General features: G+C 31.2%; 5 protein-coding genes across 9 annotated transcripts in view; 1 reads left to right on the top strand and 4 right to left on the bottom strand.

The window, feature by feature from the left end:
- Positions 1 to 1,452: 1,452 nt before the first annotated feature.
- On the bottom strand, positions 1,453 to 6,551 carry LOC111696646 (uncharacterized). Of its 2 annotated transcripts, XM_023466320.1 has the most exons (5): positions 5,894 to 6,551; positions 5,621 to 5,739; positions 3,620 to 3,682; positions 2,839 to 2,869; positions 1,453 to 1,699 (listed from the first exon to the last, which is right to left on the bottom strand). In XM_023466320.1, the coding sequence occupies exons 2-5, from the start codon at positions 5,736 to 5,738 to the stop codon at positions 1,519 to 1,521; spliced, it is 393 nt and encodes a 130-aa protein (XP_023322088.1). In that variant the 5' UTR covers position 5,739; positions 5,894 to 6,551; the 3' UTR covers positions 1,453 to 1,518. The 2 variants fall into 2 exon arrangements, with proteins under 2 accessions (XP_023322088.1, XP_023322089.1); XM_023466321.1 differs by lacking the exon at positions 3,620 to 3,682.
- Positions 6,552 to 11,972: 5,421 nt separating this feature from the next.
- On the top strand, positions 11,973 to 34,580 carry LOC111696641 (uncharacterized). Its single transcript, XM_023466316.1, has 19 exons — positions 11,973 to 12,155; positions 14,022 to 14,247; positions 14,362 to 14,453; positions 15,654 to 15,760; positions 22,949 to 23,036; positions 23,085 to 23,130; positions 26,479 to 26,547; positions 26,862 to 26,931; positions 27,263 to 27,376; positions 27,696 to 27,925; positions 28,149 to 28,229; positions 29,458 to 29,509; positions 30,337 to 30,417; positions 31,098 to 31,166; positions 31,479 to 31,598; positions 31,850 to 31,899; positions 33,046 to 33,288; positions 33,505 to 33,605; positions 34,115 to 34,580. The coding sequence occupies exons 1-18, from the start codon at positions 12,049 to 12,051 to the stop codon at positions 33,595 to 33,597; spliced, it is 1,938 nt and encodes a 645-aa protein (XP_023322084.1). The 5' UTR covers positions 11,973 to 12,048; the 3' UTR covers positions 33,598 to 33,605; positions 34,115 to 34,580.
- A 2,834-nt stretch (positions 34,581 to 37,414) lies between these two features.
- On the bottom strand, positions 37,415 to 50,527 carry LOC111696624 (uncharacterized). 3 transcript variants are annotated; one of them, XM_023466279.1, is made up of 16 exons: positions 50,434 to 50,527; positions 48,588 to 48,646; positions 47,763 to 47,839; positions 46,779 to 46,888; positions 46,518 to 46,590; positions 45,536 to 45,595; positions 44,505 to 44,553; positions 44,370 to 44,423; positions 43,676 to 43,734; positions 42,137 to 42,177; positions 41,254 to 41,324; positions 40,562 to 40,592; positions 40,051 to 40,088; positions 39,446 to 39,487; positions 38,446 to 38,501; positions 37,415 to 38,351 (listed from the first exon to the last, which is right to left on the bottom strand). In XM_023466279.1, the coding sequence occupies exons 1-16, from the start codon at positions 50,519 to 50,521 to the stop codon at positions 38,300 to 38,302; spliced, it is 960 nt and encodes a 319-aa protein (XP_023322047.1). In that variant the 5' UTR covers positions 50,522 to 50,527; the 3' UTR covers positions 37,415 to 38,299. The 3 variants fall into 3 exon arrangements, with proteins under 3 accessions (XP_023322047.1, XP_023322048.1, XP_023322050.1); XM_023466280.1 differs by having other exon boundaries at positions 48,588 to 48,656; positions 50,434 to 50,518; XM_023466282.1 differs by having other exon boundaries at positions 48,588 to 48,632; positions 50,434 to 50,518.
- Positions 50,528 to 54,924: 4,397 nt separating this feature from the next.
- Positions 54,925 to 64,291, bottom strand: LOC111696649 (uncharacterized). The gene is made up of 16 exons (XM_023466324.1): positions 64,211 to 64,291; positions 63,250 to 63,302; positions 62,878 to 62,954; positions 61,907 to 61,996; positions 60,280 to 60,373; positions 60,149 to 60,222; positions 59,340 to 59,432; positions 58,956 to 59,036; positions 58,848 to 58,876; positions 58,058 to 58,178; positions 57,669 to 57,752; positions 57,036 to 57,151; positions 56,292 to 56,406; positions 56,003 to 56,086; positions 55,620 to 55,738; positions 54,925 to 55,038 (listed from the first exon to the last, which is right to left on the bottom strand). Exons 1-16 carry the CDS (start codon positions 64,231 to 64,233, stop codon positions 54,999 to 55,001), a joined length of 1,293 nt encoding a protein of 430 aa, XP_023322092.1. The 5' UTR covers positions 64,234 to 64,291; the 3' UTR covers positions 54,925 to 54,998.
- A 2,993-nt stretch (positions 64,292 to 67,284) lies between these two features.
- Positions 67,285 to 72,089, bottom strand: part of LOC111696627 (28 kDa inner dynein arm light chain, axonemal) — an 11,598-nt gene continuing 6,793 nt past the window's right edge. Inside the window, exons 6-10 of one of the 2 annotated variants that reach the window (XM_023466287.1) lie at positions 71,915 to 72,003; positions 70,422 to 70,500; positions 68,889 to 68,948; positions 67,531 to 67,641; positions 67,285 to 67,478 (exon numbers count right to left, since the gene is read on the bottom strand). In XM_023466287.1, the coding sequence (XP_023322055.1) occupies positions 67,401 to 67,478; positions 67,531 to 67,641; positions 68,889 to 68,948; positions 70,422 to 70,500; positions 71,915 to 72,003 (417 nt within the window). In that variant the 3' untranslated portion in view covers positions 67,285 to 67,400. Of the gene's footprint in view, positions 67,479 to 67,530; positions 67,642 to 68,365; positions 68,601 to 68,888; positions 68,949 to 70,421; positions 70,501 to 71,914; positions 72,004 to 72,089 lie in introns of those variants that run through there. The other variant, XM_023466288.1, reaches the window with a different exon arrangement.

Below are 72,089 nucleotides of genomic sequence, written 5' to 3'. Positions count from 1 at the left end.
ATGTCCCCTGTAATTGTAGCCCTGTATTTTGCGCTGAATAATATGTTAAAATATGGAGAAATTAAAGAGCCAAGTAAATTAAAACTCCCCCCACCACTCTAACATTATGAGGTAATTAAGTGATGTTAATTACCTCACTGCATAATTAATTAAGTAAACAATGTAAAAGTGTGAAGTAGATACGAGGAAATATGTGTTAAAAATTGAACAATGAAATTTTGAATATTTTCGAGAAATCTACAGTGTACTAACACAAATTGCGATAATAATGATTATACTAATTTATTATTAAAGAAAGTTACTAGTTAACCACGTCCTTTTCTCCTTTCTTGTCCTATCCTTCTTGTATTTCTCTTCCTTGCCCTATCCTTCTTGAATTTCTCTTCCTTGTTTTATTCTTCTTGTATTTCTCTTCCTTGTCCTATCTTTCTTGTATTTCTCTTCCTTGCCCTATCCTTCTTGTATGTCTCTTCATTGTCCTATCCTTCTTGTATGTCTCTTCCTTGTCCTATCCTTCTTGTATGTCTCTTACTTGTCCTATCCTTCTTGTATTTCTCTTCCTTGTCCTATCCTTCTTGTATGTCTCTTCATTGTTCTATCCTTCTTGTATGTCTCTTCATTGTCCTATCCTTCTTGTATGTCTCTTCCTTGTCCTATCCAATTCTTTTATTTATTTTCCTTGTCCTATCCTTCTTGTACTTCTCTTCCTTGTCCTATCCTTCTTGTACTTCTCTTCCTTGTTCTATCCTTCTTGTACTTCTCTTCCTTGTCCTATCCTTCTTGTACTTCTCTTCCTTGTTCTATCCTTCTTGTAGTTCTCTTCCTTGTTCTATCCTTCTTGTAGTTCTCTTCCCTAACCTTCTTGAATGCATCCTTCTTGTATTTTCTTCCTTGTCCTATCCAACTTTAACTCTTCTATATCAAATTCTTTCCTTCTGATCCTTCCTGAATCTCCTGAATCTTATGTTTCCCACGCCCAACACCTCTTCTCCCATACATATGGCTTTTTGAATTATGTCATTATATTTTACAAACATATACAGGGTGTCCCAATAAACATGGGAATTCACTGACGAATTCTATATCGTCTTTGACTGAATCCGAGAAATCTGTAATCCGTAAGATTTTCGTCTGCTATGTTTAAAATTTGTTTGTTTTTTGTTTTGACTGCATACGGTTGTATCTATAGTCAAACAAAAGTATACTGCAAACAGAGTAAACTTGTCCGTCTTCACTGTTCATCTTACAGAAACATCATGGACACATCTTTACAGCCATTTACCGTTTTCATTAAATAAACTCCAGCAGACATAAAAATATGATGGTTTTAGAAATTAGGTATTACAATAATTCATAACAAAGACGATATAGAAGTTTTCACTGAATTCTCATGTTTATTGGGACACCCTGTATATTAATTCTTCCTTAACGCTAAAATAGTCCAAATATTTCTTTATTTTGCTAAATACTTAACATATATTTTGATTATGGCGTCCAGAAAACATGTATATTCAAAACTTAAAATCCGAGTTTGCTCCACAGGATTCTTCCGCTTTTTTGTTCCGGGATTTTAACCTTCTCTTGAACCTGTTCTTCTCCTCGCCCTACCCTGGTCTGAACCTTCTCCGGGTAGGACGGAAACCTTAGGGATTGTATGATACTTTGTCTGAATCTAGTGGATGGATCTTCTCTTTTCTTCCTGAAATCATGATTTTTAAGGTTGGAAGTAAGTACTAGTTTGTTACTGAGAACTGGGTACGGTGAGTTTAACTATAAGTTAACCCATCTCAAGTTCAAGTATAGCTAAACTATTCGTACTTTGTTCATTTAACTTTCTCTCTTCATAAATTCCGGACTGCGGTGATTCATGTGCACTTACAGGATGAGACTGCAAAGACGACATGAAGCTCAGATAATATCACGACCCCAAGGTTAAATAAAGAAATCAAGTTTACAGTTGCAGAAAATCGTTTAAATATTAGGATACACACAATATGAATTCCGTACAGTCGTCTCTAAAGTATCATCCTTTGTGAACTCTAGTTCGTTAATACATTCAAAAAAATTTTTTAATGGTGTTTTAAATCAGCTTTTCAGCGGGACTCAAACAACTGGGAATAAGGAAGACCACTCTATAGATTCAAGTTATGATTTTAATTATCAAAGAACACGAAACACAGCAATTGTGCAGTGTTCACTTGATAAGTTCATTCTAATGCTACTGGTAACATTTTTCTTTAGAACAGCATCCAAAACACAATAGATTTATAAAATGTCGCAGTGGCGTAAATAAGGGGGGTTATTGGGGTTACTTCCCCCCCCACCCCCTAGAATCCTGGGGGTAATTACTCCCCCCTAGAATTGGGGACACAAATATCCCCGTTTAGTAACTTGATCTCCATTCTCCATGTCCATGATTACCATTAATTATTAGGAAAAATATTTAAAACATTTTGCTCTTCGCGCAGCTAATCTTACTCAATCAACTTTATCAAAGTAACATAGATAAATTTTACCCAAAAATCGAGTTTTTAATGCAGTAGCGTACTTCCACTATATGTCAAATTAAGTATAATGCTCTTCCGGAGGTAAAAAAATTCTAGGGGTGGGTATAAAAAAAATTCGGCGCGCTTCGCGTACCACATTAAAAAAAATATACCCCCCTACAGAATCCTTATTTACGCCCCTAAAATGTCGTCTTTTATTCCAAAGATTTATGGTCCACTGTAGTATTTTTTTTGGGGAAAAGGGACAATTAAAATAAGAAAAAAATATTTCCAAAAACTAATGAAATTCTTTTTTTAGGTGATAATATTTTTTTATGATTTTGTGATTAACCTGTAATTTAAGAATCTTCCGACCCAGGTTCCTGCAAATAATTTACTTTTATAGTTTGAATTTAATCTCTTCATTTATATCTTTATATCAAAAAAAGCGCTCTCTCTACTTAAAAGAATCAAGTAGAGAAAAAAATCTAAATCTAAAAATGGCCTAGCAAGAATAAAGATTATTAACAAGTTGGCTGAATAAGATAAACAAAATAACAAACCAGTTGGTTGAATAAGATAATCTAAATAACAAACCAGTTGGTTGAATAAGATAAACTAAATAACAAACCAGTTGGTTGAATAAGATAAACAAAATAACAAACCAGTTGGTTGAATAAGATAAACAAAATAACAAACCAGTTGGTTGAAATAAGATAAACTGAATAACAAACCAGTTGGTTGAATAAGATAAGAAAATAACAAACCAGTTGGTTGAATACGATAGAAAAAATAAAAAAACCAGTTGGTTAGATAAGATAAGAAAATAACAAACCAGTTGGTTGAAAAAGATAATCTAAATAACAAACCAGTTGGTTGAATAAGATAAAAAAATAACAAACCAGTTGGTTAAATAAGATAAGAAAATAACAAACCAGTTGGTTGAATAAAACAAGAAAATAACAAACCAGTTGGTTGAATAAGATAAAAAAATAACAAACCAGTTGGTTAAATAAGATCAGAAAATAACGCACCAGTTGGCTGAATAAGATAAGAAAATAACAAACCAGTTGGTTAAATAAGATAAGAAAATAACAAACCAGTTGGTTGAATAGGAAAAGAAAATAACAAACCAGTTGGCTGAATAAGATCACAAAACCTACACTCAGTATTCCACAGCAGCATATGATAACTACCTAATTATAATTTATAAATAACAAAAGCTAAAAAAAATTAATAAAAATAAATTTAAACACTTTTATGGAAAAGGTAAAAAAAAACCACTTAATTTCGTAAATTTCGGTAATTAGGGATTAAGACATCAATGCAAACCTTTGAACTCTATATTAACCTCTAATTCTGACCTTCAATATTGACCTTAGTGATTACCTCTTCTGCTCATTTCGCATATTGACCCCACCTATTGTCCTCAACTATTGACATCTACTTTGACTTCCACCACTATTGAACACTTTTAACGGTACCAGTACAAACGTCGGACGCCACAAACGTAGGACAGTACAAACGTCGGACCAGTACAAACGTCGGACTAGTACAAACGTCGGACTGGTACAAACGTCGGACCAGTACAAACGTCGGACGGTTACGTACATTTATAAGAAAAAACGTCGGACTTGGTAGATTTTGAATGAACCATTGTTTTAAAAAATTGCAATCTATGAATTCTACAAGATCATACAGTTTAATCCCTATATCTTTGCAACCCGATGTTGTAGATGTTTCCAAGAACAGTTCGTGGACTTATTGCTATATTTCCAGAGCTTTCTTTAACTACTTGTTTTTCTATTTCACGTACTCTTTTCTTCAAAAGATCACTGTCATGAGTATGCTCTCCCAGGAAACTGATAATCTTATCATTCTCATTATTTACAACTGCTCCTGCAGGACAAGAATTGTTTTTCCTTTGAATGCATTGGTAATAGGTTTTGTTGGGTTTCTTCTTTGTAACCATACTGATTTGAATCAAGTAGGTGCCTCAATCTAGTTAGCAGTCTCCTCGTCCATGCATCCAGACTTTGTGAAATTATGAATTTTTAACAAAAAAAATGGGAATTTTTTTGAGAGAAAATTGCGAATTTACAAGGATTTCAATCTGAAAATTCAAATATATTTTTTCTCCTCCTTGGTCCGACGTTTTTCCTTATAAATGTAGCCGTCCGAAGTTAGTACTGGTCCGACGTTTGTACCAGTCTGACGTTTGTACTGGTCCGATGTTTGTACTGGTCCGACGTTTGTACTGGTCCGACATTTGTACTGTCCGACGTTCGTAAGTCTTATGTTTGTACCGTCCGACGTTTGTGGGTCCGACGTTTGTACTGGTACCGAAATTCTCATAAACTCCTTTCCTTTCTTTTTTCTATTTTGACCTTTACTATTGTCCTCCACTGACGACACCTGTTATTGACTTCCAATATTAATTTCTAGCATTGGCCTTGACTATTCACATCTATTATTGATATTCACATCTATTATTGACCTCAACTGTTGACCTTGACTATTGATCTCCACTATTTACCTCTCCTATTGACCTCTACTATAACCCTCTATTATTGACCTCTAGTATTGACATCTAGTATTGACTTCTAGTATCGACCTCTAGTATTGACCTCTAGTATTTACCTCTAGTATTTACCTCTGGTATTGACGTCTAGTATTAACCTCAGGTATTGACCTCTAGCATTGACCTCTAGTATCGACCTCTAGTATTGACATCTAGAATTGACCTCTAGTATTGCTCTCTAGTATCGACCTCTACTATTGACCTCTTGTATTGACCTCAAGAAATTGACCTATAGTATTGACCTCTAGCATTGACCTTTAGTATTGACCTCTAGTATTTACATCTAGTATTGACATCTAGTATTGACCTCTAATATTGACCTCTAGTATTGACCTCTAGCATTGATCTCTAGTATTGACCTCTAGTATTGATCTCTAGTATTGACCTCAAGTATTGACCTCTAGTATTGGCCTCTAGCATTGATCTCTAGTATGGACCTCTAGTATTGCCCTCTAGTATTGACCTCTAGTATTGACCTCTAGTATTTACCTCTAGTATTTACCTCTAGTATTGACCTCTATTAATGAACTCGACTATTGACCTTTGGTCCTACCTGATGCTGAGGCTGAAGGCCAAGTGAACGGATAGGATATCCCAGACCATGTTGCTGTTGTTATATTAGAGATAGAACTAGATACAGAGTTCCAGTAGGTTATCAGAGCATTCCCCATTCTATACAAACTAGATTTTATGATTATAACAATATTGATAATGAGAAAAATCATGGTAAAATAGAAATCATTATAAAATAACAATAATGATGATAATAATAGTACAATATTAATGATATAATTACGTCATTAACGATGTTTAACCACTATAGTACCTTAAACTTGTTTAAATCACGAATTCCATAAAATGTACTGCCGTCTCTAGTCATGAATTCCATAAAATGTACTGCCGTCTCTAGTCACGAATTCCATAAAATGTACTGCCGTCTCTAGTCATGAATTCCATAAAATGTACTGCCGTCTCTAGTCATGAATAAGCATGATTTTACAACTAAGTTTAAAAACAGACTGAACCCGGCAGGAAAAATAAACCAAGCAAAGAATATTACAGGAAAGAAAAGGGGATAGATAGATAGAAATAAATGAGATAGATAGATAGCTGCAGTGTTACATATATCCATGTTGTGTGACGATTTTTTGAAATAATAATGAATATGTTATGATTAGTCTTTATATAGAGATTTCACTTCACTATGCGTGCAGAGAACAGGATGTACAACGTAAGGCCGGATAGAGAATATATGGATGTACAACGTAAGACCGGATACAGAATATATGGATGTATAACATAAGACCGGATACAGAATATATTGATGTATAACATAAGACTGGAAACAGAATATATGGATGTATAACATAAGACCGGATACAGTATATATGGATGTATAACATAATACCGGATACAGAATATATGGATGTACAACATAAGACCGGATACAGTATATATGGATGTACAACATAAGACCGGATACAGAATATGGTCTCAGAGAGGGAACAATATAATAGGAAAAGACGTTAATTAAACGAGGTGGTAAAAAAGACAAAAGCATGTTAATCCTATTTATACTGAACTCTGGTTTCATGACTGGTTCTCGGAGGGGGGGGGGGTCAAATTGCCCCCCTTCTTTTTTCTTATTGTGATACAATTCTATAACATTTGATACGTTTTTGGAAAGCCCTTTGGCTTTACTTCAATAAACTGAAAAAATGGCATTTGCAAAAAACCCAATATTTATTGCAGAATCTAGCTATTAAGCAAAAAATTGTGCAAAGAAGAATTGCGAAAATTGCAACAAATTATATATTTATTTACATATTATATATCGGCCCAGCGAATTCAAATCTGCAAAAATATTTTTAAAATTCTTGAAACCTAAATGTGTATTCAAGAAAAACTGAAAATATGCAAATTCCCTTCAAAGGCATATGTGCAAAAATCTGTGCAAAATTTCTTTGCAAAATTGTGTAAACTGGTTGCTTTTGTTAAAGTCTTTCCAACGAGCTATACAGTCTTGAAATCCAGTGACTGGAAGTAGGTCTAAATATAGATTTAGTTCGGTATAAGTAAAAAAGGCATTTAGACAGTATGCCTGAGGAATCAGTAAGTTGTAAAAGCTCAGCTTTTAGCCTTAAGTGATGGGCGTTTGTTAGTTAGAAAAGTCAGAAAATTTGAGATTCCTTTAGTAAATGCCTTACTCTTTAAACTGCTTCCAGACGCGTATCAATCCAGGTACAACTCGTCAGTTATCAATGTCAGCACAGAAACAAGCTAGTAAACTATCAATGCCAAACATGGACACAATCTCGTCAGCTATCTATGCCAAACACGGGCACAATCTCATCAACTATCTATGCCAAACACGGGCACAATCTCATCAACTATCTATGCCAAACACGGGCACAATCTCATCAGCTATCTATGCCAAACACGGGCACAATCTCATCAGCTATCTATGCCAATACAGACACAACCTTGTCAACTTGTTGGTTAAAATGTGGAACAAATTACTCTCTCACCATAATAAAAGCCGAGTCTATTCCAACTAATGTATTTGAGGTTTCTAGATGTTACAAATTAATCAACGTAGTTACAAGTTTTACGTCGTTATATACAACACATGATTAAGCTAATCATGTTACGTAGTTATATACAGCGCAGTTAAAATATGAAATATTCATGATATGGGGTTAACGTAGATAATTTAACATGTACAATGTAGTTCAGGTTTTACAGATAAAGTGTTACACGATATTCATTACATTCATTAAAATACTTTTTGAGTTATCGCAAAACACGATGGGGTGATTGACCCCCCCCCCCCAGGGTAAATATGTACGGATACAGAATTGAGGGTAAATGACATGGTGGTAAAATCTGGGGTCAAAGGGACAGGATGGTTACATTAAGAAAGTAATGTATCGAGTAAACAACAAGGAGAAAAATATGTGCATAACAAAAAAGAGATACAAAATCTATATTTACAAAAGTTTATGTTCTATGACATAAAGCTGCTATGGATGCATTATGTCTTGTGGCGTTCTCAGGACTGCTTCCCATAAATGCATTCTTTATAATGCGCTCTCAATGTGCGTTCTCTCTGTACTAATCATCAATCAGTATTGTTTTACCAGCAGATCGTCTTCTTATAGAATAGTAATTAATAATGAAAGATTTTGCAGAAGCTGATATGAGTATCACATAGAGTCTTCTAGTCCTAACTCCTTAAATTCTCGTTCGAGTCCCATAAATCGATCACTCATGTTCCATTTTGTATAAACTTGAGATTTTTTTTTAATCATGGAGTTTAGTTTATACAACTTTAATCTAAAATATTAAAGATGAACATTAAACATATCTGTAAATTTGACATTTTGACAAGTTTTTGAAAAGTATTTAAAGTATTAACTAAAAACTTAGTTAAGAGAGAAAATGCCAAGAAACCGCAGAAGAGACATATTTTAAAAACACAATTAACCTACAGAGTGTCCTAATAATCATGGAAATTAAGCATCAAATCGTCTTTCGTCTTTTTAATCCACTTAAACAGTTAATATAAAAACTCCTAGTTAATATTTGATTTATTTAGAAGAACTAAAAAGAAAGACAAGATTTTAAAACTTGCATTAATGCATAAATAAGACATCAACAATTTTTTGTTATTGAGTTTGAACTTTTTAGATTCAGCTTTATCTTTCCCCTAAATAGACAACNCCTCGCTTTCTATCTAATTCGAGTATACACGATCATTCTTTACACATTCAATTCCGTTATCTTACCCCACTTCTCCTTGCAATCTTCATTTTATCTCTCCTCGCTTTCTATCTAATTCGAGTATACACGATCATTCTTTACACATTCAATTCCGTTATCTTACCCCACTTCTCCTTACAATCATTCATTTTATCTGTCTCTCTTTCTATCTAATTGATTTTCTCCGCCATTTCCATCTTCCATGTTATGTAAGGACATTTCTAATTATTGTATTTCCATCTTCCATGTTATGTAAGGACATTTCTAATTATTGTATTTCCATCTTCCATGTTATGTAAGGACATTTCTAATTATTGTATTTCCATCTTCCATGTTATGTAAGGACATTTCTAATTATTGTATTTCCATCTTCCATGTTATGTAAGGACATTTCTAATTATTATATTTCGTGACATATTTCATGAATTCTTCTAAACAAAAGTAACTTAAACCGACAATGATCTAGAAAATCTTAGTTCCTCGTCGTATTTTTCTTTAATTATGAAACGTCGCAAAGTATTTGCAATTATTTCTAAAAAACTGTCTAAAATATTCTCAAAGATATATATATATACAAAATCCTCGGCGACATTTTAAAGAAAATTTTTTTAATTTTCAACGAATTTTTTTTTAAATCAAACATTTAAAATTTATGAAAAATTGCTTAAAAATTTACAAAATTACAAAATCTTTTGTGACTTTTTATGAAAACGGAAGAACAAAGCCGACATTAGATTCACATTTATCTAGTTCTCACTGTAGTTTTGAAATAAACTCACTAACTCAAGAGAACTCATCTCACTGTTCTGTCTTCCTGTTTTTTAATCGGAGAAACTCGATATGTGATCTAATCAATTTTTGTTTTAACCTCACATTTATAAACACATTCCACATATTTTCCATACTCTTCCTCACATTTATAGACACATTCCACATATGTTCCACACTCTTCCTCACATTTATAGACACATTCCACATATTTTCCACACTCTTCTTCACATTTATAGACACATTCCACATACTCTTCCTCACATTTATAGCCACATTCCACATATTTTCCACACTCTTCCTCTCATTTTTCTCTTCGTTTTTCCCCACCCCCTCACCGATTCTTTTCTCCCTTTTTTCTTCATTTCCCTGTTTCAATTATTTTCTCCCCCCCCCCTTCTCTCTCCTCTCTTCCTTCTTTCCACAATCCCCGATTCACATCGGTACCCTTAAAACATCTAGCAATCAGTTTTGTGGAAGATATTGTCGTTTTTTAGATTTAGGTCTTCAATTTTGAAAATTCATAATTTTATGTTTTCCTGTTGCAGAAATGCGCAAATCACTTTAGCAGAGAAACCACAATTGAATAAAATCAGCTTACAAAATAAAAGAAATTGATTTCTTATTCATCACTTGAAATTACGCTTGCTTGTTTCCCATTCTTATTATTTTATTCCTGTCCAAATCTTATCTTGTGTTCTTAACCGATAATTTGATATTTCATCCAAATATAATGATTTAATATCTATTGGTTCCTGATATCCTGTATAATTACAACCTGTGCTAACAGATATCTGTATAAGATTTGACCCATATAGCCTCAGGTTGTATCTGGTATCTGCTGTATACTATACATAACTGTATTATTTAGTTTACACGCTAGGTCAGGACTAAGAGAAAAGGGCTACCCGCCAGTGTGTATATACTGATCAAGTATTTGCTCTTTTAGTTAAAACTTTATACCTTCTTTTATTCAATCCTGTCTATACTGAGATATATCTATGAAGAAGCTTGAAACTTAATATCACGTAGGATTGAAACACCAACTGTAGGATCTAGGGATTAGAAATCCGAGAACTTTATCTGTTTATCTTTAAAATATACCTCGGTTCTGTCTCTAAAGGAATTGTTTCCTTGTCACAAACTCTGATTTTCTAATCCCTATATCTTTGTAACCCAATACTAATGCAACCTTAGATATTTCAAACTATGAATTTTGTTAGATTGAAGAATCTAAGTTTGACCCATCAAAGGTGTACACTATCAGGCTGCCAAAACATAGAGATAAGACAAATAGAGTTTGTGGCAAAGACTAAATTCCTTTGGCATCCCTTTTTAGACTTTTCATCCTTTATTCATATAATTCCTAATGTGAATTTCTTATCCCAGTCCCAACTCTGAAGTATCTGCAATTAAAAACAGTTTTTGTCTTCTTTAAAAAAGGTTTCCCTTATTGGATCAATAAATATAAAGGTTACCCTAAAAGGATAAAATGACATAAAATGAAGACCATAAAGATCGAGCTCTTTAAGCATTTAGATCAAATTAGTTGTGCCACATAATTTCTTATGTCAGAAATCTAAAAATAATACCGAATTTTGAATCTTATTCTGTATGCGCAACCCTGTATACATAGTCTAATTTAGAACATGTATTTGTATATCTACGCGCGTTTGAATTCTATTTTTCTAATATATTCAACAATATTCGCCATAAGCTCACCGCACAGGAGTAACGGGAGAAACTAGCTCCGCTGTTTTCAGTTTCCGTCTGGACTTTAATCAAGTAGGACGGGTCCGTGTGTGAATCTATTTAGCTCCGGGTGTTAAACTCCATATGGTGGATATTATAGGGATAATAAGTTAGAAAGAAATTAGACCCCTCCCCCCGCCCCTCTCTGAATTCACTCTCTGATGATTTATTGAATCTGTATCAAAAAGGACAATTAATTTGTTTAAGAATTATTATTGCAGAGTTAATGGTTTCTTTGTTTATGTCGAAATCTTCTCATGAAATTATTCAGAGGACGCCAGGCTGTTTACACATTTTTAGCTTTCATTTTACTTTCATTTTCACTTTCATTATAACTTTCATTATAACTTTCCTTAAAACTTTCATTATCACTTTCATTCTCACTTTCATTATCCTTATAAGTTTCGCTTCCATTCTTAGTCATAAAAATACCAATGATAATGATTTCAGAATTGTTTCATTGAAGATTCAAATTTTTCTTTCAAATTCTTAAACATATTGTCAACTATGATGTTGTCTCTATAAAAATGTGCTCCCAAAATGTCATTTCAACAAAATCCGTAAAAATTTTATTTTTAAATAAGCTTATCTGAATATCATTTTCCTAACTATGTGATTATAAGAGGTGGGATTGAGCCTGAGATGAGTCCCTGAGACGAGAAGTGATCTATAAACTGTGAAAAAGTGAATTAAGTGAATATGGCTGGTCTAAATTTATTAACAAACTCTAATACCCTGAGTATAGATTTAACTCCTCAGAAAATAGGTTCTACAAATGGAGAAACAGCACACCAAACCTTGAACAGGAATAAAAATATTGAAAACAAATTTCATCTCCTAACTTTTATATTTAAGTCCTTTACTCATTACTGCAATCTAATCAAATTCATGCTACAACTCCGACCCGACTTTGTATCCTGTTCTTTTTTCGCTCATGTGTCCCCTTACATATTAGAAATTCAAAACATCTTTGTTCTTTTCAATAGCGCTTCAATAAGAAAAGTTATAATCAAAAACATATTCATTTTTCCTGTAAACCTACTTCTCATTTTCCTGTAAACCTATTTCTCATTTTTCCTGTAAACCTACTTCTCGTTTTTCCTGTAAACCTACTTCTCATTTTTCCTGCAAACCTACTTCTCATTTTTCCTGTAAACCTATTTCTCATTTTTCATTTCATTCTCCTCATCTATAGTCTGGAGCATTCACCTCATCCATACTCTTTAACATTCACCTCATCCATACTCTTAAACATTCTCCTCATCTATACTCTTAAACATTCTCCTCATTCCTCATCCATACTCTTAAACATTCTCCTCATCCATACTCTGGAGCATTCACCTCAGCCATACTCTTAAACATTCTCCTCATCTATACTCTTAAACATTCTCCTCATCTATACTCGAAAACATTCTCCTCATCCATACTCTGAAACATTCTCCTCATCCATACTCTTAAACATTCTCCTTATCTATACTCTTAAACATTCTCCTCATCTATACTCGTAAACATTCTCCTCACCCATACTCTTAAATATTCCCCTTATCTATACTCGTAAACATTATCCTCATCCATACTTAAAAACATTCCCTCATCCATACTCTGAAACGTTCTCCTCATCCATACTCTTAATCATTCTCCTCATCTATACTCTTTAACATTCACCTCATCTATACTCTGAAGCATTCTCCTCATCCATATTCTGAAACATTCTCCTCATCCATACTCTGAAACGTTCTCCTCATCCATACTCTGAAACATTCTCCTCATCTATACTCTTAAACATTCTCCTCATCTATACTCTTAAACATTCTCCTCATCTATACTCTTAAACATTCTCCTCATATATACTCTTAAACTCTTGAAATATGAAGTACAATTAATTGCTGTGGTTAATATGGTTTTCAAGATTAACCAAAAGATGAAAAGGTATATTTCCGTGTTGATTACAGTCGTTAGTTATGTGTTTAAAGCATGAAAACCAAGAGTAGACATAATATAGATATAGCAAGATGGATGGATTCTAATAACCCGAAATTACAAAACGATATTTAATAGAGATCTAAATATTAACACAAAAATGTTAAACCAATTCTACAATTGATCTCAGGACATTTTCTTTGAATACTATAGTTAAAATTAAATTATATGTTGTTTTAGGATCTGATGAAAAGGGCCTTTCTACAAAAAAGAACAATTACTTTATTTTTTCATACAAATAAAACAAATGTGGACATAGCAATCAAATTATAGGATTGTAATCCAACAAAAAAAATATATAAAGCAACGCTATATTTTCATGATTATTCTTTAGGTTTTTTAAACCAAGTAAATTAGCTTTTGAGAACAATGATAACTTCCTAATTGTTGAGTCCTAATCGAATTCATGTGGTTTGCCCCTAAGTATAATATTCTCTGTTTTTAACTCGGAAAAGCAAAAAGTAAACGTGTTAACGCAGAGGCTAATTTTTGGTTATGCGCCATGGTCAAAAGGATATTAATTAGAACTGCCTAAAGTCATAACTTAAAGATGAATTATTAACCAAATTAACATTCACCATGCAAAACAATGACAACAAAAGTACAGTATGTAATTTAATTTGAAAACAATGACTCTCAATTTCCAGATTCTATGAAACTCAAAAGAAATTTCAATATTTTTTTATAACTAGACATGAGCGAGAGAAACGTGACCTGGGACAACTCGGCCATATTGTCGAAAATATTGACAATATGGCGTCCAAAATAGAAGACATGTCGTCTTCATTATCAAAATATGAAATCAAACTGAGAAAGAAAAAATGGCGGAAAGGAAAGGTCCCAGGAAACAGAGAAGAGGGCAGATCGATGAAAGAAGACGAAGATAATGAGACAAAATTTAGACAACAAGGACTTGAGGGAGGGGATAAAATTTATTTTGTTTTGTTTTGATAATAATTGTAAATTAGAAAGTTTGTGTTTGATGCAAGTATTACTTAGTTGTGTACAAAAATGGTTCCCTAATAAAATCAGGATATAAACTGGGGAATGACAATATTTGCAAACGGACTCAAATTTGTTTCAGCGCTGCTTACTGTCTTAGGAGGAGATAGTACGATAGACAGGTAAAGAAAGGGAGAAGAAAATATTATTTTTTTTGCGTAAAATTGTATCTTTATTTTCTTTTCTTTAATCCCTGTTGGGGTGTACAAAATGTGTGATATATCCCTAAAATACTGCTTAAAATCAAAAAATTTAAAAATACGGAATTTCGATAATTCGAACAAAATGCAATTGTTTGAAGAGTGTAATATATTCAATGTTTTAAAACCGATTGTCCAAGGGCACAATCAAAGTACATATGTAGATATATCAATGAACAAATCTAAATCTGAAAATTTATCGAATCAAATGCAAAAGAAAGTGTTTCCAAAGAAAATATAAAAAAGTGAACTAAAAAAAATGCATCCGTCATTTTCTTGATATTTCGGTATTTTACCATCAGCTTGAGGTTTTTATTAGTTTTACTGGTTTTCTGATTACACATTTCTTCAGACATTATTCTAACGAAAAGTAAAAATCATTTTATAGATTTAAACTAAACCAACTTAATTACAGCCAGATCATGGTTTAGATACAATACAATAGCAGTATCATTCATTATACATTATAAACACTCCATGTTTATATTTCATAATAATATTTATGATTTGATTATTTGTTGAACAGAGGCTAAAGTTTTAAGTCTGCAGCAGACTGAGCACGATAGGAACAAATATATTTAAGATATAAAAGTGATGATCTTAGAGTTGTAATTACAAACTGTTCCTAGATCTAGTTGCACGCTCATACAGAGTGATAATAAATAAGAAGAAGTGTGAAATTAGATTTGTAATGTTTAGAAAATAGAAAATTTGATTGGATAAAAAATGATTAAATGGTCATACGTTTGGACAAACTTGGTCGATCACGGTTTGGTCAAAAATAGCCATATTTTAATGATTATGTTTTTGGTTGATTGTACTTTGCATTGTTATATTTTAATAGTTAAATCAATATGGATATATTCTACAGCTCATTATTGTGTAAAAGAAAGCTTAAAAAAACGAGAAACGATTAAGATGTTCTGTTTGTTAGCGTGTCAAACAAAAATGTTATATTTGTTGCGGGGCCTCAAATGGGGCAAAAATGACTCTGAAAAATAGTTAAATGCATTTTGAAAATTCACGAATAAAGAAAAATAAGAGAAACAATGGAATTTTTATTTTTTAATATAAAATTGGGGTTCGACTAACCAATTTTTTAATACATATCAATAATTGCAGGAATGATGGTTATGATGAGGCTGTTAGTTCCTTGTTCACATTTTCTGGAAGCATTCTTAGATTTGTTTCTAACTATCTTCTAACATCATCTAACCAACCTGCAGCAGGTATCTATCTATCTTCTAACCTCATCTAACCAACCTACAGCAGGTATCTATCTATCTTCTAACATCATCTAATCAACCTGCAGCAGGTATCTATCTATCTTCTAACATCATCTAACCAACCTGCAGCAGGTATCTATCTATCTTCTAACATCATCTAACCAACCTGCAGCAGGTATCTATCTATCTTCTAACATCATCTAACCAACCTGTAGCAGGTGTCTATCTATCTTCTAGTAGTAAAATAGTAACGATATTAAATAGTATATGATAATAGGTTAAAATCGTCATAGTAATTCTCATTTTTATTACAACTCTGCTTCTAAGACTGGAATCCAATACATTAATCCACCATTAAAATTGACTCTTTCTAAGTTTTCTTAATTGGAAAGTATCTGTGCAAGCTGATAAAGATATACTTACAACCCTAATCTGCAATTTGCAGCCTCCCTATATTACATTGATCATAACATTCTATATTCTCGTGATAAGACCGGGTCCGATATTTAAGCACTCAAAATTAAATTTCTATATTCCAATGTCTTTGCAACCTGATGGTGTAAACCTTTGATATTTCAAACTTGACTATTTGATCTTGACAATCATAGTTTGAAATATCATAAGGCTTACGACACTTGGTTGCAAAGGGATGTATGGGATTAGAAAATCAGAAATTGTTGCAGCGAGTCAATTCCTGCTTTAGACTTGTAAGTTGTAATTTCTGTTGTTTACTTAAGAAAGACACAAATTTTACAGAAAACATTACAATCCATATTCTTTTTATTATGATTATTTTTAAACTCCCCTGGCTTGCCAAAACTTGACTGCACTCAGCTTATTTAATGCCTAATCTTTACTTTTTATTATTTCATGTCAGTGAGTCTTGTTATTTCTTTTCCTTCCTGCCGGCCACTAAGTATTTTAATTACTTTCATTATTACTTTCTGCCAAGTCAAGAGTCGACAGTAATACTTCATGTCAGTTATCTAGCACTTTTATTTCTTGTTTAACTGCCATACTATTGTCCTGCATGCCAGCCTGCCTACCTGTATGAATAATGGGTATACTTTATATAATCCAAACTTTACATCAAACAATTTTCTCTTCTCTTATGTCTGACCATTACATTCCTAATAGGTTTAAAATGTATAAGAAGCATGAAGATTGAGGACAACCAGATGGTTTATAATCACTTGACATTGACTTGTCAAGCTTTAATATATAATGTATGCAATCCATTATTTAATAATATCAAAAACATAATCTTCAGCAAAAACACAATATCTCAGGCATATTTCAACTTATTGAAGAGCACAGAGACTGCCCCCCCCCCCACTTCTCCAATCTCCCCGCTTTAATTTGCAAAATTGTGTTTGCAGAAAATATGGTAACTAAATACGCTGTAAGTCTGATATAAAATAAGTGTGAAAACTCTAATAATTAGATTGGTTCGTTAATTGTATGATATGTAAAAAGTAGTAGTGTTTCATTATTTAACGTAAATTGTCCTTTTTAGCAATAAAGGGTTTTACTTTAGCACATAGAAAAACTCAGGGTTAGATATCAATTTTGATATGTTTTTTGTATCCTCATCAGTCGTATAGAAAATTACCAAACTTATTTTGTGGGTAAAAATAGGACTGAGGCAGTTTTAAGGCAATCCGCGCAACTGACGCCATTGCAATTGCATTTATATTGTGTGGATAAGTAACATTTCGTACATTTTTGTACAGTAACATTTCGCCTAGGTAACATTTTGCATACCAAGGGTGTAATGCAAGGAAAGTTAATTGCGGTCGTGTATACTCTGCGTACATATTAAACCAGTTCTCTTTGGGCGGAATTTTTAAGCAAGAATAGATGCATCAGTGTTTGTTTAGTATCCGAGGTTGTTAAAAGCATTAAATTTGATAATTTTGATAACTCACATAATAGTTTCCTATGAACAGAATATTTCATTGATTTTTTATGTGAAAGATGGATCCCTTGTCAGGCTGTAACATCCGTCTTGTGTTTACATTACCGCCCAGAGACAGTAATCCGCCAAATTACAACATTTTCAGAACCATGTCTCTCTGACAAGACTTACTAAGCGTGTACTTGTCAGGGTAAGGGTGCCATAGTTGATAACAATTACCATAAAGAGGGTTGGGCCTGTGCGTAACATTAAATTACTTGCTGAACAGGTTGGCATCCTGCCTGATCAAGAATACCAGAAATCTAAATGATAACAAATCGGTAAAAAATTGGAAAACATTCGTATATACTTAATATTTAATATTCGTTTTTTATACAATGCACTTAACACGCCGAAATAGTTGGACGCCATATGTCTCTGATCTCGATGCTTTGAATGATTACATGTGGCAGAGACATCTAGCGGAAAATTTTTTTTTAATTGCATTGTATATAAAACAAATAACAAAAATTATAAAATATTAACTATGTGAGAATGCGTCGAAAAATAATCTATGACTTTAGGTTGTAATATCTGAATGATTTGTTTGTAATTAAATTGATTATTTTACAATACGAGTTGTATATTGCAACTTTTTGAATTTGTATGGACGCTACGTTCTTCAATATAAGCCGCTTTTAACAATTTTCTCCTTATAGACGCAACAGATATAAAGTAAGATTATTAGTGATCAAAAGCGATTATTTTTCGTCGTAAGCCTATACCCCCTTTCATTTTTCGCGAACACTCCCTTTAAAATTAATTAAAATTAAAATTAAATTAGATTTAAATTTTTAAATACAAACAACATACATGTACATTTCCCCCCTATACTAAACACCTTGGAAAAATCTAGATATATATTAAATATATAAAAAAGATACAAGTTTTATTGCCAGTTTTTATAGAAAACACATTACATGATAACACATTACATGATTACACATGTAATAGTACACAATATAACATAGTCGGTCATTCCTTGAATACTTCTTCATTAATCAGTCATGTGTGACAACTTGAAAAATATTCTTGAAACCCTGATACCGAACCTTGAATCTGGTGTAATTAATTACGTATTGCATAATTCAAACTGTTCATACAATAAATCACATCTGTTGATTTATCGTAAACAATAATAAGTCAATGTGCATTCCAATACGATCAACCAAAATTCCCATTTTTGGCTCTGTAATAAATTACAATGTTGAAATATTTGTATCTGTATTCTGAACTTTGTGTGCAACCGATAACTCTGAGAATCCTTATCTGTATCTGTAACTCTAAGAATTCTATGTGTACTGTAACTATGCAACCTTCATCTTTATCTGTAACTCTATAAACCATAAAGCTGTATCTTACCTTATCTGTATCTGTGATTTTGCAAACCGTTTCTGTATCTATTAATTTTATCTGTAAGTCATCAAACTTAATCTGTATCTGTAACTCTGCATGGCTTATCAATATCTGTAACATTGTAAGCATAATCTATATATGTAACTCTGTAAATATGAACTGCATATTTAACGCTGCATAAATTATCAATATCTGTAACAATGTAAGCATAATCTATATATGTAACTCCGTAAACCTAAACTGTATATGTAACTCTGTAAACCTAAGCTGTATATTTGACTCTGTAAACCTAAACTATATATTTAACTCTGTAAGCATAATCTATGTAACTCCGTAAATCTAAACTATATATGTGACTCTGTAAACCTAAACTGTATATTTAACTATGTAAACCTAAACTGTATATGTAACTCTGTAAACCTAAACTGTATATGTAACTCTGTAAACCTAAACTGTATATTTAACTTACCAATGATTAAGTCTAACACTAACTTTATTAAAGTCTTGTTAAAAGTCATGTTTGTATCAGAATAGTTTTCTGTAACTCTGTAAAAATTCACAATGGAACTCTCTCTTGAAGTTTATAAGTTATACTAGAATAAAATATTACTTAAACTCTCTGTATGATTTCCCAAGGAACTGTATAACTCTGTTAGATTGTCACTTTTCTATTACTATAATTATCATGAAGTAGTTTTTGCTATTTACGGGGCAATTAAAGGATATTACGGGAGATAAAGAGTTCTAAATTATAACCCCTAGTACACACAAACTGGAACATGTAATGACACGCGTTTTCTATACAGGGTGATTCAACTTTTGCAAAAATCGTCATGCAATATAAGGGGTTATTTTGTCAATATTAAGATGAATGTTCTCGAAAAAAGAAGAGTGGATATATAGGATGAACTATAATAAAATTGTGAATTAGTTAATGTTACTGAAATGAACAAAAAATATTTAGCAAACTTACTTAGAAGTAATTTTATATAACCTTCCATTTAAATAATGGCATTTCCTCATTTACAACGGTACCCTTAACTTTTTAAATTTTAAAACTTGTATTTAAATTCTTTAAGTATATTTAAACTTTGGCAACGTCGGGTTCTCCAACTTATACATAATAGATAATAATAGATAATAAATAATAATCTCAATACAGAATGCTCCGTATTATAATAATAATTGTTATTGACCCGCTTAATCTACACCTCAGCCTTTGTCACGAAGCTGATTAAGTAAAGTCCCATGAAGAGTTTAACATTAAACTNTTCTCATGGGCTTGGTTTAACAGATGGTCTTTATATTGGACAGATTAGTATTTAGACAACTGTTGAGTTTATTTTATTGAAAACCACATGTTTAGGAATGGTCATATATCCGGGTTGTATTATTAATTAGATGAAATTATCATTAATGGACCTAACAAGATAATGACTCATATATTAGAATCTACGTAGTTTAACCATAAATCCAAACTCAGTTTACTAGACCAATGCTCTGTTATTAGTTTTAGGAACCAGGCGCGGATACAGGGGGAGCAAGGGGGAGCAGACCCCCTTTTGAAAAAAGGGGGGTCAACAGTATCTTTTGATTTTAAGTGTTAACAAAAACGATAGTAGGGCCGGGGTGTGAAATTTTGTGACATTTTTCAGATGAAAAATAGTATTCTACTTGGAGTTCTAATTCACAGACATTTCACTAGAAGGGGATCATTCATTTGACGTTCTATCCTGTTTTGCCTTATATAGTCTGTATTTGTACTTGTACAGCTTGTTCTGGCTAGTTGAAATTTGGCCCGGCATATAAAATGAACTGGAGTGTACACTGTACATGCTGAATTGGCTTGTTTTAAATTTCAATTTTTATAAATATCAAAATTAAAATTTTAAACTCAAAATTTTTGAAACTGCAGGTTAACAGAATATAAAAAAATCGAAAATTTAACGAATTAATGCAAAAAAAACCATTTTTTGAGAACTACAAAAATTTAGATAGAGAAAAAACATTTTTGACGATATGCTTGCCCTATTTTCAATATTTTTTAACCCCCTTCTCACTCACAATTTTCGCTTGGTACTCCACAACATCATCCCAGTTTTATTAGGAGTTTGACCCCCCCCCCTTTTCAAAAAGCTGGATCAGAAGGGTAACCAAACCTTAATTGTACATTTGGGAAGTTGCCGCTTCGGAAATTGCAGATCTATGAAGTTACCACTTGGGAAATTGTCAATTGGGAGGTTGCTCTTTGGAAAGGGCCTTTGGGAAAGTACCTAATCCTTTTTAAAAAACACAAATGCATCTCTTTTGGTTGCACAATCTAATTTTCGACGTTATTAAACCGCAAAGTCGTACCTTGATCCTAATCAGAATGGGGGGGGGGTGTTTGGAACCCCTCTTTAGTTTTTTGCCCTAGCACTATTATTTTTGACACTATCACCATGAAGTTTTTGACTTTTAATAAAAAGAAATTTAAAGGATTTTTTGTAAAAATTTTTAATGCATATGCTAGGGTACAGGGCGGTAAAAAGTTCGGTCTGTGTGCAAAAAAAATCTAAAATAGCCCATAACTTTTTTATGACTAAAGCTACAATTCCAAAAACTAAATTTTTGAAAAGCCCTTTAAAAATTGATTCATGTGTCACAAAAATTGGGCTATGTACATGCATTTCAACCCTATACCTGTTCTTTAAGGCCTTTTTCTCGTACACAGTTTGGAGGCATTGAATTATCTTAATAGAGTAACATTAATGAAGGATGTAAAATCACTATAGGATGAAAGAAGGACAATGTGTTAAAAAAGTCTCAACAGAAAATAAAAAATAAGTTGAAAATCCCAATCTGAGCTGAAAATTGCAGATACAAATGCATTTTTGTTTTTATAAAGAAATATAAATTGAAATTCAAACCAATCATCATACAACTCTCTCTTTCTGGCCTCCCTCTCTAAGTTCTCATGATTAAGGAGCGAAATGTTTACATTTCAACAATTTTACTTAATTCAGGGAAACATTTTTTCCGGAGAGAAAAGGAGGTTTCAGAAACAATTGACGTATAACCGGATATACAGGGAGAATCCGGATATACAGGGAGAATCCGGTCAATGGTCCTGGTTAAAAGTCCAATGCGTCTGAAAACCCATTTTCACCCTTTATATGTAGATTATTTGCATTTTCTATTTGATTCTTGTTTGGGCTATTATTTTGTTACGCTAATTTTGACTAATTTTTAATGAGAGATCAAAATATGACTAAAAATATTCAGATACAAACAGCATGCACTTATATGTTGTTAGTTCTACGTGATTAATAGATCAGTTCCTCGTGGAATGCGGGAAAATTTCCCTTTTTCGAGGATAACGTTAGTTTTACTAAAGTTTAGGCAAGGGGTAAACTTCGATCAAGTTCGCAATTAAAGATGATTTTGAGGCAAATAGCAAAGTTGTTTTTGACGTGGTTAAAACATCTTTTATAATTTTGTATCAGAAGATTTACTTCCTTCCTCAATCTGTCCCAGATTTTCAAAATTAAAAACTTAAACATTAGCAAGATGTTACGCTTTGCCTGTAATGCAATAGTTGTCAGTTAAAAGAAACTCATCTAAACTTTGATCAATATTATATAGGTTAGCGGCTAATATTGATAATGTTAATAGGTTATAGCTGCTAATATTGATAATGCTAATAGGTTTTAGCGGCTAATGTTAATGATAATCCTAGATTAGCGGCTAATATTGATAATGTTAATAGTTTATAGCGGCTAATATTAATGATAATCCTAGATTAGCGGCTAATATTGATAATGTTAATAGGTTATAGCGGCTAATAATAATGGTATTCCTAGATTACGGCTAATATTGAGAATTAATGTGTTTTTTAGTGGAAAAGCTTGGAATAGCGGCAGATACCCAACTTGAAACAAATCTTACTCCAGCAGAAATTCTACAAAAGAAAAAGGTAAAAATCCCGTTTTAAAGAGAAAACTATTAAACATAAAACAGCAAGATTTGATGCAGAGATTTAAACAAAAGAACATTCAACTGGAAACATTATTGTGTTCAGGTAATTTCATCAAAAAATCACAATTTCAAGAATTTGGAATTTAAAAATAAAATTTTTCTAAATAGCTCTGGAACGTGTACGTGTAGAAAAATGTGGGATTTATTTTTAATATTAAAATATCAACTAAAAAAATTTTAATTCGAACTCGGTCTACAACTGTCTATTTCAAAAGTATTATTTTGTGGTTTGCAAAAATCGCCATTCCCTAGTTTCTGCAGAGATCCTTCGCTTAAACAGTTTGAAGACGGTAAAACAATTTTGGTTTGAAGAAAACCAAAATTAGGAAATATAAAGGGAACAAAACTAAGAGAACATTTAATTAAACTGAAAAAGTGAAGCAATCAATTTAGGGGAGGTAATTGTAAAGAGAGGGAAGGGGGGGGGGTGAAAAAAAGAATGTTGAACACGCTAATTCGCAAAAAAGATTGCCAAAACATTGTGTATTGTGTAACAGGATTAATAGTTTTAAAATTGTCAAAACATGGTGTATAAAGAAAATAAGGACTTTAACTATGAACTATTTGCAAAAAGAAAGTTTCGTGAAAAATGAATATTTGCAATTTAATTTTTATTTTTCATGTAATAAGATAAGAAGTAAATTTGAATATAATTAAAATAATGAACATGGTATTTTGATAGTTATATTCTTCTACTTAACTTTGAGAATACAATTTTAAAGAGGAAAAGTTTTTTCCACAAACTCATATTTTCTGACACGATCCTATATCTTTGCGACCTGAAAGTGTATACCTTTCAAACTTAAAATATATAGTTTAAACTCAGATAAAAAAGACATTGGTATTAAAAATCGGAGTTTGTGGCAAAGACTCTATTCCGTTGGTAAGATATTACATTAGAGATCAATCCTAGAATTGTAAAATAATTTATATTTAATATTGTTTTATGCTTTATTAAGATTCTCACAATGAGTTTACCTCTCATTATCTTTTATTTTCAGCATCTTGTCTTCCTTTTAGTTTTACATTCAAGATCCTGGTTGGGTTTTAAATTATAAAACATTTCTTGAATTTCAAATTTAGGATGTTGTATAGATTTTACATTATAAAACATTTTGTAAATTTCAAATTTAGAATATTGTATAGATTTTACATTAATTTTTTTTTAAATTTCATATTTAGGATATTGTATAGATTTTACATAAAAAACATTTTTTTATTTCAAATTTAAGATATTGTGTAGATTTTACATTAAAAAACATTTTTTAATTTCAAATTAGATTTTACATTATAAAATCTGATTAAATCACAAAACTTACTATTTGGTTAGATAAGATGTAAAGAAATGTGGATACAGTCAATATGCTATTTTCAAAATTAAAAAAATTCCAATATTTTTTGTGAAAAAATCTACAAATGCGATGTAAAGTGAAAAGTATGTCCTAAAAAACTTAATAAAAAACATTCTAAATAAAAAGCCACGAGATTTATATAATTTATATAATTTATATAATTTGTATAATTTATATAATTTATATAATTGAACCACAACTGCAATAAACCTAAATATACCTAAATATGCACTACGGACTACAAAAAGAAAACACTAAGGACATCATACAAAAAAATCAGTTAATGGACTAAAATAAGTTAGAAAGTGAATGCTTAAACTGAAGCTGACTTTTTTAACAAGGACATCTGAATTAACGTGAATTTACATGCATTATATAAATGATATATTGTATTGTTTTTAATGCACGTGCTTGTTTCAATAATCACGTATTCTTCGAATACACTTTGGTTTAAAAGCAAGCAGTATTCAAGGTTGAAATTAGATAATTACACATAACACCCTAGAGGGTTATATTATAGTTAAATACAAGCTCCGTCACACTTCCTGCTCTTCTAATTATAGAATTAAAACATTAAAAAGAAATCTTTATTTGTCAGAATGTGACGCACATAATTATTAAAATTGCGTCAGAAATGTATTTAGTCAAACGTCAAAAAAGGTTTGGCAAGGATGCCAAGTTTCGAAGAGAAATGAAATATTTTACATAACATGTAACAAATAACAATATGTTTAGTAATAAAAAGATTAGAAAATTAGGACATAACCTGCCCCCCCTCACCCTCCCCTCTGCCAAAAACAAAGCTTTTGTTATTTGCTGTTTGAATTTATGAAACAACCAGATCAAACTAAATTTAAAGTTTAAAATATTAGAAGTTTACACCATCAGATGCAAAAAAAAAGAGATTAGCAAGTTAGAGTTTGCAGTGTTAAATTGGTCTATTTAACCCTTTTTAAATTTACTTTGACTTCTTTATACTATACTCATTTCTGCAGGTAATATTTAAACATACATTTAAATTTTGCAAAAACAATTCTTATTTGTATGTAAAATAAATTATTCAAACTAATTATGTTAAACCTTCAAAACAGAAGAGAAAAAATCGAATAGCTGAAAAATATTACAAAATTAAGCAGTTTATAAATTTCCGTTCGAACTTTGTAATGAGGACACATATTTCCAGGTTTTAAATCTTCGTTGCAGAATAGCTTGATTTATCTAGTGCGGTTAGTTTAGTGAGAAGTTTCAAATTTACAACAAATTGACTGAAGTTTGCAAGTTATAGTTTGGCAAAAAATACACCTTTTGGGAAACTTGTAATACCGGCATAATTTGATGAATATATTAACTAATATTATTCTTTGGTAACTGGCCACTTTTTAACTTTCAATAACGTTTATGATAATGATAATGATAATAATAATAAAAATAACAATAATAATAATAATGATAATAATAATAATAATAATAATAATAATAATAATAATAATAATAATAATAATAATAATAATAATAATAATAATAATAATAATAATAATAATAATAATAATAATAATAATAATAATAATAATAATAATAATAATAATAATAATAATAATAATAATAATAATAATAATAANTATAACAGGACGTTTATCTGGTTCTATTGGAATTTATAAGAGGACGTTTACCTGGTTTAACTGAAATTTAGGACGGAACGTTTACCTGGTTTAACTGAAATTTAGAACAGGATGTTTATGTGACTTAATTACCATGTATTCGACTGGTCTAATCATTATGTATTCTGAACTAGAAAACATGAAGTGATAATTACATAATAACTTCCAAGAGATTGTTCACTGTTCAGCAATGTTATGAGTTCTATTCAATTTTCTTAAAGAAAACATTTGTCAACGTATCCCCATTGATTTTATGGCTATAGCGACGAAGATACAAGGTAGAGAAAATATAGCGAGAGTAAAGACAGTGTTTGTAAGTTTCTTTAAACTAGTTTTACGAATACTGCAATTCAAAATCATGGACGTTACCTATTTATCTAGGCTCAGTTACTCCTAGCTCAGACATTAGCTCATAACAGCCTTCCTCAGCTCGTAGTTCCTGGTTCACAGGTTAGTAATTAGACTATTTATTCATCCTTTTATCCTTCCTCAGCTCGTAGTTCCTGGTTCACAGGTTAGTAATTAAACCATTTATTCATTCATTCTTTCATTCATTCACTTAAAGCTATAGTTCCTGGTTTACAGATTAGTAATTAAACCATTAATTTATTCATTCATTCATTCATCCTTTCATTCTTCCTTTCATCCTTTAATTCTTTCTTTCATCCTCTCATCTCTTTTCATTTAATTTATTCATTCTTCCGTTTACTTATTATTTCTTCAATAATTTCTTCATTTCTTCATTCATTCTTCCATAATTTTAGGATAGTCCAGCTGCCGCAGCAGCAGCTGTTGCCGCTGCTCCGGTCAGAGCAGTGCAAGGAATATTTTCAGGTAGAAAATATATTAAAAGACTATTTTATCCTAAAGTATTGCTTGCATTCACTAGAGTAGATAAATACAGAAAAGCGATTTTAAACTTCTAATTACTGTATTATCTCCCATTTTAACAAGACATTACAGTTTTTTTTGCCTTACACAGATCTAAATAGCAAGATTTATGAAGTAGCCGAAATATGTCTTTAATTATCTGTAAGGCAAAAAAGCTGTAATGCATCAATGAGAGGAGATTAAATAGTTGTTTGAACGGTAAATAATCATAAAAATTCAATAAAAAAAAAATGAAAAATAGAAAAAGTGTTATGTTATTAATTCTATAATAAAGGAGCTGGTGATCTCTTGAACTCTGTGTTGGGTTCATCTGCAAGCTCAAGCTCAAGCTCAGGTTCAACTCAAGGATCTTTTTCAACCAACTCAGAGACGGAGCAGGCTATTCCAGGTAACACATTATTGATATGAGGTTTTCTGATTACTATTACTATATAAAGGACAACCCATCATTTAATAAAGGTTGGCGATTCTATGCGACCTGTTGTCTCCAAGGGACTCTTGTACTCCATTCTTAACTTAATAATTAAAAGTCAACCCACTCAATTTAGAATGTTTAAACCAGGCTAAAAACATTCCCATAACTTTACCAAGTTTTCCAATCAAAAATGTAGGCCAATCGGTAAAGGGTTTCCTGAGTTATGATCGGACATATGAACAAAGAAAAAAAAATTAATACTTAGTATATATGTATATATATACTGTTGCAGGATTACCAACACCTGGGACTCTAGAGCATACGATTACCCTGGCACTTTACAACGCAAACCAGAACTTTAATCAGTTCATCAACTCATTATCAGGAAACGGAATCAACGGCCAGCCGGCCGCCGACAACAAAATCGGCCAGGCGGCAGTGGACACCGCAGTCGCTGAAGGTCCGGGTATTCTTGGCGCCGTGTCGGTTTTACCACAGACGATCACAGCCGCGGCTAACCAGGTATTTGCCACTCCACTACAGGATTTACTGGGACGACATTGCCAGACCTTGTAACAACTCTACTTTTCATTTACACTTAAAAACAAACAAAAACATACTTGTGTTATTGCAACAATTTTAAATTTATTACGACAATTTTAAATTTCAATTAAAATGTAACGAACTATTGACTTTGTAATAATTCAAAAGAAAGTATGACAACCGATTTTAAATATAAATTTAGGTTGCTCAGTTCTTTGTTTCGCCCCCTGCGGACTTATCATCAGGGTCACCAGGTGGTTCAACAGCAACCACATATTCACAGGTAATCTACACTGTACAATGTACATGCATAATGTGCAGTCTACATGTACTCACCCTGGACTAACCAGAGCGGGATGAGTTCATTTTTTATTTAAATCAAATGTTATTTGATCTGTAATTCAACAATCTTTATTTCTTTATTTATTATGCTTTTTTATACATTCTTTTATTTAACACAGACGCCGACAAATCAGTATTAAGGGGAAGGGAAAAACTTTTATTTTTAGTCAAATTGTAATAAAAAGTTATATCTGTAAAAAAAAACTGTGTATCATGTGGATAAACTTAGTCTTTACTATCTTCTTCACCCTGTAGTTCATAAACATGATTTTAATAACATATGTTACCCTCTGTTCCAACCCTTACACTAAGTATCCTCCCTTTCCCTTATACTCCCTCACCTCCTCCCTACCTTTTTCCTGATTTATCATCATTCTTGTGTTTAAAATGTACAATTTACATTGTTTTTATTTGCAATTCTCATTCGTTTATAGTGGGCCAACCAATTAAAACAACCTACTCTGGTTAGGCGGGTTCAAACTACATAGTAAATTGTGATTTTTTTATTTTTATTATCTCGTGATTTGTAGTTGAATAAAAATATGAAATAAAAAAATATGAAAGTTATAGCTTGCTGGGAAAGGGACCAACAAGTTAGATCCTCGTCTACTGTACTGTTCTGTACAATGTAGATCCGCGTCTACTGTACTGTTCTGTACAATGTAGATCCTCGTCTACTGTACTGTTCTGTACACTGTAGATCCGCGTCTACTGTACTTTTCTGTACACTGTAGATCCGCGTCTACTGTACTGTTCTGTACACTGTAGATCCGCGTCTACTGTACTGTTCTGTACAATGTAGATCCTCGTCTACTGTACTGTTCTGTACAGTTCACGCCTTGATTTCCATTTCCAATGTGGGCACTTTACAATTTGAGGATAAACACGTGTTCCCTTAATTAAAGCTCTGCAAGGTTTGGCCACCAGTTACCACGGGATATCAAATATAGGGATACAAATTATCCCGTAGTTCTGTACAAAATGGAGATCAAGGCAACTTGAAAAAAATTTGACTTCTGATACTTAAAAAAACCGTTATTTTTTAAAAATATTTTTTTCTATTATTAATTGAATGCTTTTTTAAAAACTAACTAAACATTTAAATAGAAAATGTATGTAAAATATTACTGCGAAATGCGGAAAAATCTAATCTATTTTTATTCTTCTAGGTTAAGTCTGGAATAAATCCTACCTACGCAGCCCTGGGTCTACTAACTACAGGTGCATTTTTATTGTTTAGCTGCCAGCTTGTCATTTTTAATTAGTAATGGATCGTTAGAGACTTATTATAGGGAATGCTTCATTGTAATTTCAGTTTATTTAAAAGGTGTGAAAAAGTGTTGAAGTTTTTCTTTGGCTTATTTGGATCGTTAACGGAATCATTGGCTTAGTTTGGTTGTTAACGGAATCATTGGCTTAGTTCGGTCGTTAACAGAATCATTGGCTTAGTTCGGTTGTTAACGGAATCTTTGGCTTGGTTCGGTCGTTAACGGAATCATTGGCTTAGTTCGGTCGTTAACGGAATCTTTGGCTTGGTTCAGTCGTTAACGGAATCTTTGGCTTAGTTTGGTCGTTAACGGAATCTTTGACTTGGTTCGGTCGTTAACGGAATCATTGGCTTAGTTCGGTCGTTAACGGAATCTTTGGCTTGGTTCAGTCGTTAACGGAATCTTTGGCTGAGTTTGGTCGTTAACGGAATCTTTGGCTTGGTTCGGTCGTTAGCGGAATCTTTGGCTTGGTTCGGTCGTTAACGGAATCTTTGGCTGAGTTTGGTCGTTAACGGAATCTTTGGCTGAGTTCGGTCGTTAACCGGATCTTTGGCTTAGTTCGGTCGTTAACAGAATCTTTGGCTTGGTTCGGTCGTTGACGTAATCTTTGGCTTGGTTCGGTCGTTAACGGAATCTTTGGCTTAGTTCGGTTGTTGACGGAATCTTTAGCTTAGTTCGGTTGTTAACTGAATTTTCCGTTTATTTAAAAAAACTGACGTCCATTAACGACCCAATAATCAATAATTTCTAAAAATTGACATAAAATTATTCAAATATTAGGAGCTCTTGGAACTGTAGCATATAGCCTGGCCACCAATATGGACTCCGACCTCGCAACCTCAGCGACCTCACTAGCACAAGGTAATCTACATATATTATAAAGCTCATATATATAAATATAAATATATAAATTTTGAGGGAACCCACCCTGGGGTAACATAGGCTAAAAAGTTAAACTTAAAAAAAATATATTTATTTTCTTCTTCAAAATTCAATTCTTTTTGTTTTCACGAGCAACGCCGGGCACTTGTTAAAAATAACCCCAGAAAAGATTTGAATTTTAGGTCAATTATGTTAATAGTTCCAAAAGCAAGTTAAACCGCTATTAAAGTGACTCTTTTTCAAACAAACAAAGTCGCTTTAATAACTGTACTATTAAAACCTTTGTCTGATCGCCGAGTTCAGAGAACTTTGTGTGTTATCTCTCAATTTATGTTCGAATGGTCGTAAAACGGAAGTGTACTTTTGTGAATCAAAATTAAACTTAACTAACACAATTGTATTTTTAAAATCTTAAAGGAGTGCTGAGGGCTTTTTAATACAGTATATTTAATATGTATTAAGTTATTTTTACGGATGATATTTTAATCCAAAGTAATCTTTTATCATAAACATTATTCATATGTTTGATAATCACTACCGTTTTTTATTATTTATATAATAACTTCAGCCAGTTATTTATATTACTATTATCATTATATCATTGTTATTGTTAATATTAATTATTACATACTGGGTTAAAATTATTTATAATTGATCAGGAGCTTTGTCTGCAATGAAGAGAAATGATATTGTTGAGACTGCGAGCAAAGTAATTGGATCAATAACAGGTATATTGGTACACCCTGTAAAATTAATAATTTTAAACACCCTGTCGTTTTAAAAATATTTGATATTAATACTTTCAGAAGAGATGACAAAAATCTTTTTATTATTGTTTTAAATACAAAATAAATAAAGATTTTAAAAAAGAAATGATATTTTTTTATCAACTGTGCTCTAACATTTTCAACATAAAGCCTAACCAAAAACAGGCACGTTAAATAGATAGATACATAGGCAGATATATTATTTGTATGCAAATAAAGATTATTTTATTATTATTTTTTATAGTTTAAAACAGTATTCTCCTGGTTTTTCAGGGAACACAATGAAGTTTGAAGATGCAGATGATGATACAAATAAACTGAATTACAATTACTATGATACAGATTATGGACATGGACAAGAATACATGGATTATGGATATCCCCAGGGATACGGTAAATATTTAATCAGTCTTTTTTATTTAGTCATTTTTAACAGTTCCTGCTTAAACACTACACCACAAGAATTAAGGAGGATATGAAATATATTTTCTCTGAGTTCTATCAAGTTTATTTTGAAGCAGTCGAAACTCTCTACCACAAGGGAATAGTTAAAGATACATTTTTATTAATATCATAATACACTTTTCATTTAAACAGAATAAAAAAATATAAATTGTTTAAAATATTTAATCTTGTTGTTCCAGGAGGGTCTGGGAATAGATACAAGGATCCAAGGATAGAAGATTATGTAAAGGTAAGGAAAAGGTTGGGGTTAGCACCAGGGTTTCAGAAGAATATCGCCAATTTCGAAATTCGCAAATTATAATTACGCAATAAAATTTTAAGTTTTAAGGGACTCTGATTATATAAACTTTATTTTTATTAGTTTTTTTTTTGTTTTTCTGTAGAAAAGCAAATTTTAGGAACTTTTCCCAAAATTTGGGGAAATGTTCGAAATTCACCAAAATGATCGAAATCTTGATTTTTCATATTTGCCTCATCGAAACTTCGGAAATGTGATTTCTTGAACTAGAGTTGGAAACCCTAACTAGTAATGGGCGTGTCAAGCACTTATATTCCTATCATTATTTTATATTATTCTCATTATTTTTATTATTACTATTGCTTCCTTTGATTTATGATGCTTGCTATTGTATTATGTAAAAAGGAATTTATAAAAATACACCTATATATATTTAAAGATAATACATCTAATAAAATGTGCAATATCTTAAGAATGAGATTGCAAATTCAGTGCCAACTTACCATGCAATTATATCACATTAAAATTCATATTCTAATAATTCATTATGTACAGCTTGGAGAATAAGAAAATTTAAGGTTTTGTTTTGAAGTTTAGTAATTAAATAGAAATTGTAAATGGGATTTATGATCATTATCAATATACATATATATGTACATAAAATAGTAATCTCTTTTTGTCTGTCTGTTTGGATGTCCGATCATAACTCGTGAACCCCTGGACCAAGTTGCCTCAAATTTTGATTTGGGAACTCTGTAGAATCATGGGAACGTTCCTAGAAATAATAAATTGACTTTTATGGAAAAAACTAAGCTGGTTCTCAGGCTTGTATGTAAATAATTCCTACGTACATACAGTATTGTTTTAACCCAAATTTGTTGAGGCATATTGTTTTTACGTCTTGACAGTTGCAAACATTTTTATCTTTATTTTCTCACTGAGTTACACAACCATCTTACCATTCCACCGTTATACGGGTCCTATAGTAGTTTTGCCATATATTAAAGATCTAAATTAGAAATATGAATTAAAAGACAATTTTTAAAATTTCTCACTGCGTTTTACAGTCGTCTTACAGTTTTTGCCCAAATATAGAAAAAAACTTTAATTACAATTATTTTGTAAAATTATTTTTAGGAGTATCCTGATTATGAATATGAGGATCCCAGAGAGAGATTGATTTCTAACGTTGATCCCTACCAGACAATATTCGGCACTGCGGCTAGAGATACAGAGGACGCTGCGGATAGAACCCCAGAAGAAACTGGATCATCAGCAGCAGCATATAAAGAGCTGGAGGAGGAAGAGAACTTTGTGAAACTCCCAAATGGAATACCGAAAAATATTGAATTTTATGAGCCGGAGAAAAAAGATCCTGAGGTCAGCTTTTAATTTGAAAATGCGGGCATTATATTCTGAGATTTAAACGAACGTAATTCCAACTCTGAAAAATGGTAACTGACTTCTCACATTTTAAATTGCATCTTGTTTGGGCATTTTTAAAAATGTGATATAGCTTTGCAATAAGTTCTTAAATAATATGATTTTAAAAAATTTAAAGAATTCAAAAGAAAAATTTAAAAACATTTATTTTAGGTTCCGTTTGTGACCTACTCTGAGGAGTACAACCCTTGGCTACTTCTCAATTCCGGTCAATCTACTGAACATCTCTACAGACAGTTTTACTAATACCTAAGGTCAAAACTTTTAATTTTTTAATCTGCTCAAAACAACTCCTCTCTCACTTCGGATTCTTTGATTCATTTCTCAATTATCTGTTGAACTTAAATCCTTCATTTTTGAAATCGAGTTTAAACTGTGAATAGGTGTGAATAAGCGGCTTTATCCACTTAAACTTAAGACCCTTATTTTTTCTTTTAACGGGGTACATTATTTAGAGGCTCTTTTTTAAATTCGTTTTATCTTATTTTTTTAGAAGTTAATTAATGGACTATTTTTTATCATCAATACTAAATAGAACATAGAGGCTTGATTACTATAACAATTGACATTTTTTTTTGTTTTACCTTTTCAGCTTCTGTCACTTTTATGTATCCCTAAAAAAAGTACAATTTTTCGAAAGCGCAACTGCAAAAATCATATTTGCGCTATTTCTGATATTTTATATTTTCATTTAGAATAAATAAAAATAGATTTGCTTTGCTTACACAATTGTTTTCACCTTTAATGGAGTTTTCTCTTTTAGGTTTCAGAAGTTGAAATTGACCATGGTAGTTAACCAGTAATATTAATTATATACCGATTACATTTTATTTGTTAATATAATTAAAGTTTTTTTTTTAACTGTGTACATTAAATCTTATGTTTGTCAATTTACAGACAATTTGTTAACTAACTAAAGCTCAAAGTAAAGTAAATTTAATAAGTTATTCTGAATCACCACCCTGTATTTAGATTTACATGTATTGATGTAGTTCCGCCCCACCCTGTATTGTCCTGTATTGTTAAATAATATTTATTTTGTTAATAATCATATAACTAGAGACTTTAAAACAAGATTTTTTAAGTTCTTTTGTACGAAAAGTTTTTATCCGCACAATGGGCTGGATTTGTAAAAATCCATTCACTTAATAAATATACATTAATCCATTCTAGTTGCGAAGATTTTTTGATCAGAGTTTTTATCTATGAGTTTAAAGTTTGGGACAAGATGTTTTTATTTTGTTATAAAATCTGTTATCATATCTATAATGCTGTTATGAAATAAAGTTATTATCTAGAAATTTTTGTTTTATTGTTATATTTTGATGCTATGGGATAATGAGGCACATGGTGGGCAGTAGGCACATGCATTTATTCAAAAAAAAACGTCAGAGAAATTTTAGGAGGGACTATTTTTAAGGTTTTCTGCCTTGAACTTGGACGTTAAAGGGAGCTTTCGCGAAAAATGGAAGGGGGTATAGGCTTAATGCGAAAAAAAGCGCTTTTGATCGCTACTAATTTTACTTCTATCTATTGCGTATATCAGGAGAAAATTGTTAAAGACGCCCATACAAATTCAGAAAATTGCAACATATGATATGACTTATACCGTAAAAAAATCAATTTAATTTCAAACAAATCATTCAGAAATTACAACATATAGTCATCGATTATCTTTCGCCACATTTGTATAGTTTATATTTTATAATATTTTATTTTTTTCAGAAAACGTTTTTAACGGATTTAGAAAAATGTGAGTGGTGCGCGACATTCTTAGATAGTTGCGCAAGAGAAAGAGAAATGATCAAATTCAAAGCAAATTAATTCAAAAATATTTTAAAATATAAACTATATACAAATGTGGCGAAAGATAATCGATGACTATATGTTGTAATATCTGAATGATTTGTTTGGAATTAAATTGATGTTTTTACGGTCTAAGTCATATTTTGCAATTTTCTGAATTTGTATGGGCGCTAAGTTATTCGGTATGAGACGTCTTTAACAATTTTCTCTTTATAGAAGCAACAGATAGAAGTAAGATTATTAGCGATCAAAAGGAGTCACGGAAGTTCGTAGTAAGATTTTGACTCCACTGGAGGCCACCGGAGGGAATTCTTTTTCACTGGAGGGGTTTGAAAAAATGCTTTTTACAATTCAAATCTTTACGCAGGGTGATTTACATTCCACTGGAGGGATTCAGATGTCCTTCCTGGGGGGTTATAATTCCACTGGAGGGATTCAGTTATCCTTCATAGGGGTTTATAATTCCACTGGAGGGATTCAGATATCTTTCCTAGGGGTTTATAATTCCACTGGAGGGATAAAGATATCCTTCCTGGGGGTTTATAATTCCACTTGAGGGATTCAGATGTCCTTCCTGGGGGGTTAAATTTCCACTGGAGGGATTCAGCTATCCTTCCTAGGGGTTTATAATTCCACTGGAGGGATTCAGATATCTTTCCTAAGGGTTTATAATTCCACTGGAGGGATTCAGATATCCTTCCTGGGGGTTTATATTTTCACTGGAGGGATTCCGTTATCCTTCCTAGGACTTTAAAATTTCACTGGAAGGATTCAGATATCCTTCATGGGGGTTTATAATTCCACTGGAGGGATTCAGTTATCCTTCCTAGGAGTTTAAAATTCCACTGGAGGGATTCAGATATCCTTCATGGGGGTTTATAATTCCACTGGAGGAATTCAGTTATCCTTCCAAGGGGCTTATAATTTCACTGGAGGGATTCAGTTATCCTTCCTAGGGGTTTAAAATTCCACTGGAAGGATTAAGATGTCCTTCCGGGTGGGTTATAATTCCACTGGAGGGATTCAGATATCCTTCCTAGGGGTTTATAATTCCACTGGAGGGATTCAGTTATCCTTCAAAGGGGTTTATAATTCCACTGGAGGGATTCAGTTATCCTTCCTAGGTAAATTGTAAAAAGCATTTTTTGAAACCCCTCCAGTGAAAATAAAATCCCTCCGGTGGTCTCCAGTAGAATCGAAATCTTACTACGAACTTCTTTGGGTCGATCAAAAGCGCTTTTTTATCGCATTCAGCCTATACCCCCTGTCATTTTAATGGGTTTTTGAAATCAAAATACATTAATAAATATCGGAAAATGTCAAAACATTACTTTTTATGTCTACATTGTGTTGAAATGGTTCAAACTTTATGGGGAGTCCGCCCCATGCAAGAGTCTGCCCATGCATGACACCGGAGAGAGACACAATTTGCGTACATTTGTTTCGGGGGTTTCTGTTCATAGTTCCTTGACTTAGACAAAGGTTTAATTGGTACCGATGTAAGTCGGATATTAACAAAAAGCGAGTTACTTGAAAAAAAGTCTCCAATCTCTCTTTGATATACTTCCATATATGTACTATCTTGTGGTGCAAGGTACAAGGTGGATTTTGGTTAATCCTAACCATACATAGTACTAAAATATTCTCTTAGCGACCAAATATTCAGAAAATAGAACATATGTCAGAAAAATAATCATTATGCATTTAATGCATTGGATAGTTAAATTCGCAAGCGTTTAATGAACTGAACTAAACAGTTTATTCTTTTATTGGAAAATTGGAAAAGAATTTTTTTAGAGCATTAAACACTTCAAATTGTCGTTTTTTAATAGAGAAAAAAGGCGTTTTCATCATCCAGACCATATGAACCAGAAAACTCTAAAAGAAGAAGACGACAATTCGACTAAAATGAATGACTTTAAATAGTCCAAAGGAAATGAGACACATAAATTGTACAGTGTAAACCCCGTTTACTTAATTAGTGATTTAAGAAGTGACTAGTAAAATTATTTTCTTTGTAACAACATCAAATACAATTAAGTTTTGCTTAAATGTCGTCTTCCAATTCCATTTTTTTCTGGTTCTCATTAGCTGAAGTAATATTTTAGATTTCAGATAATTTAGCGATATGGATTATGAATTTCTCTGAATCAAATAAACAAGCCTTCTTCACTTTTCTTTAAAACAATCTGAGCCACGTCAAAATAAATTAATTTTTCGAATTTTTTAAAATATTAAAATAAAATACAAAAAAACACTTGGTAGAAACATTTATTTCAAAGGTAATACAAATACTTACAAATTATTCCAATTTAAAAAAACAAGTTAGAACATGTAGAGATTTGATTGTATAAAAACAAAAAAAACCGCAAGCTGATTTAAGATAGAAGGATTATGTGGCTTGGATACATATATATTTTTTACCACTTTAAACAAGTTTGATGTAGATTATAAGTAATAATTTTTGAAAAAACTTTAATTTACTATTGTTTACACTCGAGCACATTTTTAATTCTCTAAAAAGGATTTCATTTTTGGAATGAGTCTGACAAAATAAAATTGTCAATTTTAAACTATGAGAAATTTACATTGTAACTAAATATGAACCAACTTTCTTCTAATGAACAAAGATACGAAATGTAAATTAAAAACGCTCAATTATTCTGTATAACAGAAATAACATTTTATCATTTACTAATAATTAATAATATTTTGCATAATATTATCATTAATATTATTATTAATAATAATTTTTATGGCGATTGATTTAACAATTAAATTGTAAATCTGCGCTAACTGTTAGCTAACTATGAAACTGTTAATCTGCGCTTACTGTTAGCTAACTATGAAACTGTTAATCTGCGCTAACGGTTAGCTAACTATGAAACTATTAATCTGCGCTAACTGTTAGCTAACTATGAAACTGTTAATCTGCGCTAACTGTTTGCTAACTATGAAACTGTTAATTTGCGCTAACTGTTTGCTAACTATGAAACTGTTAATCTGCGCTAACTGTTAGCTAACTATGAAACTGTTAATCTGCGCTAACTGTTTGCTAACTATGAAACTGTTAATCTGCGCTAACTGTTTGCTAACTATGAAACTGTTAATCTGCGCTAACTGTTTACTAACTATGAAACTGTTAATCTGCGTAGAATCTTGCATGAAACTTCTGCACTGCTTTCGCCAGACCCCTAAAACATACCATTTGTCGATTAAATCTTTTTGTCAAATTAAACAATTTATTTTTGGAAGGCCCAGAAACGGAATGTTGTAAAAAGTAAAAACCTTGAAAATTTCTTTCTCACTTTGGAGCTAAATCTCGACTCTCCAGGAATCTCAATCTAAAATGAATAAAGAGAATCTTTCTGTTAAACCAACTCTTTCCTTCGGAGAAAAACTTGACCAACATATATGAATGCACTTAGAATAATGAGTGGGATCTGAGATTGGTAGACCGGCCTAATTATGGTTGTCCGCAGTAGTGAAAATTACATTTCCAAAATGTCTAAAGTAATTGTTGTAAAGTAAGAATTAAATCATTGCAAATCTTAAAGCTAGGCTTCTTTTTTGAATTTGTACAGTCACTTTGAATTTGAAGTATGGAATATTGAACACTCTCAGAAGTCTGATTTGATTTGGTTTATGAGTAAGTTGTTGTTGCTGAACAATTTCATCACTTTGGACAACGTTAAACAAAATTCCATCGTTCTGTTCTACACAATTAAAGTTTTGAAAAATGACCGGCGTTTCTTTAAAAGAGTATCTATCGTTGAATAAAACTCCCAAATTTCCTTTTTGGGGTCAATAAATTTGAAATTTGTGTAGATTTCAATTTAAAAATTAGAAATGATGAGACTAATCATCTGATAAAAATATGTTTATCCTAAAAATTAATATCTACAAAAATTTTCTATCCCATTGGGAAATCTTGGTTTCGATCGTTTCAATAACGAGTTTTATGACGATACTCAGAAATACGAGTAAAAAACGAACAATGTTAACACCTTGAAAAGTCAAAAAATCAAAATAAGAATACGAAAAGTTGTGATATTCATGAAGGATAAAAACGGTGAGACCCAGTAAACTGTGGAATATGAAGATGAACGTTAAACTCAATTCATGTTCTTAAATAGTCAAATGAATATGAACAGAGATATATTTCACTTTTAAAGCTACTGATACAACTGCAAGCTATATAACAACACTAAATACATTTAAGATTGCTTAAATGTCGTCTTCATATTCTATATTCTTATGGGGGTCACTGTAGATAATCAAATTAAACCTGAATAGAATCTATCTCCCCTCCTCTACTTGATCCATAAACCTTAATAATAATATATAAAATAATGATATCACTGGAGAAACACGAAAACACCAGTAGTTTGGACCATATATGAATAAAAAATTATAGATATAAATGAACATTAAAAAAAGATGTATTCATCATTAGCTTGAGTAACCGGCGTTGCCCCAGTTTAAAAGTAAATTTAAATTTAGTTTAGCCTACGCAACTCCCATGGGTGATCTAAAAAATGTCAGCCAATTTTCCAGCGAAGAGCTTTACTATAAAGATATCACGGGCAGCCGTAGTACATTTGAATTTCCGAGCCGGGTCAACCTTTCCGGTGTCAGTTTGTACTGTATCGCCCGGACATTGGGTGAATAACGTAGACACTCAATAGGACTAGCCGGTGCAACAAGGTTGACGCGGTCAGACTTTAGGTTGAATTTACTTTTACTAAAGGGCCGAGGTGCGTGATATAGGTAGTGAAATATCTAGTTTAATGGTGGGATTACCAGTATCTGTGGAAATTACGTAAAAAGGAGTTTTTAGACGCTTCTGTCAGAGTTGTGAAGTTGACCCCCCTTAACAAAATTCATATTGACCTGTGTAATAAACCCTCCTGTATAATATCTCTGTTTGCCTGCAGTTAGGATTGTTTTGGTAAGTTTCGGTATTTTTTCACACTTTTAAAAGATTACATAAAATCTGAGAAACAGTTTTGTCACAAACTCTGATTTTCTAATCCCTATATCTTTGGAATCCCATGTCGATGTAGACTATAGATATTTTAAACTATTGATTCTGTTTGATCAAATGATCTAAGTTTGAAAAATCACAGGTTTTTTACGATTAGGTTGCAAAGATATAGGGGTGAGACCATTATAGTTTGTGGCAGAGACTCAATTTCTTTCAAAAATTTTGACTCAAAACATTTGGAATTTTACATTATGCCAAATTTTAACCCCGAGAGAAAAACCGGATCTTAAGATAACATATTTAAACATATTGTAAACATATTGTAACGTTTGATAAAAGCTAAGTTTAATAGTATAATGTTTTGAAATGTTGTTTTATTAAAATTTGTTGAAAAAATGTGCAAAACAATTAATCCACCTGGAGCATGCTGACGAGGGGATGGAACTGCCTAATCAATATTATATTTCATTTTAATCAAAATAATAATCATAAAATTATTTTATTTTTAACCAATATTTTCATTGTTCCAACTAATATTCAAAAAGCGCAAGGAAATTATTTGTGCATCCCCAGCGACCACAATTTTCCGTCTCCAAACCGACCTGCAGTCAGGTTAAATTTGATAAAACCCCACTTTATTGTCTTGGTACTTTTAGACTACTTTACTTTTACAGCTTGCAAAAACAGCAGTAAAGTTGTAATATGTTTAATAACCAAGTTAGATAGTTAGATTGTTATAATTAAATAATAACTGAAATTATTTTGCTTAAAATATGGGATGCATTATTGGAAATGTAAAATGTAAGAAAAAGTAAGGGAAGAAAGGTAGATTTAGATGTAGATTTAATGCATATTTCAGTTTTCAAAGCCAAAATAATTCAATTATTTATCTTATTTTCAGCTAAGCTTTAAATTTTTCCTCAATAAGGAACTGAGAATTTGTACACAACTCTAAATTTTTAACACATAAATCTTTGCAACCTGATAGTGCAAACCTTTCATTTGACAAATTTTGACTGCAAAATTTAAAGCTTGAAATATTCAAATGGATAAAATTTGACTATGAGACAAGTGCTCAGTTCCTTTTCCAAATATATGAAATAAATTACCTTGTATCCTTCTTCTTCTAGAAGTGCTCCAAAACTAAGATCCCCGTGTAGTAATTCCTCTATTGATAACCCTTAATAATTACCAAGAATTAAATAAAGATTGAAAATATCTAAATGGAGAAATTATTCAATAAATGCTAAGAAGCTGTTATTTTTTCCTCGGACATCATAAAACTTTAAAGTTCGAGGATTTTTTTCTGCTAAAATTGGAGAATTTCAAAAATGTTGAACATCAACCTTTTCCCAAGAAATTTTGTTTTCAATTTTGACTTTACACTGCAATACACACATCACCAACCCAGGGTCCAAACGCGGATACAGGGGGGAGGAGGGGGAAGGTTAAGGTGACGAAGACCTCTTGAAAAGGGGGGTGGCAAGAGTATCATTTGACCCCCCTTTTCTACAGATTAACGGAAAAATTTACTGCAACATCTTTCGAGCAGATACTTTAAGATGCTTTAACAAAACATTTCGTAATTCATAGATAAATCGAGATAGTTTTATTCATAGATAAATCGAGATAGTTTTATTCATAGATAAATCGAGATAGTTTTATTCATAGATAAATCGAGATAGTTTTATTTTTCGTCAATCCGATACATTTTAAGTTTTAACCAACGCTGCAAGTAATTGAATTCGATTCTTTCCTATACTTAGTTAAAACTTAAGTTTATTTTGATTTCAGCATTGAAACACATTATAGATTTTATCAATATTTCTTATAAGAATTTATAGTGGATTAAATAAGAAAATAATATCAAAGGTTTACGACATTGGGGTCCATAGGGATTAGAAAATCAGAGTTTGTGGCAAAGACTGAATTCCTTTAGATGTTACTGACCTTCCAGAAAGAAATCTATCAATTCATATGTTCTAATCTAACCTGTTGTTTTCGCAAGGTTAAGTATGCTGGAATTCCTTTTCCTGAAACATGAAGAATAAGATTTAAGGATTTATTCTTTACTTTCTTAATTGTAAAAGAACTGATTACTTGCCTAAACCTCTAATTTAAACATACTTTCACCTGAACTGAAGACATAGATCTTTGATTTTTCAAATTATGATTAAAAGGTGAATTTTTAAATATTTTTGAAAGTTTACACCACCAGGTAAGGGTTTTCATGCGCAAAACTTGTTGTTCACTTTCAGGAAAATTTAACCAAAGGAATTGAGCCTTTGTAACAAAATTAAATATTTAAACCCCAATATCTTTAGAAACCGATGTTGTAAACCTTTGATATTTCAAACTCGATTATTTGATTTAACAGAATACATAGTTTGAAATCTCTAAGGTCTGCAACATTTGGTTCCAAAGATATAGTGATTAGAAAATCAGAGTTTGTGGCGAAGACTCAATTCCCTTTGTTAAAAATTCTTCTTTAATTAAAAAAGAATATGTTTGTAAGTTAATGATAAAAAACATTCTGTGAGAAAATGCACATCTATTGCTATACATGCATGCATAAACTGGATAAATACATACAAAGATAAACTGGAAAAATAATAATGCGCTTTTTTATGTGGCATGTAACAAAATAAAATTTTGAATTTGTACACCTAAAGAGCACGTTTGAGCTATTTTTGTGAATATTGCAAATTAAACCCTAAACCAGGTTACAAAGATATTGGGAATTTAAAACCATAAATAAAGGTAGTAAATCAATTTCTTTGCATGTATAGTTATCCAAGTATCTTTGTTTCCTACTTTAGAAACAAGGGCAAATTTTACAGATCTTTCCAAATTCTTCTAAGTACAAGTTTTTTACATTTACAACTTGAAAGATAAAAAAACGAGTAAATCGTTGAAATGACAAATATGATGTGAACTAGCCTATTTTTGTAAAATTAGAAACATTTCCATCACTACTCTAGTACTTTGATGAATTGTTTGTTTAGGAAAAATAACAACAACAATAAGAATAATAAATAGAATTTGCAACATTAATTATCTAAACCATTTGTATTATTTGTTGAAGAACCTGAAGACGGAATATTAATGGTCTCTCTATTTATAAAGTTTAAAAATTAAAAAAGATGGTATTGTAGAGGAAAGGATATGAAATCCCCGAAAGAGGATTATGAAATCCGCAGATTAGTGGTGTCGGATCTTGGAACCAGAGAAGACCTACTTAAATTCCTCTCCTTTTATGCACTCTTTATTTATTATGTAATTATATCTAGAAGCAATAAATGTACTTCTAAAGTATTCTTAATATTGTGGTTTCTCTATATCAAAGACGAAATTGTGAAAATTTAAGACTTTTTAATCAAGAAAAAAGACGATACAGTCCACATTATTGATCAGATATTGGATTAAAAGTTACCATTGGGAATCGTACATGACCGTCTTGAAGGGTCACTTAAAGTTACAAGAACAGTCCCATTAAAGATCATTGTCAGTTCTATCATTTTTAAGATTTACCTGTACTTCCCAGCATTAAGTTCAGATTTATAAATAAGGTATCCTAACTCTACACTATTCTAGAAAAAAGAAAATATATCCTAACTACAGATTATTCTAGAACAAACAAACAAACAAGTAAAAGTAATTGATTCTAACTCTACACTATTCTAGAACAAACAAACAATTAAAAATAAGGTATCCTAACTCTACACTATTCTAGAACAAACAAACAATTAAAAATAAGGTATCCTAACTCTACACTATTCTAGAACAAACAAACAATTAAAAAATAAGGTATCCTAACTCCATACTATTCTAGAACAAACAAACAAACAAACAATTAAAAATAAGGTATCCTAACTCTACACTATTCTAGAACAAACAAACAATTAAAAATAAGGTATCCTAACTCTGCACTATTCTAGAACAAACAAACAATAAAAGCTAAGGTATCCTAACTCTACACTATTCTAGAACAAACAAACAAACAAACAATTAAAAATAAGGTATCCTAACACTACACTATTCTAGAACAAACAAACAAACAAACAATTATAAATAATGTATTCTAACACTACACTATTCTAGAACAAAAAAAAAAAAAAACATTTAAAAATAAGGTATCATAACTCTACACTATTCTAGAACAAACAAACAGTTAAAAATAAGGATTATTTAATTAATTAATAAGTATTAAATATATAAAATTAACCTGTTTATGGTTTTGTCCGTGAATATCTAAAAGAAGGCCCCTCCCTCCAATTTTCTAAAATAATTAAACTAAATTCTTTTTTGAATGAGAAAGTAATTTTGGATTCGAATGAAAAAAAATTCCAAATAAACTTACTTTTGAGGCTTTTCTTATGAATTCATGATATTCATTATATGCTATCTCACTGAATCACAATTATGCTTTAAAACTGGTGAACAGGAATTAGGATGAAAGGGCCAAGGACAGAATTTAATGAATTTGAACTTAAAAGGAATTGAGTTTTTGCCTCAAATTATAATTTTCTAATTCTTATAAATTGCAAATTAATGATATAAACCTTTAATATTTCAAACTTCTAACAGAATAAATCATAGTTTGAAATATCAGAGGTCTACAACATCGGGGTTCCAAGAAATAGGGATTAGAATATCAAAGTCAGTTCCTTAGAATCACCGATTCAAGTCCTTCCTTTAACTTTGAATCTGTGGTTCAAATTTGAACCGGCAGTATGCAGTTCAGACGGTAGCTCAAATTCAATAAATTCAGTCCCAGCTTTATGTAGAAATACATTTAAATCGACCGCTTACACAAATAACTAAATATACATGCCAGAAAAAAATTGGAATCAATCGTGGGCATTTTTCGATTTGAAATTCAATTATAAGTAGTTTTCGTGTATGTATCTCACGTAATTTCTTTTTCACCAACACTCACTTTTATTTAAATTTTTTCTATTTCCCTGCAGTGTAAAAATAAGCTAAAATGGTGAAAAACAAGAATTACGGTGTTGCATTTCTTCAATCCATGTTTTCCCGTCTAACTTCTGCGAAGCAAACTGCAACTACACAAACTAGCTCAACTTTATATTTTGTTTACTTTTGATTAAACTAAATTGAGTCTTATCCCGGTAAAAATAAAGTTATCTTTCTGTTTTTTTATTTTAAAGTTTTAAAACTAGCAAATATTGAAAATAAAATCAATGCAGATTGCACACAAAATTTGGGCCCGATCGGTTCAGCCGTTTTGACGTTTATTGGATACAAACAAAACATACAAACACCCTCCCAGACAAGCAAAGTTTATATAGATGTAGGATGTAGGATTTTCATCTAACGTAAAATATAATTTAATTACACGTGTTATACAAAATTTAAGCATAATTTTTCCTGTCCGAATCTTCTGAGCTTAATGCTACAGTTTGCGGTCTATTTGGATCCAGTTTGGACCTAAACAGTCAAAATATAAAAGCAACGAAAATGGGGCATTTTTTGTATCAATGACCTCCTTAGGTCATTGATATCTGTATGTCATGACATCCATGATCATCTGAGGTCAAAAAAAGTCTTAAAATGGCATCGGAACACCAATAAACCTATGATTTGATGCCTCACATGACTTATTTTCATTGATATCATATTGTGACCTCTAGAGGTCATAAATATCTGAAGGTCACGACCTCCAGGATCATCTGAAATCAAAAAGGTCTCAGAATAAAATCAGAACACCAAAAAACCTATGATTTGACACCTCACATGACCCATTTACATTGATTTAATATTTTGACCTTTTTAGAGGTCGTTATTGAAGGGAGGTCAAACTAGAGGTCGAATGTATGTGTCAATATCAGGACATGCTTTATGGGGTAGCAAAAAATTTGAAAACATGTCTGATTAACTTAAAATAAGTGAATTAGAGAGAAAAGGTGGTATTTTCCCATATTTTCTGAATTCATTGACGTCAAATTGGAAGTCAATGAACTCCAATCCCAAATTTTCTTCGTACTCCATGTAGATTTCAGCCTTCTATCCCAATTTTTAGGACCAAACGCAGCATGTACAAAATTTGGTGTCACAAAGTGTCAAATTGCCCCCCGGGCCCCCCTTGTGGATCAATACTTGATCTCTTCATTTACTTTATCTCTGCAAGCTACACTTTCGACACAGGGATCGAAAACAAAGTTTTATGAATCAGGGTTGATTATACTATATTATACAGATTCTAAAGACCTTGGCTGATGTTTTTTGAGATTCCCTTGAAATAAAAGTTTATGAATCAAAACAATATAATATTTTTCTAAAAATATTAAAATCTTACACTTGTATCCAATATTCAATATATTTTGTATTGTAAATAAAATTACGCTGTCACCTGTGCAGATTTGAAAGGATAACATGAGGTTTAAAACTGGTCAGATCTGTGTAGTCCTTCGATAGTTGTTTTCCTGAAAAATTTTTGGTGTACTAAGTTATATTTGAATTCAGTTAGAGTATGTTCAAAGGTTCCTTTTTGGGGATTTTTAACACTATTTTGGGGAATTTTTTAATTGTATTTTTAGGGATTTTTTTGTATTGTTTTTGGAGGATTTTAGACATTAGTTATTGGTAAGATAAGATATAAAGAAATAGTTACCTATCTGCAAAGTATATTTATCTGCACAAATATCAATTTTAGTTCTAGATCTACATCTTCTCCTCTCCTCCTCCCCCTCCTCATATTCACCATTAGGGTCTGGATGTACTCTGCAAACGGACAAAATTTAATATTAATCATTCTCTTTAACAAAAAGTTGTAACATACAACCAGGGACGGATCAACTGTAATTTATCTCGGGAAAGATTTAAGAGGACTCCCCACTGAACACTTCGGTTCTTTTGAAGTACCAGGCTTTTAGGCAGCGTTGATTAAGTTGAAAAGTATGCATACAGGTTATAGGGAGTGTCTGGCTAGGCATGGTAGTTAAGCTGAGAATTTAGTATTGTATAGAGAATTTTTTCATGATTGATTTGAGACCTTTCAGACGTTTTTAAGGTGCATATTTGTTCAGCAAGAGCGCAAATTCAATCTTTAAAATCCTCATAGATTGTCCATTTTAGAGGGATAGTTTTAAGAATCGTTTTTTAAGTATTCAATAACGACCACGAAAAATGCAACAGAAATTCCACAGTTAACAAATTAGTTGTTAAGGCACAGGTTGAGAAGATAAAAATTAACTCTTATCTTTGAAAATAAGTAATATTATTTAGTTATTCTGAATTTGAAGAAATCTGCGAACAAATTCGCAAAGAATAAGATATTCAAAATAATGATGGAAAAGAAATAATCAATTCTATCCCGTTTGAGAAATATGATCCTAAACTGTAGAATTTTTGTTCGCCGTCGTTAATGAATAATTTTAATAAAACCGATACCCAAAATCATCCCTCCAAAATGGACATTCAATAATAGGGATTTAAAATATTAATTTTGCGCTCTTGATTATCAAATATGCACCTTAAAAACGTCTGATCTAATTGGTTGAAATAAGTCATTTTTTTCTCTACTATAGTGCATTCTAAGTTCAACTACCATGCGTCTTATATCTAGCCCGACACAGCTCCTGCATAAATATTCTACCTGTCTTTTATAAAATCCGGTTTTAAGGTCCCTCCATGAGGGATTGACAGAATAATATTTGTGTTCCCAGGATGATACTAAACAAAACAGAATAATATATATTTGTGTTCCCAGGGTGATACTAAAACAAAACAGAATACTATTTATGTTCCCAGGATGATACTAAAACAAAACAGAATAATATTTATGTTCTTAAACAAAATAGAATAGTATTTGTGTTCCCAGGATGATACTAAACAAACAGAAGAATATTTATGTTCCCAGGATGATACTAAACAAAATAGAATAATATTTGCGTTCCCAGGATGATACTAAAACAAAACAGAATAATATTTGTGTTCCCAGGATGATACTAAAACAAAGAATAATATGTATGTTCCCAGGATTATACTGAAAAAATGGTTATTCATGTTCCCAGGATGATACTAAACAAAACAGAATAGTATGTATGTTTCCAGGATGATACTAAAAACAAAACAGAATAGTATGTATGTTTCCAGGATGATACTAAAACAAAACAGAATAATATTTATGTTCCCAGGATGATACTAAAACAAAACAGAAAAATATTTATGTTCTCGGGAATATACTTTGGGGACTCTATATTTTCTACATTCAATGTTATGTTCCCAGGATGGTGCTGAAAAATATCAGAATGTATGTTCCTTGGAATGATACTGTAACAAAACAGACTACTACTATGCGTAAAACTAACTAAAACAAAGTAGATTCTGCAAGCAATCTTGTGAAAAATACTAGTTTGCATTATATGACTATTTTAGTAGATTGGTGTTCACTCTGGCAGCCACCTTAACCTCAACTAACCTCCACGAATCCATGCAGTCCAACCTCCATTTTCAGTTCTCCAGTCTGCATCAATTTATCTTAATAGTTCTATTAACATTTTGAATACTGTCATATTACTTCTTGGTTGTCCATGATGCAAAGTCACAAAAGTTTATATTTGAAGAAGGAATCTTAAAGGGAGTGACCGGCTATGTAAGGTAGTTGAACTGAGTATGCAGTGTTGTGGAAAACTTCTTTCGGATTCATTTGAGACATATTAAACTTTTTAATGTTCTGTAAATCCTGAGTTTGAGCGCAAATTCGACGTTCAAAACTCCTACTTTGGGGGTGGATACGTTTTCAGAATTAGTTTTTTTATTATTAAATAACGACGACATAAAATGTAAAAAAGTTCTACAATAAACTACAGACGTTATGTATATGAACATGTTGAGAAGATAAAAATCAATCTTATCATCGAAAATAAGATTATTCAATTATTAGTTTCTATTTTCTCATTATTCTGGTTTCTCATTGTTCACAAAGATTTTCTGCAGATATTCTAGAATTATTATTGAAAAAACGACATTTGAAGAATTTGAAGAAATCTGCGAAAAAATTCAAAGAAAAAAAGAAATTCAATATAATAATGAAAACGAAATAATCGATTTCAGCATTGATTTATCAATTTATTTATTTTTAGAAATATGTTCCTAACAATTTAATTAGATTACTATATAATTTTTACTTGATTAAAAAAACTAATTCTGAAAACGTATCTACCCCCGAAGTAGGAGTTTTAAACGTCGAATTTGCGCTCAAACTCATGATTTACAGATCTTTAAAAAGTTTAATATGTCTCAAATGAATCCGAAAGAAGTTTTCCACAACACTGCATACTCAGTTCAACTACCTTACATAGCCGGTCACTCCCTTTAAGAAATCCAATATGATCAAACAAATATTACAAAAAGATTGACGTTAAAAGTTCTACTAAATTTGGGAGTGGCATGTTACGATCCACAACACTGCCCTTTTATAACCGTGTCGTCTTTATTATATTGAAAAATGCTAAAATATCGTATCTTTTCTAATCGATGAAAAATAATATTCAAGAGAAATGAAAATAATAATGAAATAAATTTGAATTCTCAACCTTTATGTGGTAACAATGTCTGGAATTCTTTCTAAATTCTTAATCATATTATCAATGTTATTTCTGCTTAAAGGGAGTGTTCGCGAAAAAGGAAAGGGGGCATAGGCTTACGTCAAAAAATAATCGCTTTTGATCGCTGCTAATCTTATTTCTATCTGTTGCGTCTTCATTTTTGATTTTGTTTTTTAAATGAAATTCGCTGGCGCTGGATTTTCAAAAATTTCATGAAAATATGGAAACGTCGTCTTCATTATTAAAAATCCTCGAAGCAGGAATAAATGTTTACAAAAGTAACTCTCATATCATGAAACATAAAAAATGTTATGAAATATCAACTTTACACAAATCCGTCGAAAATTATCGATGATTATTGGTTGTAATATCTGAATGAGTTGTTTGGAATTAAGTTGAACTTTTTACGATCCGAGTAAATTGCATCTTTCTGAATTTGTATGGGCGCTATGTTCTTCATGCAGTATAAAGTAGTTTTTAACAATTTTCTCTTTATAGACGCAACAGATTTAAGTAAGATTAGTAGCAATCAAAAGCGCTTATTTTTCGCCGTAAGCCTATACCCCCTTTCATTTTTCGCGAACACTCCCTTTTTTAAACGATAGGGATTTACAATGTAAACTTCAGGTATTAGAATTGATGCTAGAAATTGTTTTTGCACTCTATTAGCTCACTTAAATAATGCCAATTCCTTTAAAGAGGCAGTTCACTTTATACCTGCACTGTGTGACCAGCGAACTGCTATAAAAAGCAAACTTATAGTTATTAAAACAGGCATAAATCTTAGTAAACTTAATCTACGCATTCAATCAAATCTGAAAATACACTTTTTATAATGATATGATGATTAATAATAATAATAATAATGAAAATAATAACAATGATAATAATAATAATAATAATAAAAATAATAATAATAATAATAATAATAATAATTTTCTGATACCCCTTTCCAACTTACACCCCTCCTAACTATAGGACTCTCCGGATTTTTTTAGATGTATTGAAGAAATTAACAAAGATGATTTACCAGCCAACTCTACATAGCACAAATATACCTCAGGATGATGGCCTAGAATTCTGTAGAGAAGCTCTTGAAGGCAGAACTGATAAATCTATCCCTACGTCATTTTTGATTGAGCTGCTAAACATTTTGTTTGACAAATAACATATTTGAATTTGGTGGTAAACTGTACAAACAATTGATAGGAACAGCAATGGGAATACATTCAGCCCCTTCCTATGCAAACATTTGTATGGCTAAGCTTGATAATCAAATTGTGAAACTTGCAAATACATACAAAATAACTAATGAGTGCCCCCTGAAGACCTGGAAAAGATTTCTGGATGATTGTTTTGGAATCTGGACAGATTCTATTGGGAAATAATATATCAATTCCTGGATGATATCATTAAAATTCATCCTAGTATCAAGTTTACTCTAGAACATAGTTCTCAATTTTATTGTGGTTTAAAGGATGAACATGACTGTTGGTGCCACAGAACAAAAAGTATTGCATTCCTTGACACAAATTTACATTGAAGATGGAAAAATCACAACAGACCTTTACCGTACCTACTTCCCATCTTGCCACCCAGCACATATTTCTAACAACATACCTTATACAGCATTGTACGAATTTGCAGCAAACCAGAACTTTGGGATGCACAATTCTCAAAACTAATGGATTTTCTTCTCAGCAGGGATTACAATTCTTCAATTGTGGACTCTGCTATAGTCTGAGCTAAAGCTATGCCTAGAGAAGTTGCTTTAAAGAAATGGAGTAAAAGGAGAATCTCTATAATCTCTATCTCATTTAATCCTTAACTGCCTTGTATCTCCTCTATCGTACAGAAACATTGGAGAACAATGGTCTAGGATCCTTGGATGAAGGAGGTTTTTCAAAAATCACCTATGTGAGAGAACGTGTTGGTACATTAGAAAACTCCATAAAAACCAGCCTACAGGATCGAAAACATTTTAACCTTCCTGGACATGAACTCTACCATCTAAAAGTTAGCGTACTAAAGACGGTTTGGGACCTTGGGAGAAGTTTACTTGAAGTACAATAATCTCAATACATTAGAAAGGAACTGAGTTTTTACCACAAATTCTGATTTTCTAATCCCTATATCTTTGCAGTCTGATGATGTAAACTATCATTATTTGATCAAAAAGAATTTATAGTTTGAAATATCAAAGGTCTCGACTCCGATATATACTTACACAGAAATAGGGATTAGAAAATCAGAGTTTGTTGCAAAAACTCAGTTCCTTTTATGACTGAACTCAGAGGAATGAACAGTTTTAATATTTTTTATTTAATTGTAAACTGTAATTCAGTATTTTTTTAAATAAAGATTATTTTTTATTTCCAGTTTTGATATCCCTCTTTAAACAAGCCACCCCCCCCCTGATTTACGTAAAAGTTTGTTAATTAGATTGACCCTAATTTTATTTTTAATAATCTTTTTTGTTTGTTTATTTTCTTTTGGTTTTTTAACATTTTTATTATTGATTTTGATGGTTATTGTATTGTTAGAGCTGAAGAGGGTCAACCCAATAATAATAATAGTAAGAATAATAATGATAATAATAATAAATAATAATGATAAGAATAATAATAATTATAATAAAAAAAAATTCTTACAGAAAATTGTTTTCCTTTTTCATCTTTACTTTAAAAAGATCAAGTTGATAAATACCATGCCCCCCCCCTCACTGATTTAAGTCTCTATTTTCTAGCAAGGAAATATTTTATGATTTTATGTGTAATTTTTTACAAGTGTATTTGTATTTTAGAAGGTAAAAATAATAAGAATATTTTCAAATATTTTCAAGTAAAAGTTATCTGGTGACTGTTCACCCTTAAACTGTACGAGACACTAAAAAGAATTAGCACAATACACAGTTGCAAGTGTTTTATTAAACTATAGTGTTGCATGGACAGATTTAGATTTATTAAACGGTATTTATAGTGAACAATATATTATACAGGGACATTTTAATCTTCATTTTCATCTCTATCCAGCTTTACACAATTTTTTAAAAATTTTCCTTGTCTTATGCATTTTTTTACTTTCTAATCTTCTCCCTTTCTTCTGCAGCTTTGCTTTTCTTTTCCTTTCTTGTGCACTATTACTTTTCTTTATTATCTTTTCCTTTCTTCTGCACTTTTACTTTCTTTTTTTATTATCTTTTTCTTTCTTGTACACTTTTCCTTTTCTATTCTTTATTATCTTTTCCTTTCTTCTGCACTTTTACTTTTCTTTTCTTTAATATATTTTCCTTTCTTTTGCACTTTTTCTTTTTTTTATCTTTTCCTTTCTTCTGCACTTTTATTTTTTTCTTCATTATCTTTTCCTTTCTGGTGCACTTTTTATTTGCTTTTCTTTATAATCTTTTCTTTTTTTGTGCACTTTCACTTTTCTTTTCTTTATTATATTTTCCTTTCTTCTGCACTTTTACTTTTCTTTTCTTTATTTTATTTATCTTTCTACTGCACTTTTTGTTTTCATTTCTTTATTATCTTTTCCTTTCTTGTGCACTTTTACTTTTCTTTTCTTTATTATATTTTCCTTTCTTCTGCACTTTTACTTTTCTTTTCTTTATTTTATTTATCTTTCTACTNGGGGGGAGTATGCAGATAATGCAACAACACAGCTAAATAAATTGAAAAAGGTTTCCAAGGAAAGACAGAGAAGTACAATATTGGAAAAATGATTATCTGCATTATAAACATGTATCAATTACCGGTCGCTTAAAAATTGTAATTGTAAAAGATATGAAATAAAAAAACCAAATTTTTTTAAAAGATAAAATAATTAAGTCATTCTAATCTTCATCAATTCTCAACTTTAAACTTAAACTTTTTGATTTTTTACAATTCATAGTTAGCAATATTAAAGGATTACATCATCAGACTGAGAAGATTTAAGGATTGCAAAATTTGTGTTTGTGGAAAAACTCAATTATTTTAAGCATGGCCTGGCAAGGTAAAAAATTAACAATAAAATAAGAAAAATAACTCTATGTAGTCAAATAAATTAAATAAATTGTCTTCTCACCCCTCTCTCTCTCCCCCCTCTAATACTAGCTACCCCCCATAAGACGTGTAACCATTCACTAGTTCAGAACCTGACTGAAAGTGAAGTGAATAGTGTCGGATTAGGATATGAGCGGTCAACTTGGTCAACTTAAACCCAGGATTAATATTCACCATTTATGTTAATATGAGAATAGATCATATATTCTCATATTACAGGGTGGATAAAGACCATACATTTTCTACTACAGGGTGGATAAAGACTATATATTCTCATATTACAGGGTGGATAAAGACTATATATTCTCTACTACAGGGTGGATAAAAATCATACATTCTCTACTACAGGGTAGATAAAGACCATAAATTCTCTACTACAGGGTGGATAAATACCATATATTCTCTACTACAGGGTGGATAAAGACCATATATTCTCTACTAAAGGGTGGATAAAGACCATATATTCTCTACTACAGGGTGGATAAAGACCATATATTCTCTACTAGAGGGTGGATAAAGACTATATATTCTCTACTACAGGGTGGATAAAGACACCAAAAAATCGAAATAATTATGTTGAACAACGTGGACTTTGTTCAAATTTCTTGTACGTCTATTAAAGTTAAAGAAAAGTGGTTAAACGTAGTTCAACTGCTTCTTGGTACAACCCGTAGATATGTCAAATTTTGTTGTTAAATTTTGAACTGGCAGATTTCATAGTTGGATATAGTAAACAACAATAATTATAATCTTCTTCTCGTACTTTATTTTTTTAATGTTTATGATGATTTCTGTATTTTGATGGAACTGAAGAAGGTCCTCCTATCCCGAAATAAATGATTTTAACATAGATGTGGATTAAGCAGTTGCTAACAGTTTTATTTTTGGTCTTTCATTAACACCAAAGAAATTGAGTCTTTGCCACAAAATCTGATTTTTTAATCACTATATCTTTGGAACGAAATGTTGCAGACTTAGATATTTCAAACTATGAATTCTGTTAGATCAAATAGTCTGAGTTTAAAATATCAAAGGTTTACAACATCGAGTTCTAGAGATATTGAGGTTTAAATATTTGATTTTGTTCCAAAGACTCAATTCCTTTACCAAAAAAGCTTTATTTAATTATAGAATATAAGATCCACAAGTATACAAAATGAAATCCTCAATTAACAATTTTATTTTGAAAGATTTCTTTATAACTGTTTTTGTTCAAACCAAGCCAAGATATAGAATTTAGGCCATCCTGTAAAGAAGAGGGCTGAAAAATCTGGCCCTGAAAAAATATATAATTAACAAGGTTATTCATTATTTTTATGATTTACTCAATCACTGATGAATGTGAAGTTGTGAATGGAATCTCTAATAATTCTTAATTATTGCATATTTTTTTATATATATGTCAAAGGCACTTTTCCAAGGATTCTTTTTCGAGGATGCATTTTTGAAGATATTTTCTAGGGATAATTTTTCAAGGATATTTTTCAAGGTTACTTTTTGAGGATAGTTTTTAAGGATATTTTTTCATGGATATTTTCCAAGGATAACTTTTAAGAATATTTTTTTAAGTATGCTTTTAAAGGATAGGTTTTCAGGGATATTTTACCCATGCCAGTTTTTCAAGGTTTTTTTTTCATGTATACTTTTTCAAAGGTATTTTTAAGGATCTTTTTCAAGAATATTTTTTTAAGGATACTTTCTCAAGAATATGTTTTTCAAGGATAGTTTTTCAATTACATTTTATCAAGAATACTATGTCAAGGGCACCTTAACAAGGATACTTTTAAAAGGATACTTAATTGAGAATACTTTTAAAGGTTAACGTTTAAATTACTTTTAGCACACTAATTTGTTTACCTGGATTCAGGATACGCAAAGATCTTATTATCAGTATCATCAGTATCCTCAGTATCCTCAGCATACTTAAAATCATCCGTTTCCTCCGGTGAACAGAGTCCAAGTTCTGTTTCACAAATCTAAAAAATAGGTAAATTTTTAAAAACATGAAATTACTTTTTCATGGAAGCTTTGCCAAGGTTTTTTATGGTACTTTGTTCGGACACTTTCACAAGTTCGTTTTACAAGGGTACTGTATGTCCCAAGGCCAGTTCGACAACTTTTACATGGATACTTTTCCCTAAGATACTGTCCTTTTAAAGAGTTTATTTTAAATGTTACTTTTTCGATGATACCTTTCCAAGGATACTTTTTAGAGTACTTTTTAATATTTAAATACATACCTCTGTACTATTAAGCTTGTTGTTGATACTGTTGTAAATGATATCTCCGTACTTAGACATAAAATCAGTGCACTTTGATCCAATCTAAACAAATCAAAATCACCACGAAATTACGAAATTTTAAATTACATAAATTGGTAAAATGTAAGTGCTTTCAAAATTATGATTTGTATAAATAAATTGATATATTTTTAATGCTAACAAATTTTTAATTTCAAAAATCGGTAAACTTTTAGTGCTTACAAAATTATGAGTTACACATATAAATTGATATGTTTTTGGTGCTTACGAAAGGCAGCTGTTTGCAGACCATTGAGGCATCGAAAGCTGCATCTGTGAGATCAAGAAGACTTCTCAACAGATCAACAGAAGCAAGGCATTTCTTACACTCAGGGGTCATCTCACTAAAAACAATAATATTTTCTAGCTTTTTATCGAAAAAGTTTTATTGTCGGCTAATGTTTTCTTTTCTTCAATTTTGATTATATAAAAAGGATGAGCCTGTAATAATCTAAAATCTTTGAATAAAATTTGATCTTTAATTTTTCTTTTTTCTTGTTTACAGTTTTGAATAACATAATGCATTAATTAGCAAATAAATGGAGTTGTAGGGAACTAAGAAGAAGAAGGTAATGAATACCGTCCATTCGAGTTGGAAGTCTTATTCTGTATGGATAAAGCTGTATATCTGAATTAGTCATGTTTGAAGTCTTATCCTTTACTAACTTAAGAACCCAGCGTTGCCCAGGCTACTCAATGCTCATAGTTACTCCTGCCGAGTTAACACGCTTGGTCGTAAATTACGAATTTAACCTTTTTTTGACCCACGTCAATTTATAATCTCAAAATCAAGATAAAAACATTTCCATGGTACTCCAGAGTTACCCAATCATAGTTTGAGCCAAATCGGTCCAGAGGTTCATGAGTTATGATCAGACAGCCAAACAAACAGAGATTAGTACTTTATATTAATGAAGATGAATAAAGTGGTTTCTGTATCAGAGCTCACTGATAAGTGTCAACCTTGTTTTACCTGGAGTAGGTTTCCATATCTAAGACTTCAGTCTCCATTATAGGTTCAGTTTTGAGAACAAACTCAGGAGATTCAAGGGCTGATCCATCGCAGAATCCAAGAACAGAGGTACAAATCTGTAGAAAAAAATGTAAACACTTCCGTCACCGTAGTTTGGAAATATGTAAAGAAATCAATAGTCCTTGCTGCTAATTGACATATAGACCTCTAATTGGAATTTAAATTGAAAAATTTAATGATAAACCAATAGATAGGTAGATAGTTATGGCCGCCTTTGCTATTCTATTGGTCCCAAGTAATAACTAAGCACGTGAGTGAACCCCGATTGGATCAGATCTGAGGCTACTGGACGTGTAACTATTGTGGGCCTTGGAGCTGGTTTTTGTCTTAAATAGAACGCTCACGCCTGCCAAGATCCCAGGATAATTTATTTTTGTCATTTTTATTTTTATTTACAGGGAGAAATCATTTTACTAAGAAAATCATTAGAGTGCATTATTGTTCAGTGAACAAAAGGATATAATGATAAAAGGATAGAAATTTATCACCCCTGAATTTTCAGACAGGATTTCATTTTAAAGGTAAAACTAGGTGTAAGGACAAGATTTAACTAAAGTTTTATTTATTATTTACCGCAGTATCATCAAGTTTGTTCTTGATAGCATCAACAACTACTCCTCCAAAAAGGTCAAAGAAAGCTGTACATTTATCTCCCAACTAAAATTAAACCACAATCAAAGTTTAAGTCTGATTTTTCTTATTTCTATGCAACCCAGTTCAGTGTTTTGAAATCAGTTTGCTTTTTGTAATGGAAATTAGGCAAGAAAACAACGGCATAATGAAGACAATTGGTTTAAATATGTTTTTTGTTTATATCTTTTATCAGAGAGAAACTTGCACATTGTAAAAGTACACCCTGACTTAAGGCGTGTAATTTTAAAATTATAATTCTCGTAAAAGAAAAAAAATCTTGAATGATTAGAATTAACCAAAAATTCTAAAACAATAACTAAATAACTCACCAATGGAATGCTTTTGCAAACTTTTGATGAATCAAATGCTGAATCCGACAGATCAATCAGGCTTCGTCCTAATGCTACATATGCCTTGCACTGCGTACAGCTGGTGTCATCAGTACCGACACTAGATAAAACAAGATTCAAGCAGACCTTTGCTTCTGCAATATTTTAGATACAGTGAATAAACTAAGCTAAGATCGGTCTTTGTACCAGCAAACTATGACTTTCGATCACAATTTGACCAACTAATCATAAAGGAATTGAACCTTTGCCACAAACTCAAATTTTCTAATCCCTATATCTGTTCAACCTGATGGCTTTGCAACTTTTATATTTCAAACTTAGATTATTTGATTTGTCAGAATTGAAAGTTTGTAATATCTAAGGTCTACTACATTGGGTTGCAAAGATATAGGGATCAGAAAATCTGAGTCTGTGGAAAAGAATCAATTCCTTTGTTCACTTTTTCTCTTCTTTACTTTATTCTTGAGGAATTTTATTTCTGTAAATCTTAAGCTGGAAACAAACGTGTTGTTGGTTTACAATGTACATGTTTAAGGCTACATAAAAGTATCTTATTTTATGCTTGATTCAACCGAACTTCCCCACAACTCTTTGAATATGACTTATGAAAAGCATTAAAAAAAAACCATTTAATTTTTCATGATTGTAAGTGAAATTATTTGCACTTTTTTGCGCAACACTTGCATTGGTTCGTGCCAAAAGTTTCTTTTCAAGCAAAGCAAAAAAATATCGAAAATATGATTTCGGTGTACTGTACTGAAATAGATACCTTTTCTTTTCTGTGTAAAATTTCACCATCTGAAAAGTATGAACATAAATTCTTTAAAAATATTTTATAAAATTAAAAAAAATCAGAAAGAAAATATTTTTTTTTTACTTGTGATTGAAGGGTGGAGGTAGCAGGGCAGGTATTAACTGCAGTACAGAACAAAAAACTCAAATCCATATTTTTAGCAACCTTAAAATACACCTAGCTTGAATGCTTGTTAACGTTTTATTTTCATCAAAAATATTCTAATTTTTGCTAACAATTACAATAACAAAACTTATATAAAAACAAAGAAATTTTTTTATAATTGACTTATTAACAATATTTGGCCATTTAAACAGTTTTTTTTTTACAAACTTCCCAACAATAATATAAAGTGTGAACAGTTATTATTTCCTTGGAAGTTTACGACATGATGTCATAAACTTATCATATTTCAAATAAAGTTTATCAGTTTTAATAGTTGATAAATAAAGTTTAATAATGTCTTACAAATGTTAGAAGAGGAACGAATTGATCAACTAGATCTTTACAGTTCTCCATCTTACCACTAGCAAGACCACTGCAGATCACCGTGTTCATTTTCTATAAACAATTCATAAACAATATTCATTCAAATTTTTATTTTGTTTAAAACCAATAAACAACAAAAATATCAAGCGAAACATTTTGTGAGTTGGTCAAAATTAAGAGTTTCATTGGAAAATGAATTTTTAATATAAATTAAAAAATCCACCTTTAAAACATAAAATATTCGAATTCTTTAATATGTATTGTATGATAATGTACGAAAATGTTGAGAAGAAACGGAAACAACAGTAAGGACAGAGAAGGGCGCGAAGCGACCTAAAAACCCAGTAGAAATTATTTTCTTTAATTTAAAACTTAGTTTGATTAATTTGTTTCAATCCATAACTTTAATTCTTCGATACAAAACTATGATTTATTTTCAAAACAATTAAGTTCAGCGCCTTTTTTGCTTTACCCTAAGTAATTTTCGTCCACTATGCGATTAATACACACGTTATCATTGCATTATTTTTTCTAATAAGGATGTTTAAATGACCCATATTTTGCAATTAAACATTAATGATCTGAGAGTAATCTATTTAATAAATAAATATTTTTACAACATGATGTCAATTAAAAAGATTTATCCCCATCAGAATTAGATCATTAAAAGTTTATACATTTCTACTCCTTATTCTTCATCCATTTCTAATTGTTTGTCCTAATTTTTTTTTATTCCACTCCATTACTTTGTATCAATATGCAACTAAGGCCTAAAAAGAAAAAAATACCTTTTTCAGAGCAGAATCAGTAAATTTTTTCAAATTTTGTTGATAAGTTTTTGCCTGACTTTTACAGTCTGAACCTAAAAGCAAGAGAAAAATGAACGATATCAGTTTTTTTTTTTAAAAATGGTACTTACAGCTGAAAGTATAATCTAGTTGAATTTTGTCTCCGTTTTTGCATTGATCAAACACTGCACAGATCTTTGCTGCTCCTTCATCACTCGTTAGGTGCTAAAGATATATTACAGATAGATAAAATATATTATATTATATTTCAGTTTTTAGTTCACACATTTTATTCAAACAAAATGGTGGTAGGCGATTATATCAATGTTATGAAGACGACAATCGATTTCAATTTGGATTTATATCAAGCTTTTTAAGAGCATGGATAACACAAACATGGAAACAAAGAGAAACTGGCAATTTAAAAAGCTTCTCTTTAATCATCTTAATTTAATTGACATACTCGCCTATACACTGCATAATAGATTATAGTACAGATAGATTTGATTAATACAATAACGAGCCATATAAGCATTTTGTTACATTTTATGTTGACGCCTTCTTTTAGATGTTGGAGGAGAATAGAAGAAAAAGGAAAAGTTATGAGTCAAATTCTTAATTATCAAAAGAATGTGAAAATCAGCTTCTTTTTGAAAATTACAAATTTTCCTTAACCACGGGTTTGTCCTATTTATCCTGTAAAGTAATTGTAAATAATTACTACACCATTTAATCCACAAATGGCACGTGTCTATGAATAGGGGTTCTCCTGGATTTTACATATTGTATTTGTAAACAAGGGAAATATGAATAATTCAAAATGGTGGCGCGTAAGTCTCTAAATATAGAGCATGCGGCATATAATGGAATAGCCATTAACCAGTCATATATTTCTATGGATTCTTCTATCAATAGAATTTATATATACGGGGCTGGATTGTCAATAGTAAATGTATCTATTTATAATAAAATAGAAATATTCCCCATTAATGCATTATGCTCTAGTTTCAATTTATTTACCAAATCTATGTAAAACAAATACACTAAATTTCGAAATTCAATTTTGAGGGAATGTATTACAACTAATTTTTTCTGTTATAGAGCGTTAAAGTTACTAGTGACCTTTAATTAAATAAGATAAGTAAAATTAAATAAAACTCTATATTTTTTGTAATGGGTATAAATAATCATGTATGCAAAAAAGTTTTTGCTGTAACTTTTAGTTTTTCCAGATTGAGATTTTTGAGCATTTTCACACCTAACGTAATAAAAAAAGTAAAAATCCCGGCAACTGCTTTTTGCCCATTAAAAAAGAAATTAAATAGATAGTATTTATTCAGAATCAATGGATGCGATTGAAAAACTGGGTGTACATTCACCAACATAATTACAATTTTTGCCTTAAAATCAGAGATTTTACATAATATTTTTCGATAAAACGAAGCTTAACGATGTTCAATAAAAACTCAATACACATGATCGATAATGTTAAGATCATAAGTGAACAGTTTTGTCCGGTTGAAGTGTTGACATTCCCAAATTCAACCATTGAAATATCTCTAAGTACATCGATCTCAGGGTTTAACTCGGGCTTTTGTTTTAAATTAAGTTTTTCATGAAAGGAAGAAACCAGTTGAACATTCATTTAAAAACAACGACGGAATAGATTCTGGACAGTAGTCTTTGAATAAAAAGATTTTTTTCGAGTAAGCAGCATTTTTCTCTATTGTTTTATTAAAATAATTTGGAAGAACTTACATCGTATAGATCCTTGCTGTATTTATTGTTTATATTCATACAATGTTCCATCTGATCCCCCTTCAACGTATGACAAGCTGTACTCCAGACCTAATACAAATATAAAAATCTTTAGAAACATTTGGTTTGTTTGTTTGTATCCAATAAACGTCAAAACGACTGAATTTATTGGGCCCACATTTCTGTGGTAACTCTCATGGTGTTAGATATTTTCCCAAAAGGCATTTTCTGAAGAGCGAAATTTCTAAGTATAACAAATTCCCAAGATGCAAAAGCCCAAGCAGCCTCCTGAGAAATCGCCGGCTTCAGTGGGGTGCCGAGCACTGCGTTTAGGATGAGCTAGGGGGCCGAGCACTGCAGCTAGAACATGAAAGTTCCCCCTTGGGAAATTGCACAATTTAATTGGGAAGCATTGTCACTTGGGAAAATACCTTAGTTCTTTCTAGTATTCCTACCCCCTTAAACTCCTTTAATAAGAACTAGTTCTAGTATTCCCACCCCCTTAAACTCCTTTAATATGAACTAGTTCTAGTATTCCTACCCCCTTAAACTCCTTTATTATAAACTAGTTCTAGTATTCCTACCCCCTTAAACTCCTTTAATATAAACTAGTTCTAGTATTCCTACCCCCTTAAACTCCTTTATTATAAACTAGTTCTAGTATTCCTATCCCCTTAAACTCCTTTATTATAAACTAGTTCTAGTATTCCTACCCCCTTAAACTCCTTTATTATAAACTAGTTCTAGTATTCCTATCCCCTTAAACTCCTTTATTATAAACTAGTTCTAGTATTCCTACCCCCTTAAACTCCTTTATTATAAACTAGTTCTAGTATTCCTATCCCCTTAAACTCCTTTATTATAAACTAGTTCTAGTATTCCTACCCCCTTAAACTCCTTTAATATAAACTAGTTCTAGTATTCCTATCCCCTTAAACTCCTTTAATATAAACTAGTTCTAGTATTCCTACCCCCTTAAACTCCTCTGCAGTTAATGGTGAGATATAGGTGCTGGCAAATATATCCACCATAGACACACAGGAACCACCTTGAAAACATTATAACAAAAAGTAATTTTTAAATTTATCGCAACATTAGCAAAAGTTATTCTAAACTAATTTCTAAATAATTATTTTTCTCTACAAATAATAGAATTACATTCTTATATAATAGTCTTGACGAATTTTTTTTAAAATAAAAAGTTGTTAACTTTTCCAAACTTGCTCCAAACTCAAAAATGATAAGAATTTGAAACTTTATAAAAATATTTACAATTTTTGAATAAAGCAGAAATAATATTTTCTCCAGGGAAAAAAATGATTATTTATTAGTGTCGAGCTTACATGTAGAGTCGGAGGCACTAACAGTTGATATATACCAGACTAGGAGAACCAATCTGAAATAGAAAAGATTCCTAAGTCGGAAACTTTAAAATGGGTTTTGATTAATTCAAATGTGTGTATAAGCTCTCTTCTCACGAGGAAATTAACCTCTCGTTGGTTTGAGAAATCGGGTAATTGGGTTTCTGGGAGAGGATTAAATAAGTTTAACTCATTTGAGTTTTATTAATTCCGTTCAATCAAAGGCTCACAGCTCTTCTAAATGTTAAATATTGTGTCGTTGATATAAACTTAGATTTTCTATTTCTTGTATCTTTAGAACACAATATCGTTACAGACCTTATATATTTCAAACTATAAATTCTGTTAGATCAAATAATCTAGGTTGGAAATATTATCTATAGTATCAGGTTGCACATTTATAGCGATGAGAAAGTTTGAGTTTGGAGCTTATGTCAAGCTACATTTCAGAAATGTCCAACAAACTAGATCAGATCAACATGTGAAGTTTTATGTTTTATGTCTTTATGCGACGTTTTGTAAATGGATTAACAATGGACTGCAGATTTCATGAAAAGCGTGAAGTAGCTGAACTGCGCAGGCGTAATTCAATCACTTGTCTTGTGCACCAGTTTAAGCGGAAGGGAAGTGGTTGAACCATGTCTTCTCGGATCAACCATGTGTTGCCATTCAAATTTATGGGCCCAGTAGTTTTATTTAAGTAAGGTAAACTCTTATAACTTTTAAAATACAAAATTTAGGTTTTTTCTTCTATTTAAAAGTTTGGCATTAAATAAAGTTTTACATACAGTACAAACTGGGAACGGAAACGTTAGCCCGGCTCGGAAATTCAAATGTACTACGGCTGCCCGTGTGCATCCGATAAATGAAATTTCTTTCGATACAGCTCGAATATCACAAAATATTATTTTAACTTAACAAATAATAAGCGTCAATGTATTACCTAGAAACGAGTAGACCCGACATCGTGAAAGCTCAGTTGGTGAGTGGTTAATTGCAAGAACGTTCATTTCAGATTTAACTTTTTATCAACAAATTATCTAAAACTTCGCTCTTTTCATCAAATCTCAGATAATGAAATTTATGATTTGATAAATGATAAATTAAGAATTGTACGTGTGCATGCAGCACAGCACCTTCCACTCCCCCCCCCTGATTTCTCTGATCAAAGATATTAACCAAATCTATTTTACTCTGATCAAAGTTATTGACCAAAACTATTTTTCTCTGATCAAAGATATTAACCAAATCTATATTTCTCTCATCAAAGTTATTAACCAAAACTAGTTTTCTCTGATCAAAGATATTAACCAAAACTATTTTTCTCTGATCAAAGATATTAACCAAATCTATATTTCTCTGATCAAAGTTATTAACCAAATCTATATTTCTCTGATCAAAGATATTAACCAAAACTATATTTCTCTGATCCAAGATATTAACCAAATCTATATTTCTCTCATCAAAGATATTGACCAAAACTATATTTCTCTGATCAAAGATACTGACCAAAACTATATTTCTCTGATCAAAGTTATTAACCAAAACTATATTTCTATGATCAAAGATATTGACCAAAACTATATTTCTATGATCAAAGATATTAACCAAAACTATTTTTCTCTGATCAAAGATATTACCCAAAACTATTTTTCTCTGATCAAAGATATTAACCAAAACTAGTTTTCTCTGATCAAAGATATTAACCAAAACTATTTTTCTCTGATCAAAGATATTACCCAAAACTAGTTTTCTCTGATCAAAGATATTAACCAAAACGGGGTTTCGAAACGAAAATCAAAAAACTATTTTACTAACGGGGTTGAACGAATTGTTTTGGCTAATATCTATGATGCGAGTAAAAATGTTACATAATGTAATAAAAGCAATCTTGTCTAGGGGGCAATTTTGAAAAAGAAAGTGACCCTCCGTGCAAAGATTGCAATTCCCGATTCACACTCACTCTTGTATATTGAGTCCAATCAGGGTTCAGTCATATCTTTGTTGTCTTTTCTGAACCAATAGAAATAGTATGGCGGTAACATCTATTTTTCTATCTATCTCATTATCCAATAAGAGTTATGAATCCTTTAATCTGCGCTAACAGTAAATGGAAATATTTACTTCTACTAAAACTATAGTGTTCACCCGTACAAGCTTTGTCTGAACAATCATAAGAATGAGAAATCCATGTTTAAAACTTTAAAAAATTTAGTTTTTGATTTGTGGTTTCGCTTCTAAAAAGACTCGCGCATTTCTACTGCAGGAAAAAATTTAGAAATTTTCAGAATGAATCACTTTAAAGCAAGAAAAACGACGTTATAAATCACATTATAAAACAGAGAAGGGTTTGGTTCCTTGAAATTGCGCGTACAGCTTGTGTATATCTGAGTCTCTGCATTAAATGGTCTCATAAATTACAGATATGACACTGAAATTTGATTAAATTTGAGAAACTCGTTCTTTTCTTTTAAAAATGTAAAAATTCCAGCATTTTTTGGCTTTTTTCTTCTTTCATAGTATTATTCTTCCGTCTTCAACAATTAAATGAATGAAAATTCAAATTCCGTGAAGAGTGTTTTTAGTTTTAATGATATTGCTTACAGAACAATGAATTGCTATTTGAATGCAACGCTTGCAGAAGTTAGTTTCCTTGTAAATTAAATCAATTCAATTTATCCAGCTTTAACGACAAGCGTCTCTGTGACTGTAAAGTAATAAATGTCTACAGGGTTACCCAAAAAGGATGAGAATGTAAAGACGACCTGAAGATTACACAAAAAAACTTTTTTTTCATTTTAATAATATTGTTTTCGAATATGAAAATATGCTTTTTTATTCTGGATACGTTTTACCTTCATTTACTTTGATCACTATCTTACTAAACTCTAGCTCACTTGGATAAGATGAGAAATAAAATTTTTTATTTTTCCGATCAAAATAGGAATAAAATCTACATCTTTTTTCGTTTGTACTTTCATTATACATATAAAATATATAAGATCGAAATAAAGTGTATTCTTCTATATTCATTCATTTAACAAAAATATCGACATTACGAGTAAAATAAAAAAGCTTAAAAAAAGAAAATCAATTATTTAAAGAAGTTTTAAAATAAATTAAAATTGAAGATCTAAATCTTCACAGAAGAACAAATTATTTGCAATTTGCTAAGACTATATTTGAAATTTAGTCTCATCTCTTTTTTCTCCTTTTTATAATTTATTTTCATAATTTTGTCACTATCAAGTAAACTTTATCATTTATATAGAAGAATGAATAAAAACTATACTTTAAATGTGAAATGATTTGTAAAAATCCAGGGGGGTACACCCCCCTAATTTCACTCAGGGGGGGAAATGAACTGCCACCCCCCTGAAACCTCCTATGACGATCGTTAACGAAGGGTCGTCGTTAACGATCGTTAACGAAACGACACGATAAAAACGATCGCTTTGAAAAACGATCGTTTTAAAAACGACAATTTTTAAAAAACGACATTTGTGAAAAAACTATCGTTTTTAAAACTGTTCGTTTCGTTTTCGATTTTTCGTCGTCGTTTCATAACGAAACGATCGTTTTTCAAAAACATGAAAACGTTAACATTCCTAAATGCACTACATTTTTCAAGATACTTTTAAATTCGAAAATCCCATTTTTTACAGTTTATTTTCCCAATATTAACTAGTTTTTGGATGTTTTCAGCAATCAGCATGTTCATTTTAGATTTTAGAGCTTTGTCTTTCATGATTTTAGCTTAAATCTTTCATAATTTTAGCTTAAACCTTTCATGATTTTAGCTTAAATTTTTCATGATATTTAGCAATATCTTTCATGATTTTAGCTTAAATCTTTCATGATTTTAGCTTAAACATTTCATGATTTTAGCTTAAATCTTTCGTGATATTTAGCTTACATAGTGTCCCAAAAAAGTTCGATTAGGGTTTTTGGAGCCCAGTTTTGCATTCAAAGTAGTCAATGACAAAATATTTTTCTTATAAAAATTAATTTATAAAAAACTCCTATTATTATATTAACTCAACGAAAGACTGTTATCATCAACATTTAACATGAAGCAAAGAAGCTTCCGACTCAAATATGTGATTTTTGAAACAATGTTTTAGTTTTAACATTTAACTTGTATCTTTCATGTTTTTTATTCCGTCCAGTTGTGCTTGTAACTGTTGCTTGGTTCGACGCATAAATGTCACCTAAACACAAAATAGTTTAAAATAATACTTTAAAAACTAGAAAAAATTCTACCTCTTCTTCGTGTTTCAGTTTTACCAGGTCTTGTCTTTCTGTTTCTTGGAGAGCCAGTAGTGTTTTCTCTATACTTAGTTCCTCTACTTCTTTTCTTAGCTGCTGTACTTCCTGTACAGGTATATACTTAGTTCCTCTACTTCTGTTCTTAGCTGCTATACTTCCTGCACATTTATATACTTAGTTACGCTACTTCTATTCTTAGCTGCTGTACTACCTGTTCAGTTATATACTTAGTTCTTCTACTTCTAGTCTTAGCTGTTGAACTTCCTGTATAGTCATATACAAACTTAGTTCTTCATCTTCTAGTCTTAGCTGCTGTACTTTCTTGACAGTTACATTCTTAGTTCCTCTACTTATATTCTTAGCTGCTGTACTTTCTTGACAGTTATATTCTTAGTTCCTCTACTTATATTCTTAGCTGCTGTACTTTCTTGACAGTTACATTCTTAGTTCCTCTACTTATATTCTTAGCTGCTGTACTTTCTGGACAGTTATATTCTTAGTTCCTCTACTTATATTCTTAGCTGCTGTACTTTCTGGACAGTTATATTCTTAGTTCCTCTACTTATGTTCTTTGCTGCTGTAATTTCTGGACAGTTATATAATTAGTTCCTCTACTTCTATTCTTAGCTGCTGTACTTCCTGTACATTTATATACTTAGTTATTCTACTTCTATTCTTAGCTGGTGTACTTCCTGTACATTTATATACTTAGTTCTTCTGCTTCTATTCTTAGCTCCTGTACTTCAGGTACCGTTTTTTACTTAGCTCTTCTACTTCTATTTTCTTAGCTGCTGTACTTCCTCTACTGAAACATAATTAAGAACAAGCCTACGTGAATCGAATAATAGTACAAATGAATAATACTCGAAGTAAAACAGATACTAACGATTATGCTTTGAATAAGTAGAGATGAGAGATGCCACTTATAGTCTTAGCTGTTGTACTTCCTGTACATTTATAGTCTTAGCTGTTGTACTTCCTGTACATTTATAGTCTTAGCTGCTGTACTTCCTGTACATTTATAGGCTTAGCTCCTCTACTTCTAGTCTTAGCTGCTGTACTTCCTGTACATTTAAAGGTTTGCTTCTCTACTTCTAGTCTTAGCTTCTGTATTGACTGTACAGTTATTTTTTAGCCGCTATACTCAGTACTTTATATGATATATAACAATATTTTATATTTAATTTTGAAAAATAACATGTATGTGTAAAACAGATTTGATTTGATTAGAGTTAATTATAAACCAAACGTACTTTATTTCAAAGGTTAAATCATATTTTATATTATCATAAATCATATTCTTTTTACATTGATATTGAATTAAAAATATGATTATATTTATTAATTCTTACTTCCTCGAGCTGCTTTACTCTGGCTTCTCTGTCCGCCTTCCCTTCCTCAGCTCGAACCGCCTTTATCAAATCAAAAGATTACAAATCAATATTATATTTGATAACATTATATATTCTTTTATTATAAAACTAGCTTTGGAACCCGGCATTGCCTAAGGGAGTCAAAGCTAGTCCCACCGATTATCCGCGTTTGGTCGTAAATTACGATTTTAGAATATAAAAACCAAACTGAGAACATTCTCTTGGCTCTTCGAGTTCTGCAAACAAAATTTGAGTCAAAATGGTCGAGAGGTTCCTGAGTTTTGATCGGACAACCTGACAGACAGAAAGACAGACAAACAGAGATTACAACTTTATAAATATAGATATACAAGCTTGGGAACCCAGCACTGCCAAGGTTACTAAAATTTACTCCCGCCGTTTACCCGCACTTGAACGATTTTACCGGGAAACTAAATTTTCACTATTAAAGTCAACCCACTTATCTTAGAATCTCAAAACCGAGCTATGAACATTCCTGTTGGCCTCCAGAGTACACCAATAAAAATTTAAGACAAATCCGTCCACGGGTTCCTGAGATCGGACAAACAAACAAACAGACAAACAGAGATTACAACTTTATATATTTAGATATATATTCAGTATGTAAAAATGATATTGCGTAATTTACAATATACAGAAAATTCTGTTACAAATATATATTTTTAATCTTTACAACACAACATTTCAAGAATCAAAAATACTGTGAGAACTAGTAAACTGTGAAGTTTATGTCGTCTTTGTTCATCAGATTTAAAATGAATGTCATTATTGATTTTATAATTTATATTGTTGCAACTTCTATGCCTCTAAATATGTTTAGAATAACTTTTAATGTTGCAACTTCTTATACCTCTAAATATGTTTAGAATAATTTTATTGTTGCAACTTTTTATACCTCTAAATATGCTTAGAATAATTTTTATTGTTGCAACTTCTCATATCTCTAAATATGATCAGAATAATCTAAAAGTTGCAAAATTACAAAATACTCAGCGACAAGACTGTTTTCTGTTTCTCACTGTATCTAAGGTGGTAGGCGATTCATGTCAATAATGCAGACGAGTTTTTTATTTAAGTTTATATTAAAAACAAGCTTTCTTCAGATTACAAGTTTGCAAGTAATTTAAGAGAAGTTTTTTTCTTGATAGCCTTTCTTTGTTTTCATTTTTTTGTGTGCATCCACGTTGTTTAAAAATTTAACATAAATCAAAATTGAAACCATACCGAAAGTCTTCTTCATTGTATTGGTATAATCGCCTACCACCGTTTCTGAATTCCAGAATTTTCAGACTTAATTTTTTTATTGCAATTCTTACAAAAATAAATTAGAAACTTGATATTTTTCAATTTGATCTCAAATGGCTATAAAAAAATTTAAGATATATAAGAAAAGTCGATCACATTTAATTTTATTAAATTCGGTTGCAAAAATATAGAGATTAGAAAATATTTATAAATCAAATCAGGGATCTCTGTAACTACATATATGACCTGTCTAATCCCAAACGCTATACTTGAAGTGTAAAGTGTCTCAGCTGCATGAATCGTCATTCTCATTTCGTCCCGCACTCTTAAAAATAACCAAAATATTTTTCATCCCGGGCCCTTTATAATAATTTTAATATTTTTCATCCCGTACCCCTTGATAATAACTTATATAGTTTTATTCGCTTACCCTTGATAATAACTTTAAATATTTTTCATCCCGGACCATTTATAAAAATTTAAATATTTTTCATCCCGTACCCCTTGATAATAACTTAAATATTTTTCATCCCGTACCCTTGATTATAACTTAAACATTTTTCATCTCATACCCTTGATAACAACTTAAATATTTTTCATTCCGTACCCTTGATAATAACTTAAATATTTTTCATCCCGTACCCTTCAACTTAAATATTTTTCCTCCCGTACCCTTGATATCAACTTAAATATTTTTCTTCCCGTACCCTTTATAACAACTTAAATATTTTTAATCCCGTAACCTTGATAACAACTTAAATATTTTTCTTCCCGTACCCTTGATAACAACTTAAATATTTTTCTTCCCGTACCCTTGATAACAACTTAAATATTTTTAATCCCGTAACCTTGATAACAACTTAAATATTTTCGTACCCTTGATAACTACTTAAATATTTTTTTTCCCGTACCCTTGATAATAACTTAAATATTTTTCATCCCGTACCCTTGATAACTACTTAAATACTTTTTTTTCCCGTACCCTTGATAATTACTTAAATATTTTTCATGAATAATATTTTCATAACATATTCCTTTTCCATATTTCCTCCGTTTATCATCCCTATACATTATAATATTTACACTATTTGTCAATTGTCATTCTATATTATCTATGTTACGATATGAATTAAAAAAAACATTGTCTTATTAATGAATGCCTCCAATGAGATATAATGAGTTTAATTATTTTAATTAGTTTTGGTAAATTGAAAATGATCACCTTTGTTAAAAATAGAAGGGAGCGCTTTCGCTTTTTTATTTTGTTCGTTCATCGTTTGTTAACGACCAATTTCGTTCGTTTTTTTTTTCAGTCATTAAAAAAATTGAATTCTTTCGTTGTCAAACTTGTCGTTCATCTGTCATCTATTTTGTTTGCTCAAAAAAATTGATTTTTTTTTTCAAGTTTGTCTGAAATATCGTTCAGAGATAAAATTTTTGTTCTTTTAAGTTCGTTCAGAGACTTCATTTGTCGTTTCAAAAAACGATAGTTTTCTAGTTTTGTTTTTAGAACAAACGATTAAGAAAGATTGTTTGTTTACGAACTGTCTAATTAAAAAATTTAAGCTATCTCTAAATCGTTATTTTTTTTCGGGCGTTTAAAAAACTATGATTTTGTATTTTCCCTGAACGTTCGTTCTTCGTTCGTTAATTTTTATGAACGACACCATCGTTAACGAAAAATTTCGTTCATTTTGAAAAAAATCACGAAATCGTTGCCCATATCTTGTTGAAAGTACCTTAACAGAAGGAGACCTCGCTCTATGCAGTTAATGCAGGTTTGCCGGATAATCTCCTCAAAACATTGAGCATACAATTCCCTCCGCACCTTAATAAACCATTTACATTACTCTATACAGTTAATGCAGGTTTTAGAGATAATCTCCTCAAAACATTGAGCATACAATTCTCTCC

The sequence above is a fragment of the Eurytemora carolleeae genome, unplaced genomic scaffold (assembly GCF_000591075.1).
Source record: "Eurytemora carolleeae unplaced genomic scaffold, Eaff_2.0 scaffold99, whole genome shotgun sequence".
Taxonomy (NCBI): domain Eukaryota; kingdom Metazoa; phylum Arthropoda; class Copepoda; order Calanoida; family Temoridae; genus Eurytemora; species Eurytemora carolleeae.
The sequence above is the reverse complement of the archived record's forward strand: the minus strand, read 5'-3'. Positions and strand labels throughout refer to the sequence as shown.

What these genes read in the sequence shown, in the direction of transcription:
- LOC111696646 (XM_023466320.1), bottom strand. Translation starts at nt 5,738, where the DNA reads ATGGGGAATGCTCTGATAACCTACTGGAACTCTGTATCTAGTTCTATC. An exon ending in GCCTTCAGCCTCAGCATCAG is followed by an intron (nt 3,683 to 5,620) that starts GTAGGACCAAAG and finishes AATTATAATTAG; the next exon opens with GTAGTTATCATATGCTGCTG. An exon ending in TGATCTTATTCAGCCAACTG is followed by an intron (nt 2,870 to 3,619) that starts GTTTGTTATTTT and finishes AATTATTTGCAG; the next exon opens with GAACCTGGGTCGGAAGATTC.
- LOC111696649 (XM_023466324.1), bottom strand. Translation starts at nt 64,233, where the DNA reads ATGTCGGGTCTACTCGTTTCTAG. An exon ending in TAGTGCCTCCGACTCTACAT is followed by an intron (nt 62,955 to 63,249) that starts GTAAGCTCGACA and finishes AATGTTTTCAAG; the next exon opens with GTGGTTCCTGTGTGTCTATG. An exon ending in TTTGCAAAAGCATTCCATTG is followed by an intron (nt 57,753 to 58,057) that starts GTGAGTTATTTA and finishes GTTTAATTTTAG; the next exon opens with TTGGGAGATAAATGTACAGC.
- LOC111696624 (XM_023466279.1), bottom strand. Translation starts at nt 50,521, where the DNA reads ATGCGTAGATTAAGTTTACTAAGATTTATGCCTGTTTTAATAACTATA. An exon ending in GACTGCATGGATTCGTGGAG is followed by an intron (nt 47,840 to 48,587) that starts GTTAGTTGAGGT and finishes TGTTTTGTTTAG; the next exon opens with TATCATCCTGGGAACACAAA. An exon ending in CCGGATTTTATAAAAGACAG is followed by an intron (nt 46,889 to 47,762) that starts GTAGAATATTTA and finishes GTCCGTTTGCAG; the next exon opens with AGTACATCCAGACCCTAATG.
- LOC111696641 (XM_023466316.1), top strand. Translation starts at nt 12,049, where the DNA reads ATGGCTGGTCTAAATTTATTAACAAACTCTAATACCCTGAGTATAGAT. An exon ending in AAGAAAAAGGTAAAAATCCC is followed by an intron (nt 23,037 to 23,084) that starts GTTTTAAAGAGA and finishes GATTTGATGCAG; the next exon opens with AGATTTAAACAAAAGAACAT. An exon ending in AGCGACCTCACTAGCACAAG is followed by an intron (nt 30,418 to 31,097) that starts GTAATCTACATA and finishes ATAATTGATCAG; the next exon opens with GAGCTTTGTCTGCAATGAAG.